This window comes from Malus domestica, chromosome 12 (assembly GCF_042453785.1).
Source record: "Malus domestica chromosome 12, GDT2T_hap1".
In the NCBI taxonomy this organism is placed as follows: Eukaryota; Viridiplantae; Streptophyta; class Magnoliopsida; order Rosales; family Rosaceae; genus Malus; species Malus domestica.
Genome location: NC_091672.1, coordinates 3,004,614 through 3,076,702, shown reverse-complemented (window position 1 = coordinate 3,076,702; position 72,089 = coordinate 3,004,614). Strand labels below are relative to the sequence as shown.

The 72,089-nt window shown below is 37.0% G+C and overlaps 3 protein-coding genes and 2 long non-coding RNA genes across 7 annotated transcripts in view; all 5 read right to left on the bottom strand.

Moving 5' to 3' along the window:
- The window catches only part of LOC114823660 (uncharacterized), a 1,553-nt gene extending 820 nt beyond the window's left edge, over positions 1-733 (bottom strand). The window contains exon 1 of the mRNA XM_029099068.2: positions 21-733. Within this exon, the coding sequence (XP_028954901.1) occupies positions 21-524 (504 nt within the window). The 5' untranslated portion in view covers positions 525-733. The remainder of the gene's footprint in view (positions 1-20) is intronic.
- Positions 734-21,831: 21,098 nt separating this feature from the next.
- LOC139187405 (uncharacterized) lies at positions 21,832-25,845 on the bottom strand. Its single transcript, XM_070808916.1, has 2 exons — positions 22,628-25,845; positions 21,832-22,326 (listed from the first exon to the last, which is right to left on the bottom strand). The coding sequence occupies exon 1, from the start codon at positions 24,505-24,507 to the stop codon at positions 22,936-22,938; it is 1,572 nt and encodes a 523-aa protein (XP_070665017.1). The 5' UTR covers positions 24,508-25,845; the 3' UTR covers positions 21,832-22,326; positions 22,628-22,935.
- LOC139190110 (uncharacterized) lies at positions 24,712-25,554 on the bottom strand. Its single transcript, XM_070809877.1, has 3 exons — positions 25,296-25,554; positions 24,997-25,154; positions 24,712-24,936 (listed from the first exon to the last, which is right to left on the bottom strand). The coding sequence occupies exons 1-3, from the start codon at positions 25,552-25,554 to the stop codon at positions 24,712-24,714; spliced, it is 642 nt and encodes a 213-aa protein (XP_070665978.1).
- A 1,628-nt stretch (positions 25,846-27,473) lies between the features above and the next one.
- On the bottom strand, positions 27,474-31,159 carry LOC103423199 (uncharacterized). Of its 3 annotated transcripts, none has more exons than XR_011574021.1 (5): positions 30,956-31,159; positions 30,663-30,731; positions 29,681-29,768; positions 29,308-29,406; positions 27,474-27,795 (listed from the first exon to the last, which is right to left on the bottom strand). It is a non-coding gene; the product is annotated as an uncharacterized lncRNA (long non-coding RNA). The 3 variants fall into 3 exon arrangements; XR_011574022.1 differs by having other exon boundaries at positions 30,663-30,789; positions 30,956-31,134; XR_011574020.1 differs by lacking the exon at positions 30,956-31,159 and having other exon boundaries at positions 30,663-30,890.
- An 18,584-nt stretch (positions 31,160-49,743) lies between these two features.
- Positions 49,744-51,247, bottom strand: LOC114820218 (uncharacterized). Its single transcript, XR_011574207.1, has 2 exons — positions 50,233-51,247; positions 49,744-50,131 (listed from the first exon to the last, which is right to left on the bottom strand). It is a non-coding gene; the product is annotated as an uncharacterized lncRNA (long non-coding RNA).
- Between the last annotated feature and the right edge of the window lie 20,842 nt (positions 51,248-72,089).

Here is a 72,089-nt window from a genome sequence, read left to right as displayed (position 1 = left end):
AGGATTGTCGTTCTCAGTACCTTAATGGTTGCTTCATTTATAACAAGATATTCAACCCTGTGCATACTGCAAAAAACCTTTAACAGGTTGTCAAAGTCATCTGCTTTAGGCTCCAGAAACATAGATGCTTCTTCTACACATTCTAATTTTCCCAGGTTTGCTTTCTTCATCACATTCCCCCTCCAAAACAAATATTTAAGTTTTGGAGCAAAAATATTTAACGATTTGCCTTTAGACGAACGGAATCTCCAGGAAACGCGTATGGTTTCAAGTTTCTCACCTGAGATGTTAAGATGGATTGGAGTACAAAAGCCGTCATATAGTTCAAATTTTTCCAAGGACGAGCTTTCAATGGTGATATTTTTTATGCGACCAAGACCGCAAAGAATTAATTCCTTGATGGATTTGCAGGAACATGAGATCCACTTGAAAAACCCCTCATCTTTTATTTCTACATTCATCAACTCCAAGTATTCAAGGTTGGAGGAAAAAGCAACCGAAGGTGTTTTAACAACGGAAGGCATATTAATCACCAGAGACTTCAAAGTTTCACAAAGGAAGATACTAAAGGGAAATGCTAACTTTTCATCCAAAAATATATCAAGGACTTCAACATTACACCTCACTGCATTGTGAATTAAATTGACTATTCGAAAATTCTCATTTACACAGAAGCATGGTGTTCGATCTCTATTTTTGATTAAGTGACCAGTCCAAAACAGACGAAAGTACTTTATCTTATTATCCCCACGTTTAAGCAAGAACCTATCCAATGAACTCAACAACTTCAACCTAAACTCACATGTAAAGTGGCTGGAACCCTTGGGTGTTCTCTTCGGTAATAAATCACCGAAATCCAATGACGGAGTTGACAGATAAAGTTCTATGCATCTTTTGGACGTAATGCTGAAACAAGTGAGGTCCCTTATATTAAGGAAGGAAAGGATGTGATGAGTAACTCCAATCGGGAGATCACTGAATCTATCTACCATAGTCATACTCTCACTACGACTTGCAGTAGCCAATGTGTTATTCAATTGAACACTGAAACATCAATTAACCAAAACGAAAATTCTGAAATTAATAAGCTGTTTCGAAGTACCTAATCGCATAAAGCCAGTTTGAACATGTGCGAGCTCAAATGCGTGGATGCGCCTCCAACTTCCTTGGTCCTACAGATTCTGGAATTTGATGAATTCGAAGAAGAGCGCAGCAAACCCTGGTTTTATACTTTTTTTAACTGGTATGTAGCAAACCCTAATTTTCTCAGCCGCAGCCCTTCGATCATTTTTCAACCTGAAGGGCACACAAAGACAAAACCCTTCTGGAATTTTTTTGAAACTCGACCGCAGCCCGATCAAATCACTATTCAAATTTGGACTCCAATCCAGCAAACGAGAAACATGAAAGCCTCTCTCAAGAACAGCAAAACCCCAATATCCTCTCCCTTACTTAGCTCGCCATGTTTGCCTACAAAGTCACCAAGTCAGAAGTAATCGGCTATGCTCCTGCGGTTGGCCTTAATTAGCACCTGAAATGACTAGAAACCGTCACAAAGGGTTTATACGTACAAAGGACAAGCAAAACCCATATGGGTTAAACCAAACGAGCTTACCCTATATGCAACCTACAAGTAGGCGTGTCGATGGAGATCCGGATCCTATCAGATAAAATTTATTGGAGATGGGTCTACGGATACAATCCGATTATCCGATTCAGTTCCAAAACCATTAACCCGTTAACGAAACAAATCTGGAGCTGGCATAATCTGATTCGATTTAAGATTATATTTATTTTTAGGGAAATTTTATTTAAATCCATCTAACTTATTTCTACACCCAACTTACTCTTTGCACCAATTTAATTTTTAACTAAACTATTAATATCTCCTTAAACCCAAATTTAATACCTAATATACCCCCATAAACCCAATTCAATATGTGGATTTATTTTGGCTTGTTTTATTAACACCTCACATTTTGTTGACTACATCCCACATACTTAATACATCCCAAATTTACTTTTTAAATTAAAAAATTTCTTAACACACCCCACGTATTTTCCAATACTACCCTCACACCTCACACGCATCTCATACACCCCACACCTTACATCTCACACACCCCACAATCATCAACTAATTAAACACACATCAAACTCTTCATCTCTTTCAAATAAAAGAATAATCCATATTTTAAAGACAAGAAAGATGAATTAAATTATTGTATAAAATCTCCATCTTGTCGTTTGATTTATAAACATTTGTCAAATTTTCTTAAACAATCACGTTGGATTCTAAGAACCTTATGGACAAATGGTAGGAATTATTCTTATAAGGTCATGTCAGTTCTTACTAGCCAAAAAACATTGAATTTCTTCATCATCAAACAGCCACAAGAATATTACATTTAATTACATCTTAAATTTTTTAACATTATCCAGTTTTCTTCCTATTTCTTGGATTCCAATTAGAGCATGGATTTGCAAAAAGTCAAATTTTTATTCCATTATTTAAATAATTTCTTGAAAATATCTATTTTCATCAACTTGTTTGTCCCGTTCATCAAAAGATCTATTTTTATCAACTTGTGGAGAATAAGAGCAGCTATGAGGGTTCGAATAGTCATTTCATATTAGAGTTACAAGTTGTTTAGTATTACATTTTTAAGTGGGGTGATTCAACAACATGTAGGGTGTTAATAAAAAAACCCTTTATTTTTACACCCATTTGATTTTGAGAAGCTAAATTTAATGTATTTAGACCTAAGTTCTTTGCATGGTTTTCCACAACACAAAAGCTGATAAATCAATTGTTACTTGTAGAATATGCATGCATGCTAAAAATCACTACGAAAAGCGATGTGTATAGTTATGGGGTTGTCCTTTTGGAGATCATAACTAGGAAAAGGCCAGTGGACCCATCATTCACAGATGGACAACATGTGATTCAGTGGGTCCGAGGCCACCTGAAAAGTAAGAAGGACCCTGTTGAGATTCTTGATCCTAAACTTCAAGGTTACCCAGACACACAGATACAAGAAATGCTCCAAGCTCTTAGAATCTCACTTCTCTGCACCAGCAACTGGGCGGAGGATCGTCCCACGATGAAGGACGTGGCGGCATTGTTGAGAGAAATTTGACACGATCAGGGTTAAGTGGGAAGCGAGGTGCATAAGCCGGCTACCAACGCCTTGAAGAATTCATCGTCTTTTGTGAAGTCTAGATGAAGTAAGTCCAGATATATGTAAAAAAAATTTACCCCAAATTTGGACAGAACTTAATTAACACTAAACTTTATTAATGATAGTAAATCATATTAGAGTCGAATTGCATTATAATTAAAGTGTGAAATCGTAAATACTAGTTTAGTACATGATATTTTAAGAGAATGTACATGTTAAAGACTTGAAGCTTATTTTTGTCTTCCAATCAAGAACCATTCTTGAGGGGTCTTGAGCAGTAAGTTTGTGCATGGTACACAAATTGAGGTCCATGGGTGTCGAGAAATGCTTCGATGTTTTAATCATCTTCAAGATCCACAATATCGTTAGTGGCTACATTCTCTAGCCCTCAATGTTGCTTAAATTGATCCACACGCCCCTGGTATTTTAAGTACAAGTTTTTCACTCTAATATCACTGCTCGTTTGACTCTTTTTGTGCCACATGGTAGAAACTGGTGGCATAGGGTGACCTTCACACAAATCTAACTACAATACACAAAGTCACCAATCAATTTAGAGTTATCAACTAAGATAAAATCAATATATATGTAAAAAGAAAAAACATATCTTATACCTGGATAAAATGATGATCTTCAATTAGATAACCAATGGCAACCTCATGTAGGTCAGTATCACTTGATTGAGTTGATGACTCTAGAGAGTATGGAAGAAACGTAATGCATTGTGTCATGCTCAAGTGTATCAAAACCACATTTTAACATGTAGCAATTATATGCCTCATATCTGGCATGGTTAACCTACTATACTCTGGTGCAAAACCATCTTCAAAATAATCAAGTGCTCACTCAATCTCCGCATATCTGTCATTCCCTACAAAACACTCCTGAAAAAGAGAAGGCATTTGACATAGTTGATGTAGTAAATCTCTTCGTACCTTACACCATCCATTATCAATCCCCAACGCCATAGATATGACTCTGTATCCATAGTTTCCATCAGGATTAACATCAGTTTGACCAGTAATGTATGTCCTGTCAGCCTCAGGGAATTCTTCTCTATATATCCATGTCGGCAAGGGATCAATAAATTCAGGAGGTGTATAAATCTAGTATGACTTAAAGAAAATAATGAAAAAAATGAACGTTTGTTTCTTCAAAGTAATGAAGGAAAGCTTTATTGTATTTTCAAAGATGCTTAAATTTTCACCTTAAACTGTTTACGTTGTTTTATTAACACCCCACATTTTGTTGACTAAACCCCACATACTTAATACACCCCAAATTTACTTTTTAAATTAAAAATTTTCTTAACACACCCCACGTATTTTCCAATACTACCCTCACACCTCACACACATCTCATACACCCCACACCTTACATCTCACACACCCCACAATCATCAACTAATTAACCACATATCAAACTCTTCATCTCTTTCAAACAAAAGAATAATCCATATTTTAAAGACAAGAAAGATGAATTAAATTCTTGTATAAAATCTCCATCTTGCCGTTTGATTTATAAACATCCGTCAAATTTTCTTAAACAATCACGTTGGATTCTAAGAAGCCTGATGGACAAATGGTAAGAATTATTCTTATAAGGTCATGTCAGTTCCAACCAGCCAAAAAACATTGAATTTCTTCATCATTAAACAACCACAAGAATATTACATTTAATTATATCTTAAAATTTTTAACATTCTCCAGTTTTCTTCCTATTTCTTGGATTCCAATTAGAGCATGGCTTTGCAAAAAGTTAAATTTTTATTCCATTATTTAAATAATTTCTTGAAAAGATCTATTTTCATCAACTTGTTTGCTCCGTTCATCAAAAGATCTATTTTCATCAACTTGTTTGTGTTTTTAAGGTTTTGTTCTACAATGGAGAGTAAGAGCAGCTATGAGGGTTCGAATAGTCATTTCATATTAGAGTTACAAGTTGTTTAGTATTACATTTTTAAGTGGGGTGTATTCAACAACATGTAGGGTGTTAATAAAAAAACCCTTTATTTTTACACCCATTTGATTTTTAGAAGCTAAATTTGATGTGTTTAGACCTAAGTTCTTTGCATGGTTTTCCACAACACAAAAGCTGATAATTCAATTGCTACTTGCAGAATATGCATGCATGCTAAAAATCACTGCGAAAAACGAGGTGTATAGTTATGGGGTTGTCCTTTTGAAGATCATAACTGGGAAAAGGCCAGTTGACCCATCATTCATTGATGGACAACATGTGATTCAGTAGGTCCGAGATCACCTGAAGAGCAAGAAGGACCCTGTTGAGATTCTTGATCCTAAACTTCAAGGTTGCCCAGACACACAGATACAAGAAATGCTCCAAGTTCTTGGAATCTCACTCCTCTGCACCAGCAACTGGGCGGATGATCGTCCCACGATGAAGGACATGGTGGCATTGTTGAGAAAAATTTGACACGATCAGGGCCCGGTGGGAAGCGAGGTGCATAAGCCGGCTACCAACGCCTTGAAGAGTTCATTGCCATCTGTGAAGTCTAGATGAAGTCCATATATATGTAAAAAAATTTACCCCAAATTTGGACAAAACTTAATTAACACTAAACTTTATTAATGACAATAAATCATATTAGAGTCAAACTGCATTATAATTAAAGTGTGAAATCGTAAATACTAGTTTAGTACATGAAATTTTAAGAGAATGTATATGTTAGAGACTTGAAGCTTATTTTTGTCTTCCACTCAAGAATCATTCTTGAGGGGTCTTGAGCAGTAAGTTTCGTGCATAATACACAAATTGAGGTCCATGGGTGTGGAGAAATGTTTCGATGTTTTAATCATCTTCAAGATCCACCATATCATTAGTGGCTACATTCTCTAGCCTTTGAAGTTGCTTAAATTGATCCACACGCCCCTGGTATTTTGAGTACAAGTTTTTCACTCTAATATCACTGCTCGTTTGACTCTTTTTGTGCCACATGGTAGAAACTTAAGTCATCAATCAATTTAGAGTTATCACATAAGATAAAATAAATATATATGTAAAAAGAAAAAGCATATCTTATGCCCGGATAAAATGATGATCTTGAATTAGATAACCAATGGCAACCTCATGTAGGTCAGTATCACTTGATTGAGTTGATGACTCTAGAGAGTATGGAAGAAATGTAATGCATTGTGTCATGCTCAAGTGTATCAAAACCACGTTATAACATGTAGCAATTATATGCCTCATATATGGCATGATTAACCAACTATACCCTGGTGCAAAACCATCTTCAAAATAATCTAGTGCTTGCTCAATCTTCGCATACCTGTCATTCCCTACAAAACACTCCTGAAAAAGAGAAGGCATTTGACGTAGCTGATGTAGTAAATCTCTTCGTACCTTACACCATCCATTATCAATCCCCAACACCATAGATATGACTCTGTATCCATAGTTTCCATCAGTATTAACATCAGTTTGACCAGTAATGTATGTCTTGATAGCCTCAAGGAATTCTTCTCTATATATCCATGTCGGCAAGGGATCAATAAATTCAGGAGGTGTATAAATCTAGTATGACATAAAGAAAATAATGAAAAAAATGAATGTTAGTTTCTTCAAAGTAATGAAGTAAAGCTTTATTGTATTTCAAGAGATACTCAAATTTTCACCTACCTTAAACTGTTTACGTTGTGGCAATATATTAGTCTCAGGTGTTTGAATGTCACAACTAAGTTGATCAAGGACAATGCCGCCATTCACGATTGGTGATGTGGTAGGAAGATTCATCTTTTGTTTCTTTTTTGGTAAGGTAATGACGTTCTCTTTTGATCCATCATGAATAATGTTTGAACATGTGTGAGGTACATCTATATTGCATATGCGTTTGCAGCAGGTATATGTGATCTCATCACCTTTCCTAGATTAGTAAAAGCATCATATATTTTATACCTAATCTCGTCACTTGTGCTAGATTAGTAAAAGCATCGGATATTTAAAATAAAGAGCTGATTGGGTTTAGGGAAAAAGTATGTTGAAAATGCATGAATTTTCCTTCCAATATGAGCTATAGTTTGATAAAAGAAATACAACGATGAATTGAACAAAATCATGACAAAATTGTTTTTTGATTTTCAACTAGTTAAAAAATGGGTAAACGGGAAAAGTGTAATAAAAGTATGCGGTTACGGTTAAATGGTAGGTTTAACCGTTTAAATTGAATATGAATATGGGTATACACGTTTATTGAAATACCCAACAAATAAATAGTTATGTAGATAATGACTTAAACGATTATGAATAAATAATCGTGGTTACTAACCCGTCATAACTGTGAGCCTAGATAAGGTTAATGTAGTTGTCCTTTGATCAAGTGCCATCGCCTCCTTTCATCAACTACCACCAGGATCATTACGTTTGGAAACTGAAGCTGGTTGATAGTTGTAGCATGATTACTGTACAGTGCCTTCAGCGGTACCAAGTTCAAATGGAAATGGCTTAGAGAGAATTCTTAACACTAGTAAAAAAAAACCACCTTGCGCGACAAAACACACATTTTGCGCGACGAAATTTTAGACTTTGTCCCTCAATATGTTTAAAAAAATAAAAAAATATTTTTTAAAAAACTTTGCGCAATGAAATCCAAATATTTTGTCACCTAAATCCAATTTATTTTCTTTTTTTATTTCATTTTGTTGATGCACAAAACTGGAGGGGTCTTGGAACAACGTAAATCCGACTGTGAATCTGCAAGGAAGTAAAGAACACAAGATGTATCGTGGTTTACCCCAATGTTTGGGCTACGTCCACACTGATGTTGATATTGTTTCACTTTGAATGATGAATATACAAGAAGGCTAGAGGCAGTGTGCTCTCTAGCCTATTTCTGTGTGTTCTCTTCCCATGGCCTAAAACTTGACGTCCCTAATGAGGAGAGTGAGGAGTCCTTTTATAGAATAAGGGCTCCTTACTTATTACATATTTGCCCCTTCATTTATTACATAAATACATTTGAGTCCCCCGAGTATTTATAGGAAATCTAAATACGGAGGCCCTAAGTATGGTGTAAACAAATTTTATATTTTAAATTGTAAAATAAATTATTTTCATAGTTTTTATTTTTTTTAAATTGCGCGATGAATAGTAATATTTTGTCACCTAAATCCTATTTATTTTATTTTATATTTTATATTGTTAACCTAACTTATTTTCTTTGCGCCCTAAACCCTATTTATTTTATTTTATTTAGGGTAAATATCAGTTTACTACCCTCAAGTTTCGTAGTTTTTAATATTTAGTACATGAAGTTTTTTTCGTCCCAATGTCATACCTAAAGTGTTAATTTTGGAACAGCCTCATACATCCGTTAGTCTGGCTGTTAAGTGTCCGGTTAACTGATGACGTTGCGCCCATGTGGACAATGACTGAACGCCACGTGTCATTAAAAAAAATATTACAATATTATAATAATTAATTAAATAAAAGTAAAAAAAAAAAAACCCCCAGAACCCCTTTGTCTTCCCCACCCGACACCCCTCCCTTACCTCCATCCCCTCCATGTGTAGGAGTTTTAGATCCCCAGAAGGACCCCACCAATGAAATCGCGATAAGAAATCAAACCCATTAAACCCAAAAGAAAATTACTTACTTTGATTGATTTCATTGATGGGACAGGCAAGCAAAGAAATCATTGCTGCACATTTGACCCATTAAACCCATTTGACTAGAATCATCGCTGCCGACAAGCTCCCATGGCCCAGGCGTGTAAAGCAAATGTCCCAAGTTAGAATTTCATCCTCATAGCCGGAACCGGTCAACCCGGAGCGAGTGAAGCTGAGGATGGAGAGCTCCGAAGGGCAAAACAGGGTTCCTCTGGCCCGTGTGGTGTCAGACTGCATGCTGCGGTGGTTTCAAGACATGCTCAAGGAGGCAAAGGCGGGAGATAGCTCCATGCAGGTGTTGGTGGGTTAGATGTATTGCAACGACTATGGTGTTCCTAAAGACCCCAAAAATGGTTCTGTAAATGTTAGGGCTTTCTGACATTTGATTTGGGAGGAGTGGATCGGAGAAAGGGTGGCTTGGGAGGGCAAGGGGTGGGTGATGGGGGATGGGAGAAGGGGTGCTCGGGTGGAGAAGACGAAGGGGGTGGAGGGGTGTCAGGTGGGGAAGACAAAGGGGGTTTTGGGTTTTTTTTATTTATTTTTACTTTTATTTAATTAATTATTTTAATATTTTAATATTTTTAATGACATGTGGAACCCAGTCATTGTCTACATGGGCACCACGTCATCAGATAACGGGAGACTTAATAGCCAGACTAACGGATGTATGAGACTGTCCCAAAATTAACACTTTAGGTATGAATCTGGGACGAAAAAAACTTCATGTACTAAATGTTGAAAACCATGAAACTTGAGGGTAGTAAACTGATATTTACCCTTTTATTTATATTATAAATTGTAAAAAAAATATTTTCTTTTTTATTATTTTTTAAAAACATTGTGCGATTGTCGCACCAAGTTTTGTGCAATCAATATTTTGTCGTGCAAAGTTTTGCGCTACGAACAAATGTTTCGTCATGCAAAACCCTAAAAATTTGGGTGGGCGCCAAAAATGGGACCGGGAATTTATTTAATTTTTTTTAAGACTTGAGCGACCAATCTTTCATTGTGCAAAAAATCGTATCCTTTCTCGTGCAAAGTGATATGGTTTTTAAAACCAAAATAACTCGTCCACAATTTTCTCAATGTATCTCCTCTAGTTCTCTAACCTCTCCTCTCTTTCCCTCTCCCCAAATTCGACCCACTCTCTCACACTAAATCTCTACTCTCTCTCTCTCTAACTCGTACTCTCACTCACTCTCTCACTATCTCTTCTCAGTCTCTCACACTCTCTCCTCTCTCCCTATCTCTCACTTATCCTCTCTCCCTATCTCTCACTCACTCTCAATCTACCAAAAGGTATTTTCTCTCTAAATTTTAATTTATTTTTCATTAATATGTGTTTTTGGAGTTAATTTTGGGATTGGGTGGGGTTTGGGGTTGGGTATAGGGTGAGGGGTGGAGTTTGGGGTCGGATTTGGGGTATGCCGATTTTAGGAGAGGTTATGCCCATTTTTGTTTATTTTATGTTTTATTTTTGTTATTTGACCACGTTTGTTTTTTTTTTCTATGGAATCGTCGGGACTTTGATGGTGAAAGTTGAGGAGTTGAGGATTATGACGCTATAGGACCATATCCCTTGCCGCCACCACCACAATAGACTTGTGTTAGGATTTTATTATTGTAATTTGTTAATTTATATGTACATTTTTAATAAAATTAATATTTTGGATAATTTGATCACTATTTTTCATTGTAATTTTATTTGAATATGTCAATTTCAATTAAAGTAATTAAAAAATAAAGCCATACAATTAAATTAAATTAAAAAAGTAAAAATTCAAAAAATATTGTTCTACCAAATATTTCGTTGTGCAAACAATTACTATAATTAAATTAAATAATATAAATAATAAAACAAAAAGTCAATTTGATTAAATAAAAAATAAAAACCAAAAACTTTTGTCACGCAAAATCTTGTGCTACCAAATATTTCGTCGCACAAAATATTAAACTAATTTAATTAAATAAAAAAATTAAAAATTAAAAACTTAGTGCGACGAAATATTTTGTCATGCAAAGTGCCTTCGCGCGAGCTTTGCGCGACGAATAATTTCGTTTTTGAGCAATGAAATATTACTTTGTGCAACAAATCTTATTTCGTAGCGCAAATTATTTTTTGTAGTAGTGCAACCAAAGAGACGTAAACTTAAAAGATGGGAAGGAGTGGGTAGTATACATTATGCTCTATGTTATACGATTAGTGAATATACCCGACCGTAAACCTTACCAGGTTCCTAACGAGTACTTCCAATCATTTTTTTATTACAATGATATTCTACTTTAATGCACATGTTTTAACGTTAACAAGTTAATGGCAACCAGTTTTGGAATTTGAAAATTTCTTACTAAGTTTGTACTTTATCCTTAGGTTTATGCTTTATTTATCAATTGAGTTGTTTCGGTTAGTCTAAAAAATTTACGTTTTTTTGGGTTGCATTAATTTGAGTGATCGTTATTATGTTTCTTTTCTTTCGTCATAATTACTTAAATTTAAAGCACTGGTTACATCGAAGAGAAGAAAATTACCATAAAAGGGGGAAAATAGTAGAAACATGTAGAGCTAGCGAAGGATCAAAGGTAAAAACATGAAGCTAAACAGTCTCGCATCCATGAATACAAGGCTCTTTGGATTCGTGTTTTTGTTGTTGCTTTTCTCAACTTCGCGTAAGTCTATCTCATAATAACAAGGTTTTTTTCAATTTTTTATTTTTGTCGAACTGATGAAGGTAAAAACATGAAAAGGAAAGCATCTCTAGCACAATTTTAACGATCATATATATTTCTTTCATTTGAATACCCTATCTTTTCTTTTTTGTTAAAGAGAAGTTTTTCTTGACCATGTAAAAGAGTTTCAGTTGAAAGATTCCTCAAACAAGATTACTTAGGACATCTCTGTATACCCCAACTCCATCGTGCATTTCAATTTTTATTTATGTATGAATTTAGTGTATGTAGTACCACCTTATATATATATAACACGAGTTTGATATTTGTTTGAAATTGTTTGTTAATTTTGACTGCAGCATATGTGGTGGAAGGACGAGGAGTATGTGACGGTGAACAAATCTCAGTAAACCCATTTAGTATTTGTTTTACCGATTATCAAAACAGGCAGTGCGATAAAAAATGCAAAGAGGCTGGTAACATCCGGGGACGGTGCAAAACTTGGCAAACGTGTCGGTGCCGAATAGATTGTGATAACCCAAAGTGTGGTGGTTCATTTTTTGGGATATGTTTTACCTACAAAAATAAATTCGGTGATCAGTAATTAATTCTCAACTTTAAGGGAAAAAAACGTGATAAATGAATAAATAATCTTTTTAATTAATTAATTCTCTACTTTAATTTACATATATGTTGTTGCAGAATTCGCACAAGATATCAATCTACAATGGGTAATGCTAAGCAAACTAAATTTGTAGACAAAATTGCAACTAAATGACGTGTCACTAATAGAAATAAACACGTTTATCAATACTTAAGTAATAATCTAATCACCAACTTTTAGATCATTTAGTTTATAAAATTTTGTTTACAAATTTAATTTCTCTAGAATTACCCATCAATAATTACTAAAGCATTACCATTCTCCTGCAACATTGAAAATATCAATTACAATAGCAATCTTTATAGCAATTACAATGACAGATCTACCGTAGTTCAAAATGTCTCATTTATACTAACAAAAGAAAAAGGAAATTGGTACAGCGATTTGTATGACACATTATAATGCAATAATATAAGAACATGTGTGGAAAAAAAAAAACATAACACATCGTCTTGTTATTGAGGCGTCACGTGATGATTAAGATAGAATTCTAGGGTTTTCATGAGAAATGATCTGAATATTATTCTTCTCACATAGAGGAATATATATAAGATTATACAAATCTCCTACAAACTAGGAAACAAGTATCCTAAATATACTAGGATATCAATTACATAATCTCATACCCAAAATATCCTTACATTCCTTATTCCCCAAAGGTTGACTCACGTCAACACTCCCCCTCAAGTTGGTGCGTATATATCACCTAGGCCCAACTTGTGAAGTGAGTCCTGAAACACTCTTGACGACATGGCATGAGTTAATACATCAGCCAACTGATCTTCAGATTTCACATATGGAATATCAATCAACTTGACATCTAACTTCTCTTTAATAAAATGTTTATCCACCTCAACATGTTTTGTGCGATCATGCTAAACTGGATTATAAGCTATTTATCTCGCAGTTTGATTATCACAACACAACAACATAGCTCCATGTGGTTTGAACCAATTTCGGTTAGAAGGATCCTTAACCACAACAATTCACAAATTCCATGTGCCATACCACGGTATTCGGCCTCCGCAGTGGACCTAGCAACCACATTCTGTTTCTTGCTCCTCCACGGTACAAGATTACCTGCAACAAATGTAAAGTATCCTGATGTAGAGCGTCTATCAGTTATATTCCCAGCCCAATCAACATCTGTATACCCTTTTACCTCCAGATGCCCATGTTTCTTGAAAATCAACCCTTTTCCAGGTGCACCTTTTAAATAACTCAAAATTCACATTACTGCAGCCATGTGTTCCTCACTAGGGGAGTACATGAATTGACTTACCACACTTACAACATATGCAATATCTGATCTCGTGAGAGACAAGTAGATCAACCTTCCTACTAGCCTCTGGTATCTTTCCCTGTTTGCCGGAACTTGGTCAGGATAAATCGCTAAATGATGATTCTGAACTATAGGTGTTTCTGCTGGTTTACATGCCAGCATCCTTGTCTCAGACAAAAGATCCAGAACATACTTCCGCTGTGACAAGTAAATACCTTCACGGGAATGAGCAACTTCAATTCCCAAGAAGTACTTCAAGCCTCCTAAGTCTTTCATCTCAAACTCTGAAGAAAGATACTCTTGTAATCTCTTCATCTCTTCAGTATCATCACCAGTAACCACCATATCGTCCACACAAATTATTAACAAGGTGACCTTTCTTTCCCTGCATTTAAGAAACAAAGTGTGATCCGCATTCCTTTGTCAGTAACCATATTTCTTCATTGCATCAGTGAATCTTCCAAACCACGCCCTCGGTGACTGCTTGAGTCCATAAAGAACTTTTCGCAACCTACACACTTTCCCTGTCCTGTTCGGTACTTCAAACCCGGGTGGAAGCTCTATGTAAACTTCTTCTTCCAGGTCTCCATGTAGAAAGACATTTTTTACATCAAATTGCTTTAACGGCCAATCAAAGTTAGCAGCTAAAAACAAAAGAACTCGAATAGTGTTCATCTTTGCAACTAGGGCAAATGTTTCTTGATAGTCTACTCCAAAAGTCTGTGTATACCCCTTAGCAACCAACCTTGCCTTGTATCTGTCAATGGTTCCGTCTGCATTGTGTTTGATGGTGAATACCCATTTGCATCCCACTGGTCTTATCCCTTGTGGTAGTGACTCCACGCTCTAAGTCTTATTTTTCTGTAGAGCCTCCATTTCAACTTCCATTGCTTTTGTCCATTAGGGATCTCACAAAGCTTCTTCCACTCTTGTTGGGATTTTGATTCCATTCATTGTATTTATCATGGCTTGGTATGTAGAGGACAATCGATGCGTAGAGACATACTTTGTAATAACATATCTAACTTTTCCATCAGGTGAATACCTGTCAGGTGGTTTCCCACGATTTTGTCTAAATGGCAACACATATGTACTTTCAATATTAGTCAAATTACGAGCTCCATTAGGTTGGGATAAATTTACCTCATGAATATCCTCAGGCACATGGACGGGTACAACAAGAAGAGGGTTAGTACTGGAAGTGCCTTGGTTATTCAAAATTTGAAGCAATGGTTGCAGCTCACTACTGCCATGATCTCGTGCATTAGGCTGTGCACCAACTTGCTCTCCTTCTGTCATGCTCTCTGGCCCATTTCTAGACTGAAGCTGATGTGCTGCTTCATGAGTTTCAAAGTCGGTCAAGCACAGATTGGGCTCAAGCTCCTCGATTGGAAATGATGGCAGCTGTTGGCCTCGCTGACAGATGTTGTCACCATGGTTGACATCAAGCTGGCAGGTGTCACATTGCTGGGTTACACGGTAGCCATCCTCCTGCCCAGTTGGAACATGGTAGCCATCCTCTTGCCCAGTTGGAAGATCAATCCAAATGTAATCTTCTTGTGTACTTGTCTCCGCCTGAAGGTTATAGTTAAAAAATACACCGAACTGCACATGGATCCAACTTACTGCGTTGATTCTTGTGGAGATGTACATAGGCCACACACCAAAAAATACATGGTGACAATTGAAGAGAAGATGGTAACGTCACATGGTCAGCAAAAACCTCCATAGGAGTTCAAAAATTGTGTACTTTGGTGGGCATTCGGTTCATTAGATAAACAAAATATCTGACGACATCCACTCAATATGGGTGAGGGACGTGAACACCAATGAGAAGTGCTCGAGTGGTTTCCAAAATATGTCTATTTTTGCGTTCAACAACCCCATTTTGTTCTGGGGTTTGTGGGCAAGTAGTCTCATGAAGAATGCCACGCTCCTGGAAAAATTGAGAGAGTTCTGTACTGAGATATTCACCACCATTATCTGAGCGGAGAACTTTAAGGGGAAGAGAGTATTGATTTTCAACCATGTGATAAAATTGTTGAAAATTTTTCCCAACCTCACTTTTATGTTTCATAGTGTAAAGCCAAGTCATTCTAGTGCAATCATCTACAAAAATAATAAACCAACGGACGCCATGAATAGTAGTAACTGGAGAAGGCCCTAATAAATCAGAATGGACCAACTCAAATGGCACTGTTCTTTTATTTGAACTCAAATAATAAGAAGCACGATGACTCTTCGCCAGAATGCAATCATTACATTGAAAATCAGAGTCTGAAATGCCACAAAATAAAGACGAAAGTAATTTTTTCAAATAACCAAAAGATGCATGCCCTAAGCGACGATGACATAACCAGATTGTCTTATTCTTGTTTAGCTAACTACTGCGCACTTGATTCACTTTACTTGCTGACACATCATCCACATAGTATAACCCTCTCCACTTAGTACCACGCCCGAGTCTGGATATCTTGAAGTAGGCAGAAAGTGGGAAACATTAACACAACACAATCTAATTGCTCAGTAACTTGACCAACAGATAGTAAATGATTGGACAACGACGGAACAAGTAGTGCGTTGTGAATGGACAAAGATGGAGTAAGGGAAATAGAACCGGCTCCTGTTACAGGAGCAACATCACCATTGGCTGTGATGACATCATCTTTAGATGGTGGAGTCATGTAATAAAATAATGATGCATCGTAGGTCATATGATATGTAGCTCCAGAGTCAATTATCCACCCAGTATCTCTTTTGGTGGACGATATTAAAACAGTACCGATTTTACCTGAGTCTTCCGAGTTTTCATTCATTGAAATCTAATTGATGAGAGACAGTAATGCACCGGTTTCATCACCATTGGATGTTGTCTCGAAGGCCTGCCTCGCTGACTGGGCTTCTGCCGTGACAAGGTGGGACGAACTGGGCCAAGGCTACCCGCTGCAACAGTTACAATACCCCTGATGCTATCAGATTTGTCTTGTTGGACTTTGGGCCCAACTTGGCCTCCTCTACATGGTGCCGTCCCGGCTGCAACCTGTGCTTTTCCCGAGGAAATCGTGAAGTCTGCCTTCTGTTCTCTAGCCATCGCAACAAGTCTCTTGGATAGGTTTGATTAGGTTTCTCGCAACTTTGATGTTTAAAAAGGCTGCAATTCTGTTTTGTTGTTTCTAACACAGTCTAGAGCTTAGACTGTGAGAAAGTTTACTGGGAGTTTGTTGGCTGTCGAAGGCAAGCCTAACCTACTCTTGATACCAAGTTAGAATTCTAGGGTTTTCATGAATAATGATCTGAATATTATTCTTCTCACATAGAGGAATATATATAAGCTTATACAAATTTCCTACAAACTAGGAAACAAGTATCCTAAATATACTAGGATATCAATTACATAATCTCATACCCAAAATATCCTTACATTCCTTATTCCCCAAAGGTTGACTCACGTCAACAGATTATATGTGCCATGCAAAATGAGGGTAAGCCTATGACTATGTCCCGTTTATACTTGTTTCATATTTTATATTTTGGCTCAAATACTCAAAAGTAGCTAAACCAAAGGATTAAGTCACTGAAGCCGAGCTTTGAAGCATATAAAAGACGGAAGCAACACAAAACAAAAAAGTTTTGGACGCTCACTTGAAGTCCGCGCTATAACACCCTAGCAAAAAGATCAAGGGCTCAAGTATGATCAACGCCTATAGACAATGTACAAGTCCAATATTAGATTTCTGTTGATAAAACACATAATTCTAGATTGTACATGCCCAACTACTGTATTCAAGAATGATTCGGATATATTGACAAAAGTCAACCTTTGATCAAAATGGTTCTAGTGGCCAATAACCCTGATTATTCCAATCTAAAAGATTCGCACATCAATCCAATTTCCAATCCTTATGTTCCTAAGGGTGTCCTTTTACTTTCACAACAACATGCTCCAATTCTATACCAATCCAACCACAAGATTATCGCCTACTACAAAGATCAAATGTCGGTCGTTTATGAAACTATAGTTAAACGATAGAATCTCGTCAAACGAAAATTAGCAAAAGAAACTGTGGTCAAATAATAGAATCTCGTCAAACGAACATTAGTAATAGAAACTATGATAAAACGTAAATTAGAAATAGAAACTATGGTCAAACGATAGAATTGAGGCTGTGGACAGCCAAAACTGTGGAGCTAAAAATAATCAAGAAAATTATAGAGGTAACATGTGGAGTTTTGGGTTAAATGACAAAATTACCCTTAAGGCACACTAGGATTCCCACGCACATGTAACGGATAATAACGGCTCAATTAAGGAAAAGTCAAGGGTGATCAAAATGGTATTTATTCAAATTCCTCTCATCACTCCTCATCAAATCCTTATTCAAAAGGTAACTCCCAATTTTCCCATTCAATTTAGGTTTAATTGCCAAGTTAATTGCAAGATATTATTTCACATAATATCTTGCAATTACACTCTCAATTTGACAATATATAGCCGGCCCCTATTTTCCAAATAGAGCCGGCCACTCCCCTATAAATAGCCCTATTCTCCCACTAAAATTCTAAGTCATTCTCTACCCAAAAATTCTCAAACACATTTTCTCTCAAATTCTAACTTTGGCATTAGAGATTCTTCAGCCAAAGCCCCCCTCCCTCATTCATTGTGGGCACGTGAGGGTTTTGGCCTTAATCTTAGGTGTTATTATTATGCAGGTGCATTTTCATCAAAGGAGAAAACGGCGGAAATTTGCATCCACAAATTGGTGCTTTCATTGAGATTCTTGATTCACACGCTCGAAGAAGACTCTCGCATTCAAAGTTTCTCATTTCTTGTTCATTTCACGAACGGTTTGCGCCCACTCATTTGTGAGGTCGAGCACGATTCAAAAATATAAATTGTGACATTGGTCTACGGATTTTAAATAAGTAATTTTCAAACTTCAAACTTCGTAACTAGTTTAATTAAAATCTAAATTCAAACAAATAAATCTAAATTCTTGAAAAATAATATAAAATATCCTTAATACAATACATAGTTTGCAAAAGTGAAATCCAGGAATAGAATTTCACAACAAGTCTAGCTTTATACATGGATATAGTCCCATCCTACCAAATTCTTATTTGCAGGAAGAGGGACCAAAGACCAAGTACCCTGAGAATGCAAGGCTGGGAGTTCTTCTTCCATAGCTGCACACCACACTGAGGATTTAAGAGCTGACTTACATGTTGATGGTTCCACCTGAGTTAAATCAACTGAGTTCTCATATGCAATTATTGAGAGAAACACTTTGGGCTTGAAGATACCACTCTTGGATTTGGTTTGCATAGCATGTGTATTCATAGGTGGTATAAAGAGAATAACTTGTAAACTTTCAGGTTGAAACTCAGAGGATATCTTAATGCTGTCATGAGAGTTAGATCTAGATGACAAATTTGTAGCCACAAGGAAAGTGGGAGGAACATACTGTGTTGAAGTTATAGCAATGGATTCAGGAATTGGGTTTATAGGACCATGTGGAGATGATGGTATAATAGGTGACACAGGGACATGCATAGTAGATAAGGGTATAGTATATACAGTTGATATGGGAACAACAAGATTATCATGTGTAATAGATGGCATGAGAACATATGAGGACATATAAGAAGAATGAGAAGAGGACTGAGATAAGTATTTGGAAGATAACATGACATAAGGAAATTCACTCTCCAACCGTTCTACTGAAACTGAAAAATCTTTTTATTTGCTTTGTATAAAAAAAAAAATTTCTTTCGTTTTTTTTTCATTTTTTTTCAGTTTTTTTTTTAATCAATTTTGCACATAACTAAATACAAATATGAAATACCCCCACACTTATTCTTTTTCCAAACTCCTTCAAAGTACTTCACAAACATTTCTCATAAGACAATCTCACATTGCTCACTAGCTAGCTTGGAAAGGGTAAGGAAAAATGTTTAAGGTATAAGGGTAGACATATCTGGTGATAAGAAATAAAAGTCTCAACATATACGGCTCAAATTGGCAATCTAATGATATCATTTTTCTTTAGGAAACATGCTTATTTGGGCCATGGTGATAAACCTAATGCCTCTATCCTTTTCAAGTTCATGCAATCAAATGACAAACATTTCGAAAGATCGTTACTTAAGTTCTAGAGATGTAAGTCACATAAGTTCATCACACATGAAAGAATATGAGTGTATGAAAAATGAACACTTTCAATAGGCTCAAAAACTCACATAGGATGTATATGGTCACTATGTTCACATACGAAGCTTTAAGTCATGCTTTAATTTCACATCAACAAGGCTATGTGCATTTGGTTTTTCAAAGATGATTAAACATATACAAGGCTAACAAGAGAATAAGGAATTTCACACAACACATGCTTACTAAGTTCTTGATCACCGTGGTTCAAATTCAATCCAATTATATCATTGGGTTGGGAAACTAACAAAAATCTACTTCAAAACAATAAATAAAACAAGACTATTTTTGGATTTTCAAATTTTCTGAATTTTTTTGGTTTTTTTTAAGAGTAAACAAAACTAAATAAAAAAAAAAACAACACGGAAACAAATCAAACAAATTCTTAGTCGAAGGGACGAAAATTTTCAATTCGGTCATTTTTTCAATCCTTATCCCCAAACCTAAACTGGACATTGTCCCCAATGTCAAAAAAACACAATAATGCATAAAATAAAAATAAAATAAAATAGTAAGAAACAAAATAAAGCATTTGGATTGAAAACTTCCCCAATTTGCAGTAAAAGCAAGCGATAACCCCTAAACTCCAATTCTGCAATCAACTCCAATGGTGGACACGATCAAATTTTCCTACAAAGAAAAGAAATAATTCAGTTTAGCATGCAAGAAAATTCAGAAACAAAAACAAACGGAAACTTGTAAATGACATAAAAAGACAATGAATAGAAATATTGGGTTGCCTCCCAATAAACACTTGTTTTTACGTCCGCAGCCGGACGGTACCAAGAGTAATCATCCAAGGGGAGATGGTTCATGGAGAGGTACAACCTCCACATCATGCTCTGCAAAAGACTCATAATATGGCTTGAGTCTATGTCCATTCACTTTGAACATGTTTCCGGTCTTTGCACTTTGGATTTCCACTGCATCATCAGGAAAAATAATAGTTATAACAAAAGGACCAACCTATCGAGAATGAAGCTTACCTGGAAATAACCGAAGGCGAGAATTAAATAGAACTTTTTGTTCAATGGCGAAGCTCTTCCTTGATATCATCTTATCATGAAATGCCTTTGATTTCTCCTTGTATATTCGACTAGAATCGTATGCATCATTCCGGATTTCATCTAACTTAATCAATTGAAGTTTTCTATGTTGTCCGGCAACACTCATGTCCATGTTGTAGGCTTTGATCGCCCAATAAGCTTTGTGTTCAAACTCTACTGGAAGATGGCATGGTTTCCCATAAACTAACCGAAATAGGGACATTCCAATAGGAGTCTTATAAGTAGTCCTATAAGCCCACAATGCATCGTTCAAGCGCATGCTCCAATCCTTCCTACTAGGACTCATAGTTTTCTCCAAAATTTGCTTCACCTCACGGTTTGATACTTCTACTTGACCACTAGTTTGTGGATGATAAGGTGTAGACACCTTATGTGTGACATTGTACTTCTTAAGCAACGCTTCAAATGTTCTATTGCAAAAGTGATTCCCTCCATCGCTGATGATTGCGCTAGGTATTCCAAATCTTGCAAAGATGTTACTCTTAATAAAGTTTGAAACAACTTTTGAATCATTAGTTTTGGTGGCTTTTGCTTCCACCAATTTAGAAACATAATCCACAGCCAATAAAATGTAAAGAAAACCATTAGAAGATGGAAAAGGTCCCATGAAATCAATGCCCCACACATCAAAGATCTCAATAATCAAAATAGGGGTTTGTGGCATTTGATTTCTTGGGCCCAAGTTACCTGTTCGTTGACAACGATCACATGTTGCACAAAACGCGTACGCATCCTTAAACAAACTAGGCCAATAAAAACCACTCTCTAACACCTTAAGAGATGTCCTCTTTGCTCCAAAATGGCTGCCACATGCATAAGAATGACAAAAAGTTAGAATAGATTTAAACTCAGATTCGGGGACACACCTTCTAATCAATTGATCAGGGCAATATTTCCACAAATAAGGATCATCCCACCCGTAGTATTTGGTGATTTTGACAAGCTTATCTTTCTGAGCACGTGTAACATCATCCGGAATCTTTTTGGTGACCTTGTAATTGATAATATTTGCATACCAAGGGTCAGTAGCCTTTAATGAAAACAATTGCTCATCCGCTCACGTAAAGGGATGAGATCTTCCTTTATGTTTGAATGCACAAGTCTTCTACGATGATCTGCTACAACATTCTCACTCCATTTCTTATCATTGATCTCCAAGTCAAACTCTTGAAGTAGAAGTATCCATTGAATGAGTCGCGGTTTTGCTTTTTTTTTTTGTGAGTAGATACTTTAAAGTTACATGGTCAGAAAACACAATAACTTTAGTCCTAATCAGATAAGATCTAAATTTTTCTAAAGCAAATACAATAGCTAAAAGCTCATTCTCTGTTGTTGAATAGTTCAACTATGCATCATTGAGTGTTCGAGACGCATAATAGATGACATGTGGCACTTTGTTTACACGCTGCCCTAGAACTGCACCGACGACATAGTCTAAAGCATCGCACATCAATTCAAAAGGTAAACTCCAATCTGGTGGTATGATCACAAAAGCTGTGGATAACAACTCCTTATGCTTGTTGAATGCTACCACACACTCTTCATTCATATTAAATGTTACATCCGTTTGAAGCAAACGGCACAAGGGTCTAGAAATCATTGAGAAGTCCTTCATAAACCTACGGTAGAAACCTGCATGTCCAAGAAAAGAACGAACCTCCCTAACAGTAGTAGAGATGGGTAAAGAACTAACAAGTTCTACTTTAGATTTATCAACTTCAATTCCATTTTCAGATATGATATGCCCCAGAACTAATCCATACGAAACCATGAAATGACATTTTTCCCAATTTAAGACCAGATTAGTTTCTTGGCAACGTTTTAAAACTAGGGACAAATTATGTGGACATGTATCAAAATAATCACCATAAACTGAAAAATCATCCATGAACACTTCAATTATTTTCTCAATCATATTAGAAAAGATACTTACCATACACCTTTGAAATGTGGTTAGGGGCATTGCAAAGTCCAAACGGCATCATCCGGTATGCAAATGTGCCAAATGGACATGTGAAATTCGTCTTTTCTTGATCCTCTGGAGCAACTGCAATCTGATTATATCCAGAATAGCCATCAAGAAGGCAATAATGAGAATGACCAACTAACCTTTCTAACATTTGATCAATGAATGGGACTGGAAAGTGATCCTTGCGTGTGGTGTTGTTTATCTTCCGATAGTCTGTACAGACTCTCCAACTATTTTGCACACGTGTAGGCACTAGCTCATTAGCTTCGTTCTTAACAACTGACTCTGGATCGCTTCAGAATTACTTGAACAAGGCTCACCCACTTGCTGTCCGAGATAGGATATATGATGCCAACATCAAGAAGTTTGATAACCACTTTCTTGACGACTTCCATCATGAGTGGGTTCAAACGGCGTTGAGCTTCCTTTGTTGGTTTTGCACCTTCCTCCAACAGAATCGTATGCATACATGTAGTTGGATTTATACCTTTGATATCTGCAATACTCCAAGCTATGGCAATTTTGTGATCATTCAGTACCCGGATCAGTTTCTCCCTTTCTTCTGCTGTGAGTTGTGATGATATGATGACTGGTAATGTTTCATCCTCTCCCAAAAATGCGTACTTCAAATGTTCAGGAATCGTTTTAAGCTTCAATTTGGGTGCCTGAATCACAGAAGGAAGAGTTTTTTCATTAGAAGTAGGAAGAGAAATAAAATAGGAAAAAGACTTACCATAAATTGGTGAAAGAGACTCAATAACAGCCACTGTTTGGATTAATTCTTCTTCAATGTGCTTGGAATAATTAAGATTTCCATGTGTAACGCTATGCACTAATGCCTTCTCTAAATTATCTTGTTCCACACCTTCATTAAAACAATCCTGCACAAAATGGTCAAACACATCAATAGACAAACAAGATTTAAAATCACAAGGGTACCTCATAGCATTGAAGATTCTAAACTTGACACTTTCTCCATCAATTTCCATGGTTAAGGTACCATCGTAGACATCAATCTTCGTACATGCCGTTCTAAGGAATGGTCTTCCCAATATAAGAGGAAGTGCAATAGGCATAGGGTTATGTTCCATCTCAAGAACAAAAAAGTCAGCGGGAAAAATGAGCTCATTCACTTGCACAAGTACATCCCCCAAGTAGATTACTACCTTTGTTTCCTTCAAGTCTCCAAGGTTCAATGATTCATACACTGAATATGGCATCAGATTGATATATGCCCCCAAATCACACAATGCTCTCCCAAACTTTTTCCCTCTGATTACACATGGAATGGTAAAGCTACCGGCATCTTTCAACTTCGGTGGCAGCTTCCTCTGCAAAACAGCTGATACTTCCTCCCTTAATGCCACAATTTCTTGATCATTGAATCTCCTCTTGTTCTTACAAAGCTCTTTAAGGAACTTTGCATACTTGGGCACTTGTTTTATGGCATCTAAAAGAGGTAAGTTCACTTGGACTTTTCGGAAAGTATCCAAGATTTCCTTATCAATTTGCTCTTTCTTAGACTTCATAAACCTACGAAGAAAAGGAACAGGGACACATGAGTTAAATGAATTTTGAACTTTTTTACTTACCTTATCAGAATCTTTTGTGTTCAATTCTGTAGCTTTAGGAGACTTTTTAGTTTCTGTTGAAGCCTCATCTTGCTCAAGATTTTTGGTTTGTAGCTCCTCTTGCTCATTTGTATCTTTTCTAGTCCTCTTTTGCATCCTTGACTGCTCAAAAACTTCTTTTCCACTCCTTAAAGTCACAACATTCATCTGCTCCACATTTGGATTCACCACGGTCTGGCTAGGCAACCTTCCTGGTTGTTGTTGTTGCCCCATCAAACTTGCTAACTGACTTATTTAGCGCTCAAGGATTTCAATTGCTTTGTCTATTTTCTGTTGATGAGATTGAGTAGAGTTAGCTAAAGAAGCAATTAAATCCTCAAGAGACTTACTTGGAGCTTCTTGTTGTTGAGGCTGAAATGGTGCCTGCAGTCTTGCTTGAAAAAAGCCAGGTAGACGGTTATAGTTGTTGGGAATAGATTATTGTCCATTGTCTTGATTGTTCCACTTTAAGTGTGGATGATCGCGCCACGCTGCGTTATAATTGTTGGAGTATGGATTATACTTTTGCCTTTGTTGCCCCTGAAACCCTCCTAACGCATTAGCTTGCTCAAGACCACCTTGATCCATCAATGAAGGGCACATGTCTGTGGCATGTCCCATTATTGAACATACACCGCACACCTGTTTTGGAGCCACCATAACCTGTTGCACAAGATTAGTCAAGTTAGCTAATTGTAATTCAATACTAGAATTAGCACTTACCTCATTAACTTTCTTAAGAGGTAGCTCATCTCTCCCTCCAAATTGTCGTGTGTTGCTAGCAATGTTCTTTAATAATGCCTTAGCATTTGTTGGTGTCTTGTCCATGAATGCTCCTCCACTTGCTGCATCAAGCATTACACGATCAGTACCACACAATCCTTCATAAAAATATTGTATTAAAAGATGCTCTGAAATCTAATGATTAGGACAAGATGCAACCAAATGTGTGAATTGCTTATAGTAATCTCCAAAGGGCTCTCCATGTTGTTGTCGGATTGCATATATGTCTTTTCTTATGCTTGCAGCTTTTGTGGCCGGAAAATATTGCTCTAAGAATGCTTGCTTCACCTGGTTCCATGTGTTCATTGATCCCGGAGGTAAATTGTAAAGCCACTCCTTTGCCTTAGCTTCTAATGTAAATGGGAATGCCCTCAACTTGACTTGCTCCTCATCAACATTTACTGGTCTCATTCTCAAGCATACCACGTGAAACTCCATGAGATGCTTGTTGGCATCCTCTGTTGAGAAGCCATGGAACTTAGGCAAGTAGTGAATCATGCCTGACTTGAGCTGAAATCCTCATTCTGCATTTGGATATGTGATGTACAATGGTTGTTGATCCGTATTTGGGATTGCCAACTCCCTCAAAGTACGGTTATCAACCATGCCTTCTTGTGGTTCTTCCTCCTATTCCGAACTCAAATGTGGTGGAGAAGATGGTGGTAAAGACACCGATGCACGCTTCCGCTTGATTTTTCTCTGAAGCTTTCGAAGTGTTCGTTCAAGCTCAGGATCGTAGGAAGGAAGATCAATGCTCTTGGACCTTCGAGTATGCATATACTACGAAGAGTACCTGAAATAAAAACAAAAACAAAAACAAAAACACTAATTAGGCAAGAAAAGAAAACAATAGAAAAATAAGTAATTAGAAATAACAATCCCCGACAACACGGCGCAAAAAATTTGATAGGATTAAAAGCACACCACAAAGTAGCACACAAATGTCCTATTGATTTTCCTTATTAACACTAAGATTTGTCAATTGTAGCATATGAAAATAAGGGTCTTTCCCGCAGAAGATTGTTTTATCTAACTACTTAAAATGTCACAAAAACTTGTTGCTGTCCCTACTGACTAGCCACCGAAAAATAATTATTAGACCGACTTACACTAATCTAAAGTCTACAAAAGTTTATACAAAAATACTAGACACACAGAGCTACGGTTCTACAAATTTTTGGGATTTTTGGAGTTGATTTGCTATTTAAATTAAATCGAACAAAAACAGAACATAAACAAATTTTAAGTAGTTCACAAATTAAGAAAAACGAGTTAGGGGAATTGCTATCTACCACCAAATAATTATGCAAACATGTTATGTTTCATTCAAATTCCTTTTATTTCTGGATGAAGATGCTCAAGTTGGCTCAATGTTAGAATTCAACCTATTACTCTTTCTTATGTAGTATGTTAAGAGAATGACGTTTTCAACTTAACTTAGTTCCTAGCATGCAATCTAGAATGGCGTGTTCATAGATTTAACAAGTAGAAATCATTAAGAACAAAAAGAGTTTGAGTCATCACAAGGCATCGTAAGTACTAGCGTTGTCTTACTTATCCTAGAATTAGTTCACATGTTAATCGCAATTAACAAGTACTACTCTAGAACATATGTAGGTCCTCATTCGACTAGGGCAGGCACACACATATTCATAGCATTAGAATCCTAGATATGCTTACTAAGTATGCATTCGTAGAAAACACATAAAGAATTCATCAATGAGACAATTAGTGAACCAATTTTCATCCATTAATAAAAGTAATTCAAACGAAATGTCATAACAAACTTGTAATCATATTCGGGGCTTCAAAACAGCCCCTAACTACTAAAAATTTAGTTACACATTATTATCAAATAAAACCAAAAGAAAGACATGAGTTTGAGAAGATAAAATCGAAATAAGAGAATGCCAAGATTTCCTCATTCCTTTCCTTCCTTCCCCAACGCTGCTGCCTTGCCTTTTCTTTATATTCTATTTTTTTTATTCCCCTTTTTTCTTCCCCGTTTGCCGTTGCAACCTGCACCTTTTTGTTCTTGCTTGATACCCTAATTTTTTCTCCATAACTCACCCCACTAACAGTCATACTAGTACAAAAAACACTTTGCGCGACGCAGGTCCTTCGTCGCGCAAATCTTTGCATAACGGACCTTCGTCGCGCGCTAACCGTCGCGGCAAGGCAGTGATAGAAGGGTTTGCGCGACGAAGAAGATACCTACGTCGCGCAAAGTGACTTTGCACGACGCAGGCTTCGTTGCGCAAAGTGGCTTTGCGTGACGCAGCCTATGTCGTGCAAAGTCACTTTGTGCAACGCATGTTCCTACGTCGCGCAAAGTGGATTAGATCACTTTTTAGTTTTGGTCAAATTTTTTTTTTAATTTTTAATAATATTGTAATTAAATTCTAAATGATAATTAATTAACCAAAGAAAAGTATTTAATTATAAAATATATGAAAATGTACATACAAGATGTCCGAACAAAAAAACAATTACAAGGAGTCTTCTAGGTGAAGTGGCTCGGAGGTCGAAGGTGGAGCAAGATCAGGTATTGGTACCGAGATTTGGATGCCGATCATCTGTATGGTTCTTACAAGGTCTCTCACGTGCCCAACACAAGCCTTCAGCTCCTCACCCTCGGCCATCATCTGTTGGCCCTAGACCGCAAGCTAACCCTTTAGGGTTGTCACTTCCTCCTTCAACGCATCGACCTCTGCGATGTTCGACCTGGAGCAGTAGATGCTGATAATGCAGGAAGCTCATTGGTCACACTTCGACGACGAGTGATCAACTACGACATCTATACACTTTTTGAACCATAAAACTATAACAGTAAGCTCTATGTTATTAAAAAACCTATAAGGCGTGTTCGCTTGGGTTGGTTCTAGTTCAAGCCCTCATTTTAACAAGGTCAAAATAAGGAGACTAGGTGAGGCACTAGTCCCATTTAGTGAGATTGCTAAATAGCACCCTGTTTGATACAGCTTAGACTAACTCATAATAGCTCAATTCGGCAAACTAATGCGGTGTAGCAAACATAGCCATAAAGTCCAAGCGAAGCAAATAGCCGGAAATCTTTCTTCTTCTAGAATCTCTCACGTTCATTGGGCATAACCACGTTGTACACACACACACACACACACATATATAATAAATATATATATCCCAATATGTATGCTTTATGAAGGCAATTTAAGGTCCCATGTAGGTCAATTCAATTAGGCAAATATGGAGTGTTCGTGTTCCAAACAAATTTGGGCATTCCAAATTGTAGTGGCAAACATTTTGCAATCCATCATCCAACCAACTAATCTTCCAATTATTTGCATATACATACATATATATACACACACATATATATGCTTGGAATATGTATTTAATTATTGCAAAGAAGCAAAACGGAGAAACGAGAAAATTAAAGGGAAAAGGAAAAGGGGAGAAGAGAAAGAGAACTGAGCAATCTTTCTTCTTCCCCTGAAAAATTAACGAAGGTTTCAGAATGGTGCTGATAATGATTTCTACAGCTTGCAACTAGTGAACGATTGTGGCTGAATGTATAGAGAGTGCTCTCTTAAAAACAATTCTAAGAAATCAACTTCCACATCTTTCAATCAATGCGAGCATATAGGAAATGGAAAAGACATATAATTTGTTTATACAGAGTTGACATTGGGAGGGCCACATTTTCGGCCTACCACTCCTCCGAATATTTGTGTAAAACGTGTAAGTTCAGGACATGCAGAGCATCAAGAAAGCATTCAACTCAACATCATTTCAAAGACAAACTTATCAGTAAGAAATTTAACAAAAGAATAGAAAACAAAAGGCGAAAGCATAAATCTTTTCTCGCTAAAGAGAAAGCAAAAGGCTTAAAGCATGCCACACAAAATGTTGAAAGAATACCTTTTCAGCTTATATAATATTTGCTTAATGGAATATAGGATTTCAAGCTCAACCACCAAGTTCTTGATGAGAAATACATACAAAAAGAAACTGTGCAAAGGTCTAATTAAACCAATGTCATAACAATGAAACGAAAAGTTTCACATGCCGAAACTGAAACACACACAACACTGCTACAACTTAGAAATTAAAATGCCAATTATCTAAAGCTAGTCAATTCTACTTCACATGGCATTGGACAATAACACAGATTTTTCCGACTAATGACAAGTCCGCTTCTAAATGTAATTGGTTTTCTCAAATCATCTTAAACACAGAATACTGAATCTACAATTACAGGGATTGTCGTACATATGGACTCCTGCAGATGGGTAAGAATGACTTGCAGCAGGACGAGCTCTTTCAAAGGCCAAATGAGGTGAATGCAGCTGCCCTAGAGCTTCAGGCCCCCTATGTTGAAATAAAAATCAATAAGTTTTTAATATATAATGAAACCCAAATGCGCAATGGCTATTCAATGACAGGTGTTTATGCATAACTCAGGCACATTCATGCATGAATAATATATCACAACACTATATTCTTCTCTGATGTGTCATAAATTAAACATGTGCCACAAGAATGTGATCGCATTGAGACTGATACACACGGAAAAAAACATAAAACACTAAGTGAAACACATAATAATGAATTTATATGTTTAATTTACAAGGGTTGTCCTTACCCATGGACTCCTGTAGAAGGGTAAGGTTGACTCACAGCAGGACGAACTCTTCCAAAGCCTAAAGGAAGAGAATACAGCTGCCCTGGAGCTTCAGGCCCCCAATGTTCAAATAAACCAATAAGTTTTTACCAAAGCCAAATGCTCAATGACCATTCAATCACAGGTTTTTATGCGAGACTCAGCACACTCATACATCAATGATATATCACAGCATCATATATTTCTATGACATGTACATTAAACATACACCAAATAATTTTGTGATCGCATTGGGACTAATAACAAAGACAGAAATCATATAACACCAATTGAAACACTTTTAAGGAATTTAAAAGTTCACAGTTCTTACTGTTGTCATTACCTTCGACAAAACATTTACAAAGCATGTTTATTTCTTAAGAAAAATAAAGGTACGGTAGTTAAGCTTGGCAAGTCAGATTAACAATGCACATAGGATTCCCCCCCCGGGGGAAGCCAGTGCTTAATTTCATGGTGAAGTTTGACATAAGTGCATCAAAGTCACTACTAAGCCATAGATTATCCTAGTAAAATACATGAGCTTAACGCTTAATTGAGCAGAACGAGTAGCACTTAACGTAAGATAAATCCATTTTCTTCCAATATTAATTCATTCTGGAAATCGAATTTGGCTTCCTAAATTTTCTCACCAACCAAACAGAAAGAGTTGGAAAAAGTAAATCTGTGAAATTCTCGCCAATGGAGCTTAAACTGTCCTAATTTTCCACAATACTAACTTCCCGAAACCTAAAATTTGATTCTAGACGAACCCCTCGATTCCAAAACCCCAGCTTGACCAGAAAGACACCAAATTTAGCACTAAATTCTCCAAAAAAAACAAAAAACATAAAAATCAGCAATGGCAGCAGAAAGAGCTAAACAAATTAAAAAGAAAACCCCAGAAAAATTAAAGACTGGGAAAACAAAAACGCTAATAAGAAACGTACTCAAATGGAATGCAAACCTGCCAAACTGGAGATGCGAGCTTGTATTTGCCAGAGAACTTGCACAGATTGTTCAATCTTGGTAATAACTTCAGCAAAATTGAATCAAAGTCATCAACAAAATTGCAAAAACTTCAGCAAGAACACCTCCATGTTCATACACAAAACACACATACAGATCAACAAAATTGCAAAAACTTTAAACATTCAACTCGAATCACTTCACGGAAAAAGCAATTTGACAAAAACCCAACATGCAATTTGAGCCTAAACCCTAAATAACAAAAACCCATCGAAGATGAGAAACCCTCACCTTGATTTTGGGACTTGATTCGCGTCGGCTTCGAGATTTACATGGCTGCCGTCGTTTAGAACGAGAGGGAGAGAGACAACCAACAGAGTAGTGGTGGTGGTTGGATTCGAGATTGTGAAGAGGAAAGCTTGCGAACAAGAGGGAGAGAGATGTCCACGGGAAAGAGAGAATGAGAGATGAGCGAGAGGGAAAAGAGAGGTCTATTATATGGGAAAGAGGGAAAGCAGAGAGAGATGTCTACGGGCCGGGAAAGAGGTCCAAACTTAGGAAAATTGAAAAAAACCGCCCATTTTTTACTATTTTACCGCCAAATTTATCATAACTTGCGCGAAGTAGGTACACCTGCGTCGTGCAAAGCTGTTTTGCGCAATGCATGTGTACCTACGTCGCGTAAAGTGTTTTTTTTTTTGTCCTTTTTCTTTTCTCTTGCATGAGTACAAAATAAATAAATTAAAATCTACTTACTAAATATATATACCATTGAACTTGATGGGAAATGCATTGTACGAAATTAGTTTCAACGATCAAACCGTCAATCTTGTTTGTATATACTTCGAGATCACATATGCCAAAAATCGAAAAAAAAAAACATTCAGAGATCAAGTAACAGGACAAAACTTTTCGACGGTTATAAATGAAAAAACACGATTTAACGATAGTTTTAACTTTGATTTTGATGATTTTTTAGAGCTACACTCCTTGACCCTATATGAATACAATGAACTAATTCGATCTTCAATTTAAAATATTTACACTAGTGGACACCACAAAATCTTATGTTATACTTGACGAAAATATAAATAAACTCCAAGTGTTAGTGAATGTATTGTTTTAATGGGATACGAATTCTACGAAACTAGTTTGAACGATCCAACCGTCAAACATGTTTGTATATGCTTTGAGATCGTGTACGCCAAAAATCACAAAAAAACAACATTCAGAGATCAAGTAACGGGACAAAACTTTTCGACGGTTATAAACAAAAAAGCATGATTTAACGGTAGTTTTAACTCCGATTTTGATGATTTTTGAGAGCTACACTCCTTGACCCTATATGAATATAATGAACTAATTCGATCTTCAATTTAAAATATTTACAGTAGTGGACACCACAAAATCTTATGTTATACTTGATGAAAATATAAAAAAAACTCATAGTGTTAATGAATGTATCATTTTAATGGGATACGCATTCTACGAAACTAGTTTCAACGATCCAACCGCCAACGTGTTTGTATATGCTTTGAGATCGCGTATGCCAAAAATCGTAAAAAACAAACATTCAGAGATCAAGTAACGGGACAAAACTTTTCGACGGTTATAAATGAAAAAACACGATTTAACGGTAGTTTTAACTCTGATTTTGATGATTTTTGAGAGCTACACACTTTAACCCTATATGAATACAATGAACTAATTTGATCGTCAATTTAAAACATTTACACAAGTAGATACCACGATAGAAAAAGGCAATACAAGAACCCCAAAAGAAAAGCAAAAGGAAAAAAAAAAAAAAACGTTGCGCGACGTAGGTACACCTGCGTTGTGCAAAGCTGTTTTGCGCGACGCAGGTGTACCTACGTCGCGCAAAATTTTTATTTTTTTTCCTCTTCTTAGCTTTTGTTTCCCTAAACCTATCAAAATCCTTCATACTCCTAGTCATTCATTCTACTCATTCAATTGTTCAAAACCAAAACTCAACTTGTTAAAAATAAGCTAGCATTGACAAAGATAATTAAAGAAAAACATAAATACATAAAAATAAAAAAATCCAAACATAAATGTAATTAATAAATAGCTAATTAATAAATCAAATAAATACAACCCTGAAGGTGAAGATGGTAAGGGTTGAGAGAGGTAGAGAGTTTGAAAGAGAGTGAAGAAGAGAGATTGAGTGTGAAGAAAAAGGCCCCTATGTGTGGTTATTTAAGAAAAAAAAGTCGTAGACTTTACGCGACGCCACCCACGTCGTGCAAAGTATCTTTGCGCGACGCAACTTTGCGCGATGAAGGAATGCGTTGCGCAAAGCTGTTTTGCGTGACGTTGTGTGGGTTGCGTCACGCAAAGTTGTTTTGCACGACGCATTCCTTCGTCGCGCAAAGTTCCGTCGCGCAAAGATACTTTGCGCGATGAAATTTGCTGCGTCACGTAAGTTTCCGTCGCGCAAACATGTTTTTGTACTAGTTTAGTGATGACAATAAGTGAGAGGAAATGGTAAAACAATTGTAACTCTTTGGGTAGCCTTTATGCCCATTACTCCCACTTAATTCTCATCTTTATTTCCAATTCCTCTGATATTTGAATAGGTATCAGCTGACTTGTTCTTGCCTGCATCACTTTTGGCTACTAGATTTATTGGATTTATTGCTTTCAGTTACAAACTACTCAGCCTCTTAGGAACCTTTCAGTGTTAAAGCGGCCATAACTTGTTCTAGAAAAATGACATTAGCAATCCGCAAAATGGTCCAGAAAATAGACATCTGTAGCTTTCCAAGCATATAAAGCTCGTTCTCTAATTCATTCTGAGCTGTCCGCAACTTGCTGCCAAAGTTAGCTGATTTGCACAGGCAGTTTTGATTAATTTGTTACTTAAAATCCCACTTGTACTATTTTTCTTTTCTTTGCTTGACAAATCCCACAAAACACAAAAACAAAGTAAATAGCTCAAAAATATAAGGAACTAACTAAGAAAAGACAAGTGAATTTGATGTAAAATATATATAAATGTGAGCTTATCAATCGTCCACCAAATTTTCATGGGATCGATCACCAAATTAAATATGAGATGTAATTTGAATTGAAATGACAAATTTGACCCCTACACATGATAGTCACGTGAGTTTGTTTAATAGAAGATTAACAGGAGTTTGGGTTTGAACTTAAATTGCTAACATGACTCAGATGCCAGAAGGAGGGTTTAATTAACAACTTTTTCACTATAAAAGTCATGTTGAAAATGCTGTGTCACCACAGGAATCATGAAAAAAAATCAAATTATATTATATAGAATTGGGATTAGCAACTCAACCCCATATTTTGATTTTTTTCCCTTAATTTTCAATGTCTTATTAATTATACTTGATTCAAATGAAGACATGATTGATTGACAAGTCTATTGGCAATTTAAGGAAATGGATCATCTCCAGATCCCTTACATCCATAAATCCGGATTCTTGAAATTTGATTAAATGGTTAAAGTTATTATAATTTTTAAAGAACCCCCCTATTTTTAACTGTTTGATCAAATTTTAAGGATCTAGATTAGTGGATTTGATAAATTTGGTGGAAGGGATCCGGAGAGGATCCCTTTCCGCAATTTAACATGCCTATTGAAAGTAAAGTGAGTATATAATAAAAATATTCGACTTGGCAAATGATGAAAGTGAAGTGGCACATACCATCAAAGTAAAAAATTACCTATGCATTTACCAATGCTTTTAAACTATGTATTATGGTGTCATCACTTGGAATAAACAAGTGCAAGGAAAAAACTTTGGTGTGCAAAAATCATTTTTCTTTTTCCTTTTGGCAAAAGTACGTTGAGCAATAAAGTTTGGGAGGCCGAACCTTGGAAGAATATGAAAGGATTAGGGGGGGGGAATCCTGTTTTGAATGTTATATTCTTCTCTTGCGCTTATGCATGAGATGAAGGATCTTGGGAAAACTCATTTATGCCTTGACCTGAAGTTGAAGCATTGTTCTGACGGTATTTTGGTTTACCAGTCAAACTACACCCCGAATGTGTTACCTTTGAGTATACCTATGATCCTCCATACGTTATGTGCAAATGAGACCCTTGAAGAGGTTATGGAATCCGAAATTCCATATCTAAAGTTCAACTTTGCGCTTCGTTGTACTTAGCTCATTGTATTTAGATAGGACATTTCCTTCGCTGTTGATCTTGGTAAAGATGCAGCACCGCGTTGAATTGGTATTAAAGACGTACCTGAAGGTATTATGAGGGCAAATCCCAATGCATCTTGAGTGGATCCAACCCCCCTGATCCTCGAAATGATGCTTGCCTTGTTTATTATGTTGACGTAGGTTACTTATCAAACCCGTACAAGGCAAAATCCCCAAATGGTTGTCTTTACCGTTAGGGATATCATAATATCTTGGTGGTCCATGATATGACCTTAGTTGCGAAATCTTCAAATCGTTCTAAGACTCACCTTAATTCATTACGCCACAAGTGAAACATGGTTAGGAGTTCTTGTTGAGCATATTCGAAGTACTTTATGTGTTTTCATCCATCATTGAGTCCCAACGACGATCCATGAAGATTATGCCACATGTATCCATCCTACCAAGCCATGATACATCAACGAAGTCAACACCAAGACTTATTGCGTCTACATCACATCACCACAACATCAAGGGATTGAAGTCATGCAAGTCGATCCCAGACGACCTTGCCGACCTCTACACGATGTCACTGCCGAAGTCAACCTTCCAAAAGCTTGTCCAAGGAATTGGTATGCCTAACTATCATATGCAATGCTTGTAGTTCTCATTTGGAAGTTATGTCAAACTCAGGGGGAGTATCCAGAAGTATACTCACTTGATCTTAATGTAATCTTTTTCCATACGATTAGGAGCATTTTTTCCACTGGGTTTTTGCTACCTAACTAGGTTTTCACGAGGCACCCATCCTGGGTTGATCATACCCTTATGAGCTCTTCTACTTACGTCCAAAAGACGTATTGTTTTGACTTAATGCAACTTCTCACTTTCTCCTTAGACTATGAGTTTTTCTCCCACCTTGGGTTTTACCATAGCAAGGTTTTGTGAGTTTTACTTTTTTCGCATTCTTCCGTTGATCTGAGGCTCGTATTCACTCATTGTGCCGACGACTTCATTAACTATACTTGCTTCATCACTGAAGACCTGATGTGCCATTTACTTGAGTATTTACACACTCAAGGGGGAGTGTTGCAGTCTTATTAGATTAGGAATGTGATTGTGTAAATCCTAGTATATCTTGGAATATCTCTTATATTCCTATTAGGAGTTGATTACCTATTAAATGTTGTAATCCTAAAGGGAAATGTTTTTACCTATCCTACTACTATAAATAAAGGCACAATGGGGTGGAATAAAACACACCCACAATTACACATCTCTCTTTCTCTCTACTATTGCCGCACCTTCCCTCTCTCTATGACCTTCATAATTGTTCAGTAAATTATGCTTACAACATAATTATTATTATATGTTATTATTATTATTAGGAAATTGTTATTGACACTCCTAAAATCTTATTTTGCACTCTAAAATTTCTATAATTAGAAAGAAAAATACAGTTGTGCTAAGTGTAGTGAGATTTTTGAAGTGCTAATAATAGTTCCCTATTATTATTATTATTAGCCAAAATGGTTTATGAGATTTGCATAACACATCACTTTGGTCTCTGAGATTTGAAATTAATAGAAATGGTCTCTGAGATTGTCTATCATCAATCATTTTATAAGGATCAAAATGACAAATATAACCTCAATTTAATACACAATGGGTCAAAATGATTTGACAAAAATTAAGGGTATTTTGGTCATTCTATTATTATTTAATGGAGATATTTCAAGGAATGACCAAAATGATTAATGGTGGACAAACTCAGGGACCAATTCTATTGATTTCAAATCTTAGGGACCAAAATGAGGAGTTATGCAAATCTTAGGGACCATTTTGGCTAAAAAGCCTTTTTATTAAGGGTTGATTTATTAACACCCTACATATTTTTTAATACACCTCACACGATGCTCACACAACACACCCAACGTGCAATCTTCCATTTTATCCATCCAGCTTATATTCTATGATTGAAATCTTCATACAATTCTCCTTTATTTTTTTTTTCTTTTTTTCTTTTTTTTTTTTGCAAGATAGATCCAACATAATGAAATGTTCACTCTTTAATACTTCTTCCTGATCTCCAATCTTCACCCCTATCTCATTTGGACTCCCATTCCCATTGAACTTGCACTCAATATACTCTATCTTTTACCTATTTAGACGAAGACCTTTTGTGAAATCCCATTCTTGGATTTCACTATTATAATCTACGTATTTGTATTATTGAGATTTTATATTATCTCACGAGAATTTATTTTAATTTGTTTGAATTTAGATTTTAATTAAACTAGTTATGAAGTTTGAAGTTTGGAAATTAATTATTTAAAATCCGTAGACATTTTGAGGTCACAATTTATATTTTCGAATAGTTCTCGAAACCATGAACGCAGAGGCAAAAGCCATTTGCGAGTCCAAATTATAATGGTATAGTTATAGACGTTTGAAGTTGTGTTACTAAACTATAGATTTTATAAATTATTTTAACTCCCACTTTGAGGGAAAAAGCCAAATGAGGTATGTGCTTTTGTGGCCAATCAGAAGTAAAGGTTGGGGGAGGACCAATCAAAAACAAGAAAGGAAGGAGCAACCAATTAGAAAAGGAGGGGGAAAGGAGAAAAAAAAAGGGGGGGACCGGGTCTCATGAACCCTGTAACCCAACCGGCGAAAGCCATGGAATTCGTTGGCCTTCAAGCCAATTTCCGGCAGGTTGAAGCGCCTCACCACCTGGAATTCATTCCTCATCATCCCCTCTACCTATTCCACCCAAAATTGGAGGAAAATTGGCCCCGAAATGGTGAACACCTGCACGAGGTTCGACGAGCTCATGATGGCAATCTACCCAAGTTTGAAAGTAACTCCGACCACCACCACCACCAATAGACTCCTCTCAACCTCAGGAACAATGCCCATGTGTTGGCTAGGACGTCGGAGCTGTTATGGAGTCGAATCGAGGACACCCAAATTTTAGTGTTCCGGCGAGTTTATGGCGATTTGAGGCTTTTCCCGTCCAAATTGGACTTGGCCACATGTATAAAGTTTGTTCTACTCACTGAAATCTTCATTTTTGTAAATTTTGAGAATTTTTAGAAATAGTTGAATTTTTCCGGCAAGTCGGGGTAGTTGACCGTCGACTGCCCCCTGCGGCGGCGCGGGGCCAGAGGGCCATCGATGCTATTTTTAGGCTAAATTAGACGTCTTGAATTCATTTTTGACATTCGTATGACATAGGTTGATCATTTGAACCTAAATTCAGTACGATACTTTACTTGGTCATATATGAATCGATGATCCGACTGTTGGGTCGTCACCAAACTTTAATAAGTTATAGTATGTAATATTTGAGGACCTTAGGAACTTACGGATTAGGAATCTGACGTATGGATCGTCCCAAATGGGATTTGTAACTTCGTAAAATAAAAATTTGACCCCCACTTGAATTCGTGATTAGCGGAGATCTGACCGTTGGATTGTAATGAAATTTTTGGATGTTGGTCTAGAAGAATAATGTGGACTCTAGAAAGTAAGTTACGGGGCTGAAATACGATGTGTAGATCTTCTGGATTAAATTACTAGGATGTGAACCCCACATTTGACTGAGAGTTGACTTTTGGTCAATAGGTCTTGAACCATTTGAATTACTAAAATTAGTATTACTAGAGACCCATTGAGGCTTTGTGGACTTATCTGGGTGAGTGACTTTAATATATGTGATATGGTTATTACCCTGTTTTCTTATATTAGTATCCTTTGTGGATATGACTTTATATTTGTATCCTTTGTGGATATGACTTGATTTTATATAAGTGTTTTTTGTTAAAATGTGATTTTTATAATTGGCCATCAATCTATTTTATTAAATGTGATTTGATTCATGGTTTGGGAAAAAAGTGATTTGAAGTGCATATTGAAATGTTTGTTAAACTGAGGGCTAGTAGGGGACCGTTACCCTAGTGTCACGGGGTTAGGTGACACCGAGTATGCACCATGTAGCAGTGGTACATGGATGGTCCTGCTTGGTTAATCCGCGATAGTGGACCATACTATTTTTGGATCGCGCTTGGTTAATCCGCGATGAGCGATCCTTATGGCCATGTATACTTAGGAGTGATCATGCTTGGTTAATCCGTGATGGGTGATCACTGCGTAACTGTTCTATAAGTGTGACTCTGCTTGGTTAATCCGAGATGGGGGGTCACTAGTAGTCTTGCTTGGTTAATTCGCGATGGGGGACCATATTATTTATGGATCATGCTTGATTAATCCACGATGGGCGATCTTTATGGCCATACATTCTTAGGGGTGATCATGCTTGGTTAATCCGCGATGGGTGATCATTGCCTAACAGATTCGTAGGAGTGACTCTGCTTAGTTAATCCACGATGGGGAGTCACTACCTACGTGGTTACTTAGGGGTGGCTCTGCTTGGTTAATCCGCTATGGGGGGTCACTTCCTGTTTGGTTACTTATGTAGGATTCGGCCGAACTGCTTCCCTCTAGCCTAGTGTTTAATGTACATATAAACGATGGTTTTGAAAATCTTATGGTTTGAATAGAAAAACCGTTGGCTATCTGGGTGACTTCTTCAAAGTTTTCAGGGACTTGATTATGTTTTCATAAAGCATTATTCTATACTCGATGTTTATAGATTGTGATCGATGGTCTGTTTTTTATTGAATATCACATACTTGTATTATTGTCACTCACTCGAGCCTCGCAACTTATCTGAGTGCCTGATTTGCCCAGTGTACCATTCCCATAATGTAGGCATTGATTTTACATGTGACAGGTCTGGGTAGATTATGAGAAACCGCTTGATGTTTTGGTTTTGTTGAGTGGTCCGGAATCCTTGCTCTTACTCATTTCCATAAGTTATCTTAGAATCCTAGATTCAAGTGAATGGGACTTACCCACAATAGCCTTGTGAATTTATATACCATGTTATTACTCAAAATCCAAGTAGGGAAGTATATAGAGCTCTTTAATTAAATTCGTGAAATGATTTGTTATCTCATTGATTGATTAATATAGTTAAAAAGTCAAAATTGTGCATCTTTGATTCAAGAATTGATTAAGTGACGGGATTGTGGAATGATGTTGGATACGATTGTTATTAGTATGATTATTTTAGTTGATCAATGTGGCTAGAAAATAATATTGTGCTTGTTGATTCTTTAATATGTTACATGCTATGTATTGTAATTTTATGTGGGGAAACATAGTGATTTATATGATGGATGAAGTGGAAATCTTGATTGTCATGTGGGTTTGTTATGTAGCCTTGAATTTAGTAATTTCATGCTTGTTAAGTTCTAATAATCGATTAAGGGATGCTATGCCTTTATGTTAGAATGTACGGTGATAAACGTCGGAGTGTAGTAAATGATGAACTACGAATGGCTTGATCCCTTCTTAGGGTACGTAGGTAGTCTAACAAGGAAGTTAGATGCAGCCGTAAAGTATACGAAAAATTATTACGCATTTGGTTCTCGGGTTGTGCTTTGCCTATATCTCGTAGGTGCGGTATGTTAGATATACAGATACATGGTGACATCACGTGTCGATCCTGGCCGTATGTCGGGATTAGGGCGTGGCACCTTTAGATCCCAACACTTCCTGCCAAAGGTTAAGTTTCGCATCTACTCCCTATTGTATTTCATCTATCAACACTATATCATATACGAGAAGCATACAACAATAGATATCATCTTACGTATGTCCCGTTAACTCATCCATTACCAAAGCAAAAAGGTAAGGACTTGGTGTAACCATATGGTTATGGGAAAGCTTTCACATTGTCCTTCATGAGTTCTTAATGTAGTCTTTGCTTCATCATATACATCCTTTATTGTTTGAATATATGCTACTTATGGAGCCAAAAATAATCACAAGGCGACACGTGGATTTTTGACAAAAAAAGACAAAACTACCCTTGAGGTATACCGGGATTCCTACGTGCAAGCAGCAGGCAATTATCCCTCAACCAAGTCAAAAGTGCCCAAAATAGGTATCAACTTAAAACCTAATTTATTCATATATTTCTCATTTCATTATTTAGCTAATCAATTAGCTAAATAATATACTTATTCCTTTCATATTTCCTAAAATCATAATAATTGACTAATTAAGGGATTAATTACCTAATCAATCCCTTAATTATCAATTGAAACACCCATCCAAACCTAAAACTACTAAAATGGCCAGCCAATCCCATCAAGAAAAGTAAACCATCTTATTCTCCACCTTTTCCACTATTTTCCCTTTTTAATTACCCTAATTAACTAGCCAATTAATTCCAAAAACCACCAAAACATTCATTTTATGTTTAATAGCCAAATAAATTGGCTAATTAAACCTAAATCAAACACAAAAACCTTAGCCACCTCCTATCCCTATAAATATACTCTCATTCTCACCAAAAAAGCCAATTCCAACACTTTGGCAAAAATCCCAAAATTCTCTAAATACTCTTTCTCTCTAAATTCTAACTTTGGCATCGGAGGTTCTTTGGCCAAAGCCCCCCCCATTCATCGTGGGCGCGTGAGGCTCTTGGCCTTAACCTAAGGTGTTAATTGTTTTGTAGGTGCAAAATTTTCCAAGATCAAGGAGGAAGAAATTTCCATCCACAAATTGGTGCTTTCATTGAGAGTTGAAATCCATACTCATAGAAGACTCTCGCACAAAAAGGTTTTTTCTTTATTTTCTAGTCCATTTGAATATTTTTCATACGTTCTTATTATTAGAATTTTTTACTTGCAAAGGTTCTTTGATAAAACGTATAAGCAAAATATAATGGCTAGAAATTTAGAAAATTCCACAATTGAAAATTCTAATGTTCAAGAAATGGGATTGCGGAGATCCGTGAGGCTAAATGCGACAATAAGTGGAGCAGCACCACCACCACGAGTTTCCACCATTGGAACCACCACGGTGGCTACCTCGGTAGCCATCCGTGGCGAGGTCTATGGTGCCTTCACCATGGCTCGAGCCGTGCCATCCAAGGCTCACGACACCAAGGCCACGACCCAAGTCGTGCCATCCAAGTTTGCACGGGCCCGGGCCCAAGCCTCGCATTCGCTTGCATCATATTCTAAGCAGCCTGCTCCCGCCAAGCAACCTACTCTCGCGACCCAGCCTGCTCCCGCCAAGCAACCTGCTCTCGTGGCCCAGCCTGCTCCTGCCAAGCAGCCTGTTCTCGTGACCCAGCCTGCTCCCGACGAGCAGCCCACTCCCGTGGCCCAGCCTGCTCCTGCCAAGCAGCCTGCTCTCGTGACCCAGCCTGCTCCCGACGAGCAGCCCACTCCCGTGGCCCAGCCTGCTCCCGCCAAGCAACCTGCTCTCGCGGCCCAACCTGCTTCTGCCAAGCAGCCTGCTCTCGTGACCCAGCCTGCTCCCGACGAGCAGCCCACTCCCGTGGTCCAGCCTGCTTCCGTCGAGCAGCCCACTCCCGTGGCCCAACCTGCTTCCGTCAAGCAGCCCACTCTCGTGGCCTAACCTGCTCCTTCCAAGCAGCCTGCTCTCGTGACCTAGCCTGCTCCCGACGAGCAGCCCACTCCCGTGGCCCAGTCAGCTCCAGTCGAGCAGCCCACTCTCACAGCCCAGCCTGCTCTCGTGACTTTCCAAGCAGCCCAAGTCGGCCCAAGACTATCTCAACCATCTGGACCTACCATCGAGCCGGGGGCATTCTCACCACATTTTTTCACGGATTTGACATTTCCCAACTCAAATCTCGCGCCCGGAGTCTACCACCCTTCCACTGCCCAAGGAGGCGCATTCCTTCCAAGCTCTTCCAATCCAAATGGCGAACAACACTTGTCTCGACAAGTCATAGAGTTGACGAGCGCCCTTGCACAACAGACAACCTTGGTGAATCAACTTTGCAACGCATCGGGATCCAACGTGCCCCGGACGAGGTATCCCAAAGTAGGACAAGGGCAGACAGACCTTTCCAGCAGCGTCCCGGCAAGCAGCTACTCGACCAGCCACGAGCTGAACGTTTGGGCAGTGTACATTCCCGTCTTAGCGCGCGGAGGAGCATGCATTCTCGACTAGGGCCACGGATGAGCATACATTCACGGTTGGGGTCATACTCCGATAGTCAACATGAGCAACCTTCCGGGCAAAGTGTCCATCAGAGTAGGCAGCACGACGGACGGAGAGAAGCAGTCACTCAATCCGGTTCAAGTTCAACCAGCAGCCTGCGAAGAACTCGGTCGCTTGCTAGGAACGCACCACATGCACTGCATCCGCGACATAGACGAGCCAAACACATGGAAGAGCAGCCTAAACCAGCAAGTCATGGCTGAGGGTAGCCGAGAGCTCCGCTACCCCAACAAAGGCAAATTCAGGAAGAAGTAGAGAGACTATTGACCAAACGATTGCATGATTTCCAACGCAACGAGGTCACCGACGAGGCACTATGACGGAACATGACCAACATAAGCAGGTCACCCTTCACGGACGAGATCGAGCAGGCAGAGCCTCCACGCGAGTTCAGCATGCCACATTTCACATCTTTCAAAGGGGATGAAGACCCGGAGAGACACTTAAAGCGCTACCAAACCGCAATGATCCTTTATCGAAACAACGATGATCTCATGTGCAAGATATTCGCCACCACTCTACAAGGCGAGGCGCAAGATTGGTTCTACACCCTGCCGCCATAATCTATTCAGAATTTTTACGAACTTTCTTTGGTTTTCACCAAAGAATATTCATCTTATCGCTCGATCAAAAAGAAGTCTGACCATTTGTTCGACGTCAAGAAGAACCCAAAGGAGTCGTTTCACGACTATGTGAGGAGGTTCAAAGTAGAGAAGGAAAAAATAGTCAGATGCAACGACTCGATAGCTAGAGCAGCCTTCCAAAAAGGACTTCCAGCAGACCACCCGCTATTCGAAAAATTGATCATGAAAGAAGATCTAACTCTGGCAGACTCTTTTACTTTGGCAGAGAAGCATGCACTTTGGGATGAGGCTCACCAATGCACATTCAAGGACTTGAAGAAGTACCCGACATCACCTCCCTAGAAGCAGCGGAGGACTTATTCGCATGTTTGACGGTATCTAAAGTAGCAATAAGCTCTACCATCATGCGAGAAGAGATAGGGGCCTGACTACCTGTATTCTACAGTTCAAAAGCTCTCATCGATGCTATTAAAAATTCAAAAGCTAACTTTGGCGATAATTGTTGTAACCCAAAAGCTTAAGTTTTACCTTCAAACGCAAGCAGTCATCATCATGACGCACTATTCCACCGAATCCAAACTGGTGACGATAAAAGCGTAGACCCTGGCAGATGTAAAGTTTCCTGACGAACGCAACAACTCGGCCCAACGACGCCTCGAAGGCAGCCGAGCACACTTTAGCCACACCTGCTCCCTCAGTGGAGATTTCTAGCGTTTGCATGTCGACGGCGCATCCAATTACGAAAGCTTGTGAGCAGCCGTGGTTCTTGCCACCCTAGACGTTTCAATGCTCAAGCAGGCGATCACTCTAAGCTTCAAAGCATCTAACAACGAAGCAGAGTACGAAGTCCCACTAGCAGGCCTTCGAATGACAAAAGACTTGGTGGTGAAAAAGCTTTCAATTCATTCCGAGTCCTAGCTAATCACCAGCCAGACTACTAGGGGCAAAGGCATGATGATCGTGGCAACCGACTACTTCACCAATAAGAAAAGAAAATGGCCAGACGAACTCCAAGGATGTCTATGGGCATATCGCATAACCAAAAGACGAGCAACCGAAAGGAGATGGCCACAAGCTTAGATCTGGCAGAAGAGAGGCGAACAGACTATCATTGGCATCGCAGCCTACCAGCATCAGCTCCTCTCCAGCTACCACAAAAGGGCCAAGATCCGGCAGTTCCAACCTGGAGATTTGGTCATAAGAAAAACCTTCATCACTGCCAGCAGAAAAGACTCCAAAAATATGGATCTAATTTGGGAAAGTCCGTACAAGATCAGCAAAGTAGGTGGCAAGAACAATTACACCCTCGCCACCATAAAACGACAAAAAGATCGAAAAACAGTGGAACGCCTACAATCTGAGGAAGTACCATGTGTGACCTCTTGCTACATCAAAGCCCGAAGACTCAAGCAGCTCGACGGGTACTACCTCACCAGTCGAGGATTATCCAGTTGTTATGCAGTTCTTACTTTACATCTAAGTTCTCGTTCGTTTAACTCATTTTTCAATGAGGAATTCAGAAGTAATCACGACTTGGCTTGGCTGCATGCATGCTTACAACAACTGATTACTCCTGCACTTCAAAAGAAGACAGCGCCCTTCTTAGGGACTTACCGCAGGAATTGCGCCCCCCGAGGGACCAACCATACTCTCCAGTGCGAGAGGGTAAACTAATTGCTCTCCAACGCGAGAAGGTAAACCAATTCCCCGACACCCACATGGGTCAGCTCTCCAAGAACGGGAGGATCAACTCTACACTTCGAATATCCAGACATGGATGAGCCGGGCTGCCCGAGTATAACTAGATGCACGATGGCTTACGCCGGGATTCCTAGAAGTAGCCGCAATGATCTTTTTCAAGGCTTAGCTAACTGAAGGATTTTGGGTCTCTTGGCCTAATCCGTGGGGAACCGGGCCCTAGAGACGGAGAGGGCACATTACGCAGTACATCCGATGGACGGCTACCCTGGAATCTTAAAGCTGCTACCGAGTGTACTAAGGTAGCCTACGGATTCCGGAAGACTGCCTACGGCTTGCCCTTCGAGCAGTAAAGCCGCACTAGACTTATACAACCGCACATTCTTGTGAAAGGTTAAACAAGCTAGCACGCATATACGAAGTTTTATCCACTGCTGACATGCTACGTAGTCGATAAGCTTCACCTCTGCCAAGCGCGGAACAACCTACACCAAAGCCTAAAGTGTTGTGATACTTGCTGCGCAACCTACGGAATTGGAGAAAGTCAAGGTTAACAGCCTAGTGGTTACGCGGACTTGTCTGCTTCTGTAAGTAAGGCATTCGGCTGCCAACCCAATGGCTAACAACTTTGCAAAGTTCTACACCAACACCTACGGCTGCATAGGCTACGCGGGCTTGTCTGCTTATAAAAAAGTAGCATGCCTGCCACTGGTTTATCAAGTCTAAAGGTTAGGGCATGAACAAAAGAAGCGAAGATGAAGAAAAGCGAAGGAAAACATGTTTATAAACAACTAGCAAAGGCCGAAGGAGTTCAAGCAAAACAAGAGCTACAAGGAAAAACAAAGAAAATCTTAAAGGCTACCTAGATGACTACACTTTAGCAGCCTGGACATCCCACGACTATTCCATCGCCACACCTTCAGCAGCCGCGAAGCTCTTAGCAGCGGCATCACCCCCGACTGCTCCAGCCTGGGCACCAACTTCTCCAACTACTTCACCAATACCAACATGGACGTGCTGCAGCTCATCCACTTCTTTCTTCAAATTTTCGTTGATCTTCAGTACACCTTGAAGTTCCAACACTTGGGGTTCAAGCCTATCGACGATTCTCTTGAAATGGATCACTTGGTTATAAGCAGTAATCAACTTTTCATCCTTTGCATAAGCAGCGAAAGAAGTCTTTGGTTTTTTCTCAGCCGGCATCTCTTGAGCAGGCAGGGAAGATCCCTATTCCCACCTTCACTTGCAGCAGGATCCACAACGGTGATTGGACGAACCAATGCATCCGCCTTGATCCTATTCACCTCTTATTTTGGGAGCAGCCCACGTTTCTCCTGATGAAGAGAGTTAAAGTAGCCAACACCATTTGTGGTACCCAGTAGGGGAGTTCAACCCAACATTCCAGCAGCCCATGAGACCCACAATCTCCTCATTTCTCTCAATCGCCAGCCTGGTCCGAGTCAGGTCCAAGAGACCAAAGGACATAAGCCATGCGACTCGCTTAGCACTGCGCCCCAACGCCACAATCCGTGACCCCAGCCGCACAAGCTGCCCTTGGCTCAAGCCAAGCCAAGCTGCCCAAGCAGTGGTCCCTGCCACAACATCTCCTCGGCCCATGTCGAGCCAACTCCTGGCCCCTACCAGCCGACGTGCCGCACCACCCCGACGGCTGCCTTGCAATAGCACTATCCAAGAAGAAGGAAAGAAAAATTAAATTTTTCTTACATCGGTGCGGCACAGAGAAGACGAAGAAATCAACGAAAGACGGTCCTTTGCACGGGCAAGATGTAGAAGATTGCTAGAGGAGGGGGAACAAATATCCTCTAACTTTCTCTCTCTTGTTGGGTAGAATAAATCGCTCTCCAAAGTTGATTTAATAACCCACTTAAACTTAAATAGGCTTTGAGAGAAATTTATTTCCCTTTCCTAGAAGGATTTAATTTCCATTTAAAGAGAGAATCAACATCAAAATAGGAAGCAGTCTTAAGTTTCCTAAAGCAAGAAAATCTCTACACCTGTTGCCCTTTCCTACAAGCAACCCAACAGGTGTGGGGGCATTTGTGGAGCCAAAAATAATCACAAGGCGACACGTGGATTTTTGACAAAAAAAGACAAAACTACCCTTGAGGTATACCGGGATTCCTACGCGCAAGCAGCATGCAATTATCCCTCAACCAAGTCAAAAGTGCCCAAAATAGGTATCAACTTAAAACCTAATTTATTCATATATTTCCCATTTCATTATTTAGCTAATCAATTAGCTAAATAATATACTTATTCCTTTCATATTTCCTAAAATCATAATAATTGACTAATTAAGGGATTAATTACCTAATCAATCCCTTAATTATCAATTGAAACACCCATCCAAACCTAAAACTACTAAAATGGCCGGCCAATCCCATCAAGAAAAGTAAACCATCTTATTCTCCACCTTTTCCACTATTTTCCCTTTTTAATTACCCTAATTAACTAGCCAATTAATTCCAAAAACCACCAAAACATTCATTTTATGTTTAATAGCCAAATAAATTGGCTAATTAAACCTAAATCAAACACAAAAACCCTAGCCACCTCCTATCCCTATAAATATACTCTTATTCTCACCAAAAAAGCCAATTCCAACACTTTGGCAAAAATCCCAAAATTCTCTAAACACTCTTTCTCTCTAAATTCTAACTTTGGCATCGGAGGTTCTTTGGCCAAAGCCCCCCCCATTCATCGTGGGCGCGTGAGGCTCTTGGCCTTAGCCTAAGGTGTTAATTGTTTTGTAGGTGCAAAATTGTCCAAGATCAAGGAGGAAGAAATTTGCATCCACACAACTCGTACTCCTTTCTTCTTCGGAATCCTTCAAAGAATTTCTCTTGGGACCATACCATACGTTTTTTTTTCCAAATCTATAAAGACCATGTTCAAATTCTTTTGCATATTTTTATATTGTATCATCGATCTTTGCAAGAGATAGATTGCCTTCAAGGTCGCACGTCGTGGCATGAACCCGAATTGATTGTCTAAAACCCGTGTCTCTTACCTTAGTCTATGCTCAATTACTCTCTCTCAAAACTTCATTATATGACTCATTAACTTAATACCTCTATAATTCATGCAATTTTGTATGTCACCCGTATTGTTGTAAATTGCATCACACGGTTATAAAATTATAGTGTATATATTGAATTGGGATCTGACTCCATCCCATATTTTATATTGTTTTTCCAATACACAATATGTCTTATTAATTATACTTGATTCAAACCAAAACATGATCCATGGACAAGTCTATTGGCAATTTAACATGCTTATTGAAAGTAAGGTGAGTGTATAATAAAAATATTTAACATGCCAAATGATGAAAGTAAAGTAGCACATCAACCCTCAAAGTAAAAATTTACCTAATTCATTTAGGTAAATGCTCTTACATTGTGTATTACGGTGTCACCTAGAAATAAACAAGAGTGCATGGTGGGTGAATTTTTTTTTTCTTTGGCAAAATTGAAGTGTATAAAAGCAATGAGCAATAAGGATTATAGTAGCCTTAGAGCATCTCCAAAGGAGATGTTAAAAAGTTCACATCAGTAATAACGGTAAAAAAAAAGGCATCACTAGTGTTTTCCAACCGAAATGCCAATTCTTATGTGACATGACATGGAATGGTAGCAAAATGAGTTGCTATCAAATTTGACAGCAGCTTCAAATCTATTTTTAGGGGGTAATAAATGTTTTTTTGTAATTTTTGTTTTAAAAATACAAACAATTATGAAAAGTAAATAATACAATTAACAATGGTTTAAATTTGACATATCGAGTGGAGAACAAAATTTACAAAAAGATCATTGTGACACATAAGAGCATCTCCAAAGGAGATGTCAAAACTACCACATAGATTTACAACAGTAAAAAATGGCAGCATACCCTTTCCAACCGAGCCTTTAGTTTCCTACATGGTGCTGAGTCATTTGAAGGCAAGGTCTTTTGCTGTCAAATTTAACAGTAGGTATCAAATTTATTTAATAATTTTTTAATAATTGTGAAACAATATTTAATAAATGTTCTTTGTATTCCAAGAATTTGATTGGTTATCTCAATAATTGGACCCCACAAAGAGATAAAATAAATAAATAAATTATAGAATGACATTATTATTTAACATATCGAGTGGTGAAAAAATTGTACAAAACATCAAACTACCACATAAGCCATCAAATTTCATTTTGATGTTTTAAATTTGACATCAAAACATATATTCTTCTCATGCCAGCCTTTTATGCCCTTTTACTTTGCAAACTCTAAATTTAATTGATACAAGATATTTGAAAGAGAAATGTAAAAGAAAAAGAGAAAATGTGAGGTTCTTTTTTTGTATTTTAATGAGAGATGCTATGATGACATGTGAGTGATGTTTGAAGAAAAAGAAAATTTGGTCTGTGCAAAACTAAATAACCACCTATAATTTTATTTTGTGAAAGAAGATAAAATTGTCTTTTCGCCTTATTTTATAGGTAATTTAAATGAGAATTATTATTGACACTCCAAATCTCATTTTACACTCCAAACTTTCAATAAGTAGAAAGAAAAATACACTTGTAAGGAATGTAGAATGAGATTTTTGAAGTGTTTCTTTCCATTTAAATTTACGGTTTCAACATTATAAAATGAAACAAAGTTATGAAAAACATCAAAACAACTTGGTTATCTAGCTGTCTTCCTTGAAGATCACTGTGGCCTTGGACATCATCTTACTTTCATTTAGCTTCTGTATAGCATCAGATTGCTCGGGTAAATGAATTATTGTCATTTGCTCCAGCTTCTCGGCATTCTCGAGTATGTACCTTTCGAACTCAATCCCATTCGACCCACTGGAAAGCGCTATGGTAACCTCCTCAGTTTGATGAATAAATTCCAGATGTTGGAGCTTCCAGTGTTCCACATCAAACCTAGATGCCTGGAAAAGCAAAATGTCAACAAGCAACCCAATTGATATATTCCAAACGATAAGAAACCATACAAATTCTTTAGAATGAAAAACGTAGACTAAACCCTTACATCAGATTTGGTGTCACGACTTGAGTGATAACCTACGTATAAAGTACACAAATTGGGCATTCCTCTTAAAAGAGAGACCAATGCAGGAACGAGCTCATCAGAAAAGCTCCGAATATCCATTTCCAAATACGAAAGGTTATTGAATCGAGCTTGTGTTCATCCTCCTTCGCTGAACAAAGCCTGTAATGACATAAAATGGGAAACGTATATCATGTTTCTCAATTCACATTTTATCCTATCAAGTATCAAGTGAGAAATAAAGATTAGTCAGGTTAAATTCTGACCAGTAAAATTCAGAATGAAGGATTGTCGTTCTCAGTACCTTAATGGTTGCTTAATTTATAACAAGATATTCAACCCTGTGCATACTGCAAAAAACCTTTAACAGGTTGTCAAAGTCATCTGCTTTAGGCTCCAGAAACATAGATGCTTCTTCTACACATTCTAATTTTCCCAGGTTTGCTTTCTTCATCACATTCCCCCTCCAAAACAAATATTTAAGTTTTGGAGCAAAAATATTTAACGATTTGCCTTTAGACAAACGGAATCTCCAGGAAACACGTATGGTTTCAAGTTTCTCACCTGAGATGTTAAGATGGATTGGGGTACAAAAGCCGTCATATAGTTCAAATTTTTCCAAGGACGAGCTTTCAATGGTGATATTTTTTGTGCGACCAAGACCGCAAAGAATTAATTCCTTGATGGATTTGCAGGAACATGAGATCCACTTGAAAAACCCCTCATCTTTTATTTCTACATTCATCAACTCCAAGTATTCAAGGTTGGAGGAAAAAGCAACCGAAGGTGTTTTAACAGCGGAAGGCATATTAATCACCAGAGACTTCAAAGTTTCACAAAGGAAGATACTAAAGGGAAATGCTAACTTTTCATCCAAAAAAATATCAAGGACTTCAACATTACACCTCACTGCATTGTGAATTAAATTGACTATTCGAAAATTCTCATTTACACAGAAGCATGGTGTTCGATCTCTATTTTTGATTAAGTGACCAGTCCAAAACAGACGAAAGTACTTTATCTTATTATCCCCACGTTTAAGCAAGAACCTATCCAATGAACTCAACAACTTCAACCTAAACTCACATGTAAAGTGGCTGGAACCCTTGGGTGTTCTCTTCGGTAATAAATCACCGAAATCCAATGACGGAGTTGACAGATAAAGTTCTATGCATCTTTTGGACGCAATGCTGAAACAAGTGAGGTCCCTTATATTAAGGAAGGAAAGGATGTGATGAGTAACTCCAATCGGGAGATCACTGAATCTATCTACCATAGTCATACGCTCACTACGACTTGCAGTAGCCAATGTGTTATTCAATTGAACACTGAAACATCAATTAACCAAAACGAAAATTCTGAAATTAATAAGCTGTTTCGAAATACCTAATCGCATAAAGCCAGTTTGAACATGTGCGAGCTCAAATGCGTGTGGATGCGCCTCCAACTTCCTTGGTCCTACAGATTCTGGAATTTGATGGATTCAAAGAAGAGCGCAGCAAACCCTGGTTTTATACTTTTTTTTAACTGGTATGTAGCAAACCCTAATTTTCTCAGCCGCAGCCCTTCGATCATTTTTCAACCTGAAGGGCACACAAAGACAAAACCCTTCTGGAAATTTTTTGAAACTCGACCGCAGCCCAATCCAATCACTATTAGAATTTGGACTCCAATCCAGCAAACGAGAACCACGAGAGCCTCTCTCAAGAACAGCAAAACCCCAATATCCTCTCCCTTACTTAGCTCGCCATGTTTGCCTACAAAGTCACCAAGTCAGAAGTAATCGGTTATGCTCCTGCGGTTGGCCTTAATTAGCACCTGAAATGACTATAAACCGTCACAAAGGGTTTATACGTACAAAGGACAAGCAAAACCCATATGGGTTGAACCAAACGAGTCTACCCTATATGCAACCTACAAGTAGGCGTGTCGATTGAGATCCGGATCCTATCAGATAAAATTTATTGGAGATGGGTCTACGGATACAATCCGACTATCCGATTAAGTCCCAAAACCAATAACCCGTTAACGGAACAAATCTGGAGCTGGCATAATCTGATTCGATTTAAGATTATATTTATTTTTAGGGAAATTTTATTTAAACTCATCTAACCTATTTCTACACCCAACTTACTCTTTGCATCCATTTGATTTTTAACTAAACTATTAATATCTCCTTAAATCCAAATTTAATACCTAATATACCCCCATAAACGCAATTCAATATGTGGATTTATTTTGGCTTATTTTATTAACACCCCACATTTTGTTGACTACACCTCACATTCTTAATACACCCCAAATTTACTTTTTAAACTAAAATTTTTCTTAACACACCCCACGTATTTTCCAATAGTACCATCACACCTCACACATATCTCATACACCCCACACCTTACATCTCACACACCCCACAATCATCAATTAATTAACCACACATCAAACTCTTCATCTCTTTCAAACAAAAGAATAATCCATATTTTAAAGACAAGAAAGATGAATTAAATTCTTGTATAAAATCTCCATCTTGTCGTTTGATTTATAAACATCCGTCAAATTTTCTTGAACAATCACATTGGATTCTAAGAAGCCTGATGGACAAATGGTAGGAATTATTCTTATAAGGTCATGTCAGTTCCAACCAGCCAAAAAAATTGAATTTCTTCATCATCAAACAGCCACAAAAATATTACATTTAATTACACCGTAAATTTTTTAACATTATCCAGTTTTCTTCCTATTTCTTGGATTCCAATTAGAGCATGGCTTTGCAAAAAGTCAAATTTTTATTCCATTATTTAAATAATTTCTTGAAAAGATCTATTTTCATCAACTTGTATGTTCCGTTCATCAAAAGATCTATTTTCATCGACTTGTGGAGAGTAAGAGCAACTATGAGGGTTCGAACAGTCATTTCATATTAGAGTTACAAGTTGTTTAGTATTACATTTTTAAGCGGGGTGTATTCAACAACATGTAGGGTGTTAATAAAAAAAACCCTTTATTTTTACACCCATTTGATTTTTAGAAGCTAAATTTGATGTGTTTAGACCTAAGCTCTTTGCATGGTTTTCCACAACACAAAAGCTGATAAATCAATTGTTACTTGCAGAATATGCATGCATGCTAAAAATAACTGCGAAAAGCGATGTGTATAGTTATGGGGTTGTCCTTTTGGAGATCATAACTAGGAAAAGGATAGTGGACCCATCATTCACAGATGGACAACATGTGATTCAATGGGTCCGAGACCAACTGAAGAGCAAGAAGGACCCTGTTGATATTCTTGATCCTAAACTTCAAGGTTACCCAGACACACAGATACAAGAAATGCTCCAAGCTCTTGGAATCTCATTCCTCTGCACCATCAACTGGGCGGAGGATTGTCCCACGATGAAGGATGTGGCGGCATTGTTGAGAGAAATTTGACATGATCAGGGCCCAGTGGGAAGCGAGGTGCATAAGCCGACTACCAACGCCTTGAAGAATTCATCGTCTTCTGTGAAGTCTAGATGAAGTCCAGATATATGTAAAGAAAATTTACCCCAAATTTAGACAGAACTTAATTAACACTAAACTTTATTAATTACAGTAAATCATATTAGCGTCAAACTGCATTATAATTAAAGTGTGAAATCGTAAATACTAGTTTAGTACATGAAATTTTAAGAGAATGTACATGTTAAAGACTTGAAGCTTATTTTTGTCTTCCACTCAAGAATCATTCTTGAGGGGCCTTGAGCAGTAAGTTCGTGCATGATACACAAATTGAGGTCCATAGGTGTCAAGAAATGTTTTGATGTTTTAATCATCTTTAAGATCCACAATATCATTAGTGGCTACATTCTTTAGCCCTCAAAGTTGCTTAAATTGATCCACATGCCCCAAGTATATTGAGTACAAGTTTTTCACTCTAATATCACTGCTTGTTTGACTCTTTTTGTGCCACATGGTAGAAACTGGTGGCATAGGGTGACCTTCACACAAATGTACCTACAATACACAAAGTCATCAAGCAATTTAGAGTTATCAAATAAGATAAAATAAATATATATGTAAAAAGAAAAAACATATCTTATACCTGGATAAAATGATGATCTTCAATTAGATAACCAATGGCAACCTCATGTAGGTCAGTATCACTTGATTGAGTTGATGACTCTAGAGAGTATGGAAGAAACGTAATGCATTGTGTCATGCTCAAGTGTATCAAAACCACGTTATAACATGTAGCAATTATATGCCTCATATCTGGCATGGTAAACCAACTATACTCTGGTGCAAAACCATCTTCAAAATAATCAAGTGCTCGCTCAATCTCCGCATACCTATCGTTCCCTACAAAACACCCCTGAAAAAGAGAAGGCATTTTACGTAGTTGATGTAGTAAATCTCTTCGTACCTTACACCATCCATTATCAATCCCCAACGCCATAGATATGACTCTGTATCCACAATCTCCATCAGGATTAACATCAGTTTGACCAATAATATATGTCCTGATAGCCTCAAGGAATTCTTCTCTATATATCCATGTCGGCAAAGGATCAATAAATTTAGGAGCTGTATAAATCTAGTATGACATAAACAAAATAATGAAAAAAAATGAACGTTAGTTTCTTCAAAGTAATGAAGGAAAGCTTTATTGTATTTCAAGAGATGCTCAAATTTTCACCTACCTTAAACTGTTTACGTTGTGGCAATATATTAGTCTCAAGTGTTTGAATGTCACAACTTAGTTGATCAAGGAAAATACTGGCATTCACGATTGGTGATGTGGCAGCAAGATTCATCTTTTGTTTTTTTTTTGGTAGGGCAATGACATTCTCTTTTCATCCATCATGAATAATGTTTGGACATGTGTGAGGTACATCTATCATTGCATGTGCGTTTGCAGCAGGTATATGTGATCTCGTCACTTTTCCTGGATTAGTAAAAGCATCATATATTTTATACTTGATCTCGTCACTTGTGCTAGATTAGTAAAAGCATCGGATATTTTAAATAAAGTGGTGATTGGGTTTAGGGAAAAAGTATGTTGAAAATGCATGAATTTTCCTTCCAATATGAGCTATAGTTTGAGAAAAGAAATACAATGATGGAATTTGAACAAAATCATGACAAAATTGTTTTATGATTTTCAACTAGTTAAAAAATGGGTAAACACGAAAAGTGTAAAAAAAGTATGCGGTTACGGTTAATTGGTAGGTTTAACCGTTTAAAATGAATATGAATATGGGTATAAACGTTTATTGAAATACCCAACAAATAAATAGTTACGTAGATAATGACTTAAATGATTATGAATAAATAATCGTGGTTACTAACTCGTCATAACTGTGAGCCTAGATAAGGTTAATGTAGTTGTCCTTTGATCAAGTGCCATCGCCTCCTTTCATCAACTACCAACATGATCATTACGTTTGGAAATTGAAGCTAGTTGATAGTTGTCGCATGATTACTATATAGTGCCTTCAGCGGTACTAAGTTCAAACGGAAATGACTTAGAGATAATTCTCAACACTAGTAAAAAAAACCACCTTGTGCGACGAAACACACATTTTGCACGACGAAATTTTAGATTTTGTCGCTCAATATGTTTTAAAAAAAATATATATATATATTTTTAAAAAACTTGCACAACGAGATCCAAATATTTTGTCACCTAAATCCAATTTATTTTCTTTATTTTATTTAATTTTATATTTTAAATTGTAAAATAAATTATTTTCATAGTTTTTATTATTTTTTAAAAACTTTGCGTGACGAATAGTAATATTTCGTCACCTAAACCCTATTTTATTTTATGTTTTATATTGTTAACCTAAATTATTTTTTTTTGCGCCCTAAACCGTATTTATTTTATTTTATTTAGGGTAAATATCAGTTTATTACCCTTAAGTTTTGTGGTTTTCAACATTTAGTACGTAAAGTTTTTTTCGTCCGAGAGTCATACCTAAAGTGTTAATTTTGGGATAGTCTCATACATTCATTAGTCTGGTTGTTAAGTTTTCCGTTAACTGATGACGTGGTGCCCATGTGGACAATGACTGGACGACACATGTCATTAAAAATATTAAAATAATGGGTAAAAGACTGTTTACTACCCTCATGTTTCATGGTTTTCAACATTTAGTACATCAAGTTTTTTTCATCTCAGAGTCATACTTAAAGTGTAAATTTTGGGACAGTCTCATACATCCATTAGTCAAACTGTTAAATCTGCCCGTTAATTGTGACGTGGCGCCCATGTGGATAATGACTGGGCGCCACGTGTCAGCCACGTTTTTTTTTTCCTTCTTTTTTCTTCTTCTTCCTCCGACTGCAACTTTTTTTTTTCTTCCTCCTTCTCCTTCTTCCTTCCTCTTTCTTCCTTCCCCTTCTTCTCCTTCTTCCTTCTTCTTCCTTCTCCCTTCTCCCTTCTCCTTCTCCTTCTCCTTCTTCTTCCTCCGAATCTGGGGAAGTTTTTTTCTTTTATTTTTTTTCTTTTTCCTCCTTCTTCCTCCTTCTCCCTTCCCTTTCTCCTTCTTCCTTCCTCCTTCTTCCTTCTTCTTCCTCCGAATCTGCCCAAATTCGGTTTTTTTTTTCTTCTTTTTCTTTTTTTTCTTTTTTTTTCTTTTTTTTCTTCTTCTTTCTTCTCCCTCCTCCTTCTTCCTCCCCCTTCTCCTCCTCCTTCTTCTTTTTCCTCCAAATCTGAGGAATTTTATTTTATTTTTTTTTCCTTCTTTCTCCTCCAAATGTCCCAAGTTCGAATTTCATCCCCACAACCGGAACCAGTCAACTCGGAGCGAGTGAAGTTGAGGATAGAGAGCTCCGAAGGGAAGAACCGGGTTCATCTGGCCCGGGTGGTGTTAGACTGCGTGCTGTGAGGGTTTCAAGACACGTTCAAGGAGGCAAAGGCGGGAGATAGCTCCATGCAGGTGTTGGTGGGTTAGATGTATTGCAGCGGTTATGGTGTTCCTAAAGACCCCAAAAAGGGTTCTGTAAATGTTAGGGTTTTCTGACATTTGATTTGGGAGGAGTGGATCGGAGAAAGGGTGGCTTAGGTGGGCAAGGGGTGGGTGATGGGGGATGGAAAACGGGGTGCTCAGGTGGAGAAGACGAAGGGGGTGGAGGGGATGGAGGGTGTCAGGTAGGGAAGACGAAGGGGGTTTTGGGTTTTTTTACTTTTACTTTTATTTAATTCATTATTTTAATATTTTTAATGACACGTGGCTCTCAGTCATTGTCCACATGGGCGCCATGTCATCAGATAACAAGAGACTTAACAACTAGACTAACGGATGTATCAGACTGTAACAAAATTAACACTTTAGGCATGACTTTGGGACGAAAAAAACTTCATGTACTAAATGTTGAAAACCATGAAACTTAAGGGTAGTAAACTGATATTTACCCTTTTATTTATATTATAAATTGTAAAAAAATTATTTTCTTTTTTATTATTTTTTAAAAACGTTGCGCGATTGTCGCACAAAGTTTTGTGCGATCAATATTTCGTCGTGCAAAGTTTTGCGATATGAACAAATGTTTCGTTGGGCAAAACCCTAAAAATTTGGGTGGGCGCCAAAAGTGGGGAGCGGGAATTTATTTAATTTTTGTTAAGACTTTGCGCGACCAATCTTTCATCGTGCAAAAAAATCGTATCCTTTGTCGCGCAAAGTGATATGGTTTTTAAAACCAAAATAACTCCTCCACAATTTTCTCAATGTATCTCCTCTAGTTCTCTTAGCTCTCCTCTCTTTCCCTCTCCCCAAATTCGACCCCCTCTCTCACACTCAATCTCTACTCTCTCTCTCTTTCTAACTCTTACTCTCAATCACTCTCTCACTATCTCTTCTCAGTCTCTCACACTTTCTCCTCTTTCCCTATCTCTCACTTATCCTCTCTCCCTATCTCTCACTCACTCTCAATCTTGCCAAAAGGTATTTTCTCTCTAAATTTTAATTTATTTTTCATTAATATGTGTTTTTGGAGTTAATTTTGGGTTTGGGTGGGGTTTGGGGTCGGGTATAGGGTGAGGGGTGGAGTTTGGGGTCGGATTTGGGGTATGCCGATTTTAGGAGAGGTTATGCCCTTTTTTGTATTATTTTATGTTTTTTTTTTGTTATTTGACCATGTTTGTTTTTTTTTTTGTAGGGAATCGTCGGGACTTTGACGGTGAGGAGTTGAGGATTATGACGCTATAGGACCATACCCCCCACCGCCACCACCACAATAGACTTGTGTTAGGATTTTATTATTGTGATTTGTTAATTTATATGTACATTTTTAATAAAATTTATATGATGGATAATTTGATCACTCATTGTAATTTTATTTGAATATGTCAATTTCAATTAAAGTAATTAGAAAATAAAGCCATACAATTAAATTAAATTAAAAAAAGTAAAAATTCAAAAAATATTGCTCTACCAAATATTTCGTCGCACAAATAATTACTATAATTAAATTAAATAATAGAAATAATAAAACAAAAAGTCAAATTGATTAAATAAAAATTAAAAACCAAAAACTTTTGTCACGCAAAATCTTGTGCTACCAAATATTTGGTCGCACAAAATATGAAACTAATTTACGTTTGTTTGGGTTGCATTAATTTGAGTGATCGTTATTATGTTTCTTTTCTTTCGTGATAATAACTTAAATTTAAAGCACTGGTTACATCGAAGAGAAGAAAATTAACATAAAAGGGGGAAAATAGTAGAACCATGTAGAGCTAGCGAAGGATCAAAGGTAAAAACATGAAGCTAAACAGTCTCGCATCCATGAATACAAGGCTCTTTGGATTCGTGTTTTTGTTGTTGCTTTTCTCAACTTCGCGTAAGTCTATCTCATAATAACAAGGTTTTTTTCAATTTTTTATATTTGTCGAACTAATGAAGGTAAAACATGAAAAGGAAAGCATCTCTAGCACAATTTTAACGATCATATATATTTCTTTCATTTGAATACCCTATCTTTTATTTTTTGTTAAGGAGAAGTTTTTCTTGACCATGTACAAGAGTTTCAGTTGAAAGATTCCTCAAACAAGATTACTTAGGACATCTTTGTATACCCAACTCCATCGTGCATTTCAATATTTATTTATGCATGAATTTGGTGTATGTAGTACCACCTTATATATATATATATATATATATAAAACACGAGTTCGATATTTGTTTGAAATTGTTTGTTAATTTTGACTGCAGAAATTATGGTGGAAGGACGAGGAGTATGTGACGGTGAACAAATCTCAGTAAACCCATTTAGTATTTGTTTTACCGATTATCAAAACAGGCAGTGCGATAAAAAATGCAAAGAGGCTGGTAACATCCGGGGACGGTGCAAAACTTGGCAAACGTGTCGGTGCCGAATAGATTGTGATAACCCAAAGTGTGGTGGTTCATTTTTTGGGATATGTTTTACCTACAAAAATAAATTCGGTGATCAGTAATTAATTCTCAACTTTAAGGGAAAAAAACGTGATAAATGAATAAATAATCTTTTTAATTAATTAATTCTCTACTTTAATTTACATATATGGTGTTGCAGAATTCGCACAAGATATCAATCTATAATGGGTAATGCTAAGGACTAAATTTGTAGACAAAATTTGTAACTAAATGACGTGCCACTAATAAAAATGAACACGTTTATCAATGCTTAAGTAATAATCCAATCATCAACTTTTAGATCATTTAGTTTATAAAATTTTATTTACAAATCTAATCTCCATAAAATTACCCGTCAATAATTACTAAAGCATTACCATTCTCCTGCAACATTGAAAACACCAATTACTATAGCAATCTTTATAGCAATTACAATGACAGATCTACCGTAGTTCAAAATGTCTCATTTATACTAACAAAAGAAAAAGGAAATTGGTAGACCGATTTGTATGACACATTATACTGCAATAATATAAGAACATGTGTGGAAAAAAAAAAACATAACACATCGTCTTGTTATTGAGGCGTCACGTGATGATTATATGTGCCATGCAAAATGAGGTTAAGCCTATGACTATGTCCCGTTTATACTTGTTTCATATTTGATATTTTGGCTCAAATACTCAGAATTAGCTAAACCAAAGGATTAAGTCACTGAAGCCGAGCTTTCAAGCATATGAAAGAAGGAAGCAACACAAAACAAAAAGTTTTGGACGCTCACTTGAAGTCCACACTATAACACCCTAGCAAAAAGATCAAGGGCTCAAGTACGATTAATGCCTAAAGACAATGCACAAATCCAGTATTAGATTTCTGTTGATAAAACACATAATTCTAGATTGTACATGCCCAACTACTGTATTCAAGAATGATTCGGATATATTGACAAAAGTCAACCTTTGATCAAAATGGTTCTATCGGCCAACAACCCTGATTATTCCAATCTAAAAGATTCACACATCGATCCAATTTCCAATCCTTATGTTCCTAAGGGTGTCCTTTTACTTTCACAACAACATGCTCCAATTCTATAGCAATCCAACTACAAGATTATCGCTTACTACAAAGATCAAATGTCGGTCGTTTATGAAACTATAGTTAAACGATAGAATCTCGTCAAACGAAAATTAGCAATAGAAGTTGTGGTCAAATAATAGAATCTCGTCAAACGAACATTAGTAATAGAAACTATGATAAAATGTAAATTAGAGATAGAAACTATGGTCAAACGATAGAATTGAGGCTGTGGACAGCTAAAACTGTGGAGCTAAAAATAATCAAGAAAATTATAGAGGTAACACGTGGAGTTTTGGGTTAAAATGACAAAGTTAGCCTCAAGGCACTCTGGGATTCCCACGCACATGTAACGGACAATAACAGCTCAATTAAGGAAGAGTCAAGGGTGATCAAAATGATATTTATTCAAATTCCTCTCATCACTCCTTATCAAATCCTTATTCAAACGGTAACTCCCAATTTCCCTATTCAATTGAGATTTAATTGCCAAGTTAATTGCAAGATATTATTTCACATAATATCTTGCAATTACACTCACAATTTGACAATATATAGCCGGCCCCTATTTTCCAAATAGTGCCGGCACTCCCCTATAAATAGCCCTATTCTCCCACTAAAATTCTAAGTCATTCTCTACCCAAAAATTCTCAAACACATTTTCTTCCAAATTCTCACTTTGGCATAAGAGATTCTTTAGCCAAAGCCCCCCTCCCCCATTCATCGTGGGCGCATGAGGGTTTGGCCTTAATCTTAGGTGTTATTATTTTGCAGGTGCATTTTCATCAAAGGAGAAAACGGCAGAAATTTGCATCCACAAATTGGTCCTTTCATTGAGATTCTTGATTCATACGCTCGAAGAAGACTCTCGCATTCAAAGTTTCTCATTTCTTGTTCATTTCACGAACGGTTTGCGCCCACGCATTTGTGAGGTCGAGCACTATTCAAAAATATAAATTGTGACCTTGAAAGGTCCACGGATTTTAAATAATTAATTTTCAAACTTCAACTTCGTAACTAGTTTAATTAAAATCTAAATTCTTGAAAAATAATATAAAATATCCTTAATAAAATACGTGGTTTGCAAAAGTGAAATCCAGGAACATAATTTCACAACAAGTCTAGCTTTATACTTGGATATAGTCCCATCTGCATTTCTTTTAATTTTGAAGACCCACTTGCATCCTACCAAATTCTTATTTGTAGGAAGAGGGACCAAACACCAAGTACCCTGAGAATGCAAGGCTGGGAGTTCTTCTTCCATAGCTGCACACCACACCGAGGATTTAAGAGTTGACTGTTCCATTTGAGTTAAATCAACTGAGTTCTCATATGCAACTATTGAGAGAAACACTTTGGGCTTGAAGATACCACTCTTGGATCTGGTTTGCATAGCATGTGTATTCATAGGTGGTATAAAGAGAATAACTTGTAAACTTTTAAGTTGAAACTCAGAGGATATCTTAATGTTGTCATGAGAGTTAGATCCAGATGACAAATCTGTAGCCACAACGAAAGTGGGAGGAACATATTGTGTTGAAGCTGTAGCAATGGATTCAGGAATTGGGTTTATAGGACCATGTGGAGATGATGGTATAGTAGGTGACACAGGGACATGCATAGTAGATAAGGGTATAATATATGCAGTTGATATGGGAACAACAAGATTATCATGTGTAACAAATGGCATGAGAACATATGAGGACATATGAGAAGAATGAGAATAAGACTGAGATAAGTATTTGAAGATTACATGACATAAGGAAATTCACTCTCATCAAAGATGACATGTCTAGTGATATAAACCTTATGTTGATTCACTTCATAGCATATGTAGCATTTGTATCTCGAAGCATAGCCTAAAAAGAAACATTTTGTGGTTTTAGGTTGTAACTTGGTACTATTATAAGGCTTTAACAATGGGAAACAAGAACAACCAAAGATCATGAGATGATTGATATCTGGAATATGTTTAAATAATAATTCAAATGGTGATTTGTGATTCAATGTTGGATATGACATTCTGTTTATGAGATAGACAGTAACTTGACAAGCAAAAGACCAGAATTGTGGAGGTAATGAGGTAGTTTGCAAGAGGGTTATAACTGTTTAACAATATTTCTATATGTCCTTTCAGCTAAATCATTTTGTTCAAGGGTATATGGGTAGGTAAGTTGGTGTTTAATACCCTTATTCAGAAGGAATTGTTGAAATGGCTTGCTAATGTATTCACCTCCTCCATCACTTTGTAATGTTTTAACAGAAACGGCAAAATGATTCAGTACAAAGTTGTAAAAGGCAATAAAAGTTGAACAAACATCACTTTTATTGATTATAAAAAGGATCCAACAATATCTAGTGCATTCATCGATGAATGTCACGTAGTATTTAAAACATTCTACAGAATTACATGGAAAATGACCGCAGACATCACTATGAATCATATCAAAGGGATGAAGGGACTTAGAAGCAGAAGGAACAAATGACAATTTACAAAACTTTCTCTCTAGACATGTATGACACATCACAGACTTATCATTAGGTATAACAAAGACATTGCACTTTCTCAACATTGTAGACATTATAGAATTGGATGGGTGGCCTAATCTACTATGCCATAGACTCGAAGATACTTGTTGTCCAAGAAAAGCAGCTTGTACTTTGGGTTGTAAAGAATGATGTGAGGCTGAGAGAGGAATACGATATAATCCATTACTGCAAAGTCCCTTGAATAGGATCCTCACTGTGGCTTTGTCCTGGATCCAAAAACAGAAAGCATCATATATTAACAAGCAGTTATTATCCAAGCACGGTCTGTGCACAAATAAGAGATTTTGAGTTAATCTAGGACATATAGAACATAATTAAGTCTCAGTGGTTTAATAGGTGTATAAAGCATGAAGGAGCCAATGTGGGAGATTAATAAACCTGCACCACCAGGAGTTGTTGGAATGGTTTCATTTGAAGAGAATGGAGAGGCCAGTGACAAGTTGTTAAGATCTGCAGTCATATGAGATGTTGCCCCATAATTAGTAAGCCACATTTGTTGAGGAGGAACACTAGGAATAGGAGATGGAGCAACAACATGCATAGCTGACACTTGTTGAGATTGAATGTTTACATTTCTAAAGTGACAAAATGGGGCACTATGATTCCTTTTCCCACAAATTTGACATCCTTGTGTGATAGGATTTTCAGTATTTATGAATCTGTAAGTAATAGCTAGATGTCCATATTTACCACAGATCTGACATGGAATCTGGAAAAACCCTTGTGATCTTGGTGGAGATGTACCAAGAATACCAGGAGCATTATTACTGAAGTTGCCAGACTTTGCATTGCCAAATCGAGACTGAGAATTATAGTAATGCTTGCCTTTACCCTTGTTTTTGTTGTAATTGGACTTATAGCCAAAACCATTAGACTGATAAAATTCTCCTTGAGAACAATATGAACCTTCATTTGAAGAATTACCAGGTTTAAAAGAACTCTCATAATGCTAAGTATCTCCAATATAAGAAGACTTAGATGAACCAGATAGATTGATGGCTACCATTGCAGAAAGGAAATGAGTGACAAGAACATTAGCTATCATTGCTTCTTCAGCAAGCAACTGTGAGTGAAGATCCTTCATAGAAATAACATTCTCCCTACCCCTAAGCATAGTTCTCAGTGTATTATATTCAAAAGATAAACCATTAAGAGTCAAGATTACAATGTCATCATCATCATCAAATAGAACCCTAGCAGTAGCCAAGTAATCATGTGCTTCTTTAATGCATTGAAGATACAAAGAAATGGAATCTGTACCTTTCTTGATGTTCTGCAACTCAGGTTTCATTTGAAAGATTGTGGCTCGAGTGACAATTGAGAACTGTTCTCTAAGATGAACCCACAAATCTCGAGCACTAGTGCTACCTATAGCACAAGAAATTGCAGAATGATATAATGTGGCAGTAATGAGTTACATGAGAGCCCGATCATGCATCTTCAAAATCTTGTACTAATCACTGTCAATTCTCGGAGTAGAATCACTGGAAGACACAGTGTAGTCACTCTAATGTTGTGAATCAAATCACGGAGGACAATGGTTTGTACCATCCACAAAACCCATAATACTATTGGAATAAGTCAATATTTAGGGAAAAAAAGGAATGTAAATATTTTGTAATTATTAGAGTCATGTTTTAGGAAGGATATTGTGTCCTTTATTTTGTTTCCTTTTGTAACAAGGATTGAATGTACCTTTTATTCAGAATTGTGGAATACATAAAAGTTAACCCGTAAAGTTCTATTTGGCATCAGAGCCTAGTTGTTGTAACCCTAGAAACAGTAAAACGATAATTTTCTTCCACTGATGTGCTTGTCCAACTTGTTCCTGCGTTACCTTTTGCACAAATTAGTCAAACCGTGATTGTTGGAATTATAGCAGGCTTGTTCTACTGTTGCCGTGCCTATTGAAATTGCAGCAGCTTTGTTTTGCTGCTGCCGTAAGTTGTGTTTTATCAAATACCGTGGGTGATACAATTGATGTGCAATTGTAAGTAGCAATTACATCATTGCCAGTTTTATATTTGTTCATGTGTGCTCTGCTTTCTGGTTTTCTAGTTGTCGTGCATCAACAATCACAGAAGCTCTCAGTGGCGTGTTGCTATTATAGTGCTGTTACTGTCCGTATGCTATTATATTGGTTTTGCTGAGTATTTACAAGTTTTATCCGTGGAGTCTACTGTAATAATTGGATATTGGTGTGATTGCCATGGGAATATTCTTTTGATGGGTCTACGGATACAATCCGATTATCCGATTAAGTTCCAAAACCATTAACCCGTTAACGGAACAAATCTGGAGCTGGCATAATCTGATTCAATTTAAGATTATATTTATTTTTAGGGAAATTTTATTTAAACCCATCTAACCTATTTCTACACCCAACTTACTCTTCGCACCCATTTGATTTTTAACTAAACTATTAATATCTCCTTAAACCCAAATTTAATACCTAGTATACCCACCATAAACCCAATTCAATATGTGGATTTATTTTGGATTGTTTTATTAACACCCCACATTTTGTTGACTACCCCTACATACTTAATACACCCCAAATTTACTTTTTAAATTAAAATTTTTCTTAACACACCCCACGTATTTTCCAATACTACCCTCACACCTCACACACATCTCATACACCCCACACCTTACATCTCACACACCCCACAATCATCAACTAATTAACCACACATCAAACTCTTCTTCTCTTTCAAACAAAAGAATAGTCCATATTTTAAAGACCAGAAAGATGAATTAAATTCTTGTATAAAATCTCCATCTTGCCGTTTGATTTATAAACATCCGTCAAATTTTCTTGAACAATCACGTTGGATTCCAAGAAGCCTGATGGACAAATGGTAGGAATTATTCTTATAAGGTCATGTCAGTTCCAACCAGCCAAAAAACATTGAATTTCCTCATCATCAAACAGCCACAAGAATATTACATTTAATTACATCTTAAATTTTTTAACATTATCCAGTTTTCTTCCTATTTCTTGGATTCCAATTAGAGCATGGCTTTGCAAAAATTCAAATTTTTATTCCATTATTTAAATAATTTCTTGAAAATATCTATTTTCATCAACTTGTTTGTTCCATTCATCAAAAGATCTATTTTCATCAACTTGTGGAGAGTAAGAGTAGCTATGAGGGTTCAAATAGTCATTTCACATTAGAGTTACAAGTTGTTTAGTATTACATTTTTAAGTGGGGTGTATTCAACAACATATAGGGTGTTAATAAAAAAAACCCTTTATTTTTACACCCATTTGATTGTTAGAAGCTAAATTTGATGTGTTTAGACCTAAGTTATTTGCATGGTTTTCCACAACACAAAAGCTGATAAATCAATTGTCACTTACAGAATATGCATGCATGCTAAAAATCACTGCGAAAAGCGATGTGTATAGTTATGGGGTTGTCATTTTGGAGATCATAACTAGGAAAAGGATAGTGGACCCATCATTCACAGATGGACAACATGTGATTCAGTGGGTCCGAGACCACCTGAAGAGCAAGAAGGACCCTATTGAGATTCTTGATCTTAAACTAGAAAGGTTACCCAGACACACAGATACAAGAAATGCTCCAAGCTTTTGGAATCTCACTCCTCTACACCATTAACTGGGCGGAGGATCATCCCACGATGAAGGATGTGGCAGCATTCTTGAGAGAAATTTGACACGATCAGGGCCCAGTGGGAAGCGAGGTGCATAAGCCGGCTACCAATGCCTTGAAGAATTCATCGTCTTCTGTGAAGCCTAGATGAAGTCTAGATATATGTAAAAAAAAATTACCCCAAATTTGGATAGAACTTAATTAACACTAAAATTTATTAATGATAGTAAATCATATTAGAGTCAAACTGCATTATAATTAAAGTGTGAAATCGTAAATACTAGTTTAGTACATGAAATTTTAAGAGAATGTACATGTTAAAGACTTGAAGCTTATTTTTGTCTTTCCCTCAAGAACCATTCTTAAGGGGTCTTAAACAGTAAGTTTGTGCATGATACACAAATTGAGGTCCATGGGTGTCAAGAAATGCTTCGATGTTTTAATCATCTTCAAGATCCACAATATCATTAGTGGCTACATTCTCTAGCCCTCGAAGTTGCTTAAATTGATCCACACGCCCCTGGTATTTAGTACAAGTTTTTCACTCTAATATGACTGCTCGTTTGACTCTTTTTGTGCCACATGGTAGAAACTGGTGGCATAGGGTGACCTTCACACAAATGTACCTACAATACACAAAGTCATCAATCAATTTAGAGTTATCAAATAAGATAAAATAAATATATATGCAAAAAGAAAAAACATATCTTATACCTGGATAAAATGATGATCTTCAATTAGATAACCAATGGCAACCTCATGTAGGTCAGTATCACTTGATTGAGTTGATGACTCTAGAGAGTATGGAAGAAACGTAATCCATTGTGTCATGCTTAAGTGTATCAAAACCACGTTATAACATGTAGCAATTATATGCCTCATATTTGGCATGATTAACCAACTATACTATGGTGCAAAACCATCTTCAAAATAATCAAGTGCTTGCTTAATCTCCGCATATCTGTCGTTCCCTACAAAACACTCCTGAAAAAGAGAAGGCATTTGACGTAGTTGATGTAGTAAACCTCTTCGTACCTTACACCGTCCATTATCAATCCCCAACGCCATAGATATGACTCTGTATCCATAGTTTCCATCAGGATTAACATCAATTTGGCCAATAATATATGTCTTGATAGCCTCAGGGAATTCTTCTCTATATATCCATGTCGGCAAGGGATCAATAAATTCAGGAGGTGTATAAATCTAGTATGACATAAAGAAAATAATGAAAAAAATGAACGTTAGTTTCTTCAACGTAATGAAGGAAAGCTTTACTGTATTTCAAGAGATGTTCAAATTTTCACCTACCTTAAACTGTTTACGTTGTGGCAATATATTAGTCTCAAGTGTTTGAATGTCACAACTCGGTTGATCAAGAACCATGTTGGCATTCACGATTGGTGATGTGGCAGCAAGATTCATCTTTTCTTTCCTTTTTGGTAGGGTAATGACATTCTCGTTTTGTCCATCATGAATAATGTTTGGACATGTGTGAGGTACATCTATCATTGCATGTACGTTTGCTGTTGGTATATGTGATCTCGTCACTTTTCCTAGATTAGTAAAAGCATCATATATTTTATACTTGATCTCGTCACTTGTGCTAGATTAGTAAAAGCATTGGATATTTTAAATAAAGAGGTGATTGGGTTTAGGGAAAAAGTATGTTGAAAATGCATGAATTTTCCTTCCAATATGAGCTATAGTTTGAGAAAAGAAATACAATGATGGAATTTGAACAAAATCATAACAAAATTGTATTTTGATTTTCAACTAGTTAAAAAATGGGTAAACGCGAAAAGTGTAAAAAAAGTATGCAGTTACGGTTAATTGGTAGGTTTAACCGTTTAAAATGAATATGAATATAGGTACAGACGTTTATTGAAATATCCAACAAATAAATAGTTACGTAGATAATGACTTAAACGATTATGAATATATAATCGTGGTTACTAACCCGTCATAACTGTGAGCCTAGATAAGGTTAATGGAGTTGTCCTTTGATCAAGTGCCATCGCCTCCTTTCATCAACTACCACCAAGATCATTAAGTTGGGAAACTGAAGCTGGTTGATAGTAGTAGCATGATTACTATATAGTGCCTTCAGTGGTACCAAGTTCAAACGGAAATGGCTTAGAGAGAATTCTCAACACTAGTAAAAAAAACCACCTTCCGTGACGAAACACACATTTTGCTCAACGAAATTTTAGACTGTGTAGCTCAATATGTTTAAAAAAATAAAAATAAAAAAAATATTTTTTAAAAACTTTGCACAACAAAATCCAAATATTTTGTCACGTAAATCCAATTTATTTTCTTTTTTTATTTAATTTTATATTTTAAATTGTAAAATAAATTATTTTCATAGTTTTTATTATTTTTTTAAAACTTTGCGCGACGAATAGTAATGTTTCGTCACCTAAACCCTATTTATTTTATATTTTATATTGTTAACCTAAATTATTTTCTTTGCGCCCTAAACCCGATTTATTTTATTTTATTTAGGGTAAATATCAGTTTACTACCCTTAAGTTTTGTGGTTTTCAACATTTAGTACATGAAGTTTTTTTCGTCCCAGAGTCATACCTAAAGTGTTAATTTTGGGACAGTCTCAGACATCAATTAGTCTGGCTGTTAAGTCTCCCGTTATCTGATGACGTGGTGCTTATGTGGACAATGACTGGACACCACATGTCATTAAAAATATTAAAATAATTAATTAAATAAAAGTAAAAATAAAAACCCTAGAAGCCCTTTGTCTTCCCCACTGGACACCCCTCCCTCACCTCCACCCCCTTCACAGTTCCACCTCTTCATCCCCTCCACCCGTTCATCCCCTCCGTGTGTATGAGTTTTAGATCCCCAGAAGCACCCCACCTATGAAATCGTGATAAGAAATCAAACCCATTAAACCCAAAAGAAAATTACTTACTTTTATTGATTTCATTGATAGGAAAGGCAAGCAAAGAAATCATCGCTGCCCATTTGACCCATTAAACCAATCAAACCCATTTGACCAGAATCGTCGCTGCTAACAAGCTCCCATGGCCCAGACGCGCAAAGCAAATGTCCTAAGTTCGAATTTCATCCCCGCAACCGAAACCAGTCAACCCGGAGCGAATTAAGCTAAGGATGGAGAGCTCTGAAGGGCAGAACCGGGTTCTTCTGGCCCGGGTGGTGTCAAACTGTGTGATGCGGGGGTTTCAAGACACGCTCAAGTATGCAAAGGCAGGAGATAGCTCCATGCAGGTGATGGTGGGTTAGATGTATTGCAGTGGCTATGGTGTTCCTAAAGACCCCAAAAAGGGTTCTGTAAATGTTAGGGTTTTCTGACATTTCATTTGGGAGGAGTGGATCGGAGAAAAAGTGGCTTGGGTGCGCAAGGGGTGGGTGATGGGGGATGGGAGAAGGGGTGATCGTGTGGAGAAAACGAAGATAGGTGTTAGGTAGGGAAGACGAAATGGGTTTTTTTTATTTTTATTTTTTATTTTTACTTTAATTTAATTAATTATTTTAATATTTTTAATGACACCTGGTGCCCAGTCATTGTCCACATGGGCACCACGTCATCAGATAACGGGAGACTTAACAGCCAGACTAACATATATATGAGACTGTCCCAAAATTAACACTTTAGGCATGACTTTGGGACGAAAAAAACTTCATGTACTAAATGTTGAAAACCATGAAACTTAAGGGTAGTAAACTGATATTTACCCTTTTATTTATATTATAAATTGTAAAAAAAATATTTTCTTTTTTATTATTTTTTAAAAATTTTGCGCGATTGTCGCACAAAGTTTTGTGCGATCAATATTTCGTCATGCAAAGTTTTGCGATACGAACAAATGTTTCATCGTGCAAAACCCTAAAAATTTGGGTGGGTGCCAAAAATGGGGAGCAGGAATTTATTTAATTTTTTTTAAGACTTTGCGCGACCAATCTTTAATCGTGCAAAAAATCGTGTCCTTTGTCGCACAAAGTGATATGGTTTTTAAAACCAAAATAACTCCTCCACAATTTTCTCAATTTATCTCCTCTAGTTCTCTTACCTCTCCTCTCTTTCCCTCTCCCCAAATTCGACCCCCTCTCTCACACTCAATCTCTACTCTCTCTCTCTCTAACTCTTACTCTGATTCACTCTCTCACTATCTCTTCTCAGTCTCTCACACTCTCTCCTTTTTCCCTATCTCTCACTTATCCTCTCTCCCTATCTCTCATTCACTCTCAATCTTGCCAAAAGGTATTTTATATCTATATTTTAATTTATTTTTCATTAGTATGTGTTTTTGGAGTTAATTTTGGGTTTGGGGTCGGGCATAGGGTGAGGGGTGGAGTTTGGGGTATGCCGATTTTAGGAGAAGTTATGCCCTTTTTGTATTATTTTATGTTTTTTCTTTTGTTATTTGACCATGTTTGTTTTTTGTATTTTTTTTTTGTAGGGAATCGTTGGGACTTTGACGGTGAGGAGTTGAGGATTATGACGCTATAGGACCATATCTCCCACCACCACCACCACAATAGACTTGTGTTAGGATTTTATTATTGTAATTTGTTAATTTATATGTACATTTTTAATAAAATTTATATTATGGATAATTTGATCAATATTTTTCATTGGAATTTTATTTGAATATGTCAATTTCAATTAAAGTAATTTAAAAATAAAGCCATACAATTAAATTAAATTCAAAAAGTAAAAATTCAAAAAATATTGCTCTACCAAATATTTCGTCGCGCAAACAATTACTATAATTAAATTAAATAATAGAAATAATAAAACAAAAAGTCAAGTTGATTAAATAAAAAATAAAAACCAAAAACTTTTGTCACGCAAAATCTTGTGCTACCAAATATTTCGTTGCACAAAATATTAAACTAATTTAATTAAATTAAAAAATTAAAAATTAAAAACTTAGTGCAACAAAATATTTCGTCGTGCAAAGTGCCTTCGCGTGATGAAAATTAATTTTCATCGCGTAAATCCTATCTTCACGAGCTTTGTGCGACGAATAATGCGCAACAAAAATTTCGTTTTTGAGCGATGAAATATTTCTTTGTGTAATAAATCTTATTTCGTTACGCAAAGTGTCTTTTGTAGTAATGCAACCAAAGAGACGTAAACTTAAAAGATGGGAAGGAGTGGGTAGAATACATTATGCTCTATGTTATACGATTGGTGATTATACCCGACCGTAAACCTTACCAGGTT

Excerpts from the sequence above, each read along its gene's own strand:
- LOC139190110 (XM_070809877.1), bottom strand. The coding sequence starts at position 25,554 with ATGATTCACTACTTGCCTAAGTTCCATGGCTTCTCAACAGAGGATGCC. Across the intron at positions 25,155-25,295 it reads TCCGGCCACAAAAGCTGCAA|GATTGTGTGGTACTGATCGT; the intron begins GCATAAGAAAAG and ends ATTTTTATGAAG. Across the intron at positions 24,937-24,996 it reads CTCTTAAGAAAGTTAATGAG|GTTATGGTGGCTCCAAAACA; the intron begins GTAAGTGCTAAT and ends CTTGTGCAACAG.
- LOC139187405 (XM_070808916.1), bottom strand. The coding sequence starts at position 24,507 with ATGGGGCAACAACAACAACCAGGAAGGTTGCCTAGCCAGACCGTGGTG.